The 60,948-nt window shown below is 38.5% G+C and overlaps 1 protein-coding gene across 4 annotated transcripts; it reads left to right on the top strand.

Moving 5' to 3' along the window:
* The first annotated feature begins 1,498 nt into the window (after window positions 1–1,498).
* YTHDF3 (YTH N6-methyladenosine RNA binding protein F3) lies at window positions 1,499–44,881 on the top strand. Of its 4 annotated transcripts, XM_073331025.2 has the most exons (6): window positions 1,499–1,799; window positions 3,315–3,339; window positions 11,845–11,930; window positions 14,842–16,437; window positions 29,129–29,272; window positions 43,911–44,881. In XM_073331025.2, the coding sequence occupies exons 1-5, from the start codon at window positions 1,776–1,778 to the stop codon at window positions 29,189–29,191; spliced, it is 1,794 nt and encodes a 597-aa protein (XP_073187126.1). In that variant the 5' UTR covers window positions 1,499–1,775; the 3' UTR covers window positions 29,192–29,272; window positions 43,911–44,881. The 4 variants fall into 4 exon arrangements, with proteins under 4 accessions (XP_073187126.1, XP_073187129.1, XP_073187128.1 ...); XM_073331028.2 differs by lacking the exon at window positions 3,315–3,339; XM_073331027.2 differs by lacking the exons at window positions 29,129–29,272; window positions 43,911–44,881 and adding an exon at window positions 20,771–27,954 and having other exon boundaries at window positions 1,500–1,799.
* Window positions 44,882–60,948: the final 16,067 nt, after the last annotated feature.

Below are 60,948 nucleotides of genomic sequence, written 5' to 3'. Positions count from 1 at the left end.
AGTTGGCATGATTAACCAAGGGCATTTTGATCCAGATGGTGCATTGAAGTTTAGAACCTGTAGTCTCTTCAAGCGGTGTAGCTCAATTAGAGAGCCAAGGTGAATGAGACAATGTCTTTTATTGGATCATTTCAGAAGTAGGTCCAATAAAAGTTATTACCTCAAACACCGTGGCTCTCTAATATCTTAGGCCCAACACAGCTGCAACACTGCATAGCTCAGTTAGAAGTGTGACTGTCTTTAGTCCACATTATAAGGGCCAGGATCGAAACCCACTGCTAACCAAATGCATAATGAGGCTATTTTCAAAACGTTTGGACCTAAATTGCAGCAGCAATATATGAACGTACACAGGAACTGCAAACACAACGAAAGCATATGGGGTTTGTACACATTACTTGGGTGAATGTGTCTATGTAATTGTGTGTTCAGTACCCATACGTATGAACATATGATTACCTGGGTGCAGATGTATGGGTACTGAACACAATTACACAGACACATGCACAGGGAGATTGCACACACAATTACCCAGGTGCAAAGTCTGCTGCAGTTTCCACGGTATGCATCCGATGAAGTGAGCTGTAGCTCACGAAAGCTCATGCTCAAATAAATTGGATAGTCTCTAAGGTGCCACAAGTCCTCCTTTTCTTTTTGCGAATACAGACTAACACAGCTGCTACTCTGAAACCAGTGATTACATGTAGGATTAGTGAGGTGCACAGAAAGAGGGACCCTATGTAATTACATGGAATTACACACACACATTACTGGGATACACAAACTCAACATACACTCACCAGGGTGCAAATTTGCTCACTGGACTTACACACATGATTATGTTGGGGCACACCGGTTTATGTTGGGGCACAGAGGGATTGCATCAACATTAGCTACGTGCACACAGAGGGGGACGACTTAAGTAGTTACTGGGGCGCAAGCACACATGCACCGATCATGTCCCTGATCCACTGGGCACGATTTGTATATAAACACAATGGTAAGTTCAGCAAGTTTTAATAAATTGTCCCCTTCATCTCTCTCCATTTCCTTTTTGGGAGCCTCTCGAGCTGCACGGGGAATAATTCAGATCTGTAGCAAACAGCCCCCGAACTTGTAAAAAGCCCCCAGCCCGTCTGCCACCAGGGACAGCTGGCTGACCACCCCACTAGTGACAGGAATCAGCTGGCCCAAACCCCTTGAGAGGAGACGCTTCTCATATGCGCACGCGCAACCCGTGAGCTCCTGGAGGCTGCCCCTTAAAGCTCACAGCGAGCATGCGCATCGGAGTAAATTGAGATGCCTCCAACTCCCTACTTGAGCGTTCCCTGGATTCTCCACCAGCCTCCTTTCTTGTGCGCGTGCGCATCCTGGACAGCTGGAGCGCGCAGTCGCTATCGGCGCCACTTTCTCCTTCCCCTCCCTCTACATTCCCCCCCCCAGCTCTGTGAGTCCCTGGTATGGTGCGCGCGCGGGACCGTTTCCACCCTCACGTGACATGGAGGCGGAGAGAGGAAGGGAAAGGTCAGTGGCGACGTCGGCGGAGCGGAAGGTCAGGGCGGGAGCGGAAGTGGGAGCCGGAGCCTGTCCGCCATTGTGGGGAAGCAGCGCTGCGTCCGGCCGGCTCCTTCCAGCGGGAACCCGATCGGCGGCGGCGAGCCCGGGCGGCAGCGGCGGCGACAATCAAGCGGCAGCGGGGAGAGCGGCGCGGTCCGTGTGTGCGGGAGTCACTCGAGGCCCAGGCGGAACGAGGGGATCGCGGCTCCCCGTGAAGAATGTCAGCCACTAGCGTCGACCAGGTACGGGCCGCCGCGGCCTGGGCGCAGGGCGGGAGGAGGAGGCGCCCCAGGCGGAAGGGCCTGCGCGGCCAGGCGGGTCGGAATCCCGCCGGGCCCTTTCCGCCGTCGGGCGGCCAGCGCGGCTTCCCGGGCCTCATCCTCGCGCTCAGCATCGTGGGATCCTCACCTCGATCCAGGCAGCCGCAGCCCCCTATTTATAGCCGCATCTGAGCCGCGCCAGTTTCCCTCCCCCGCTCCGAGCCTCCTTGCACCACCACCACCACCCCCTCCATCCCAGGGCTTCTGCTTCCCAACATCTTGTCTTTTGATGCGTCCTTCTTCATTCCTCCTCCTCTGGGCCGCTGATTCCCCTTTATCCCTCTCTCTGGGCCCACGTCCTCTTTAGGAGTCTGTCTTCCCCCAATATCCCCAACGGTTCTTTGGATCTGGGGCTCTGCAACCCCCTTCTTGGGGTCACAGTTGAGCCTTTTCTTCCCTTGTTCACTGAAGACGCCCTTCGGGTCTGTGGTGCTGCCTCTTTTCCCTTCTCCTGTCCTTGGTCCTCTTTTATTCTTTCTTTCTGGGCCTCTGACTTCTCCTCTTTCTCAAAGTTCTCTCTTGCATGACCTCCTCTTCCCCATACGCCCCCTCTCCCTGGGTTTGTGCTTCCTTGTCTTCCACTCTTCCCTGCCCTGGGCCTCAGTTGTCCCCTTCTCTGCCTATTCACCTGGCCTCTGTTACATCCTTACCTCTTGACCCCCTATTCCCTCTAGGCCTTTGCCTCCTTCTTGGGCCTCTGCCACTCCCCAAAATGTTCTGCCCCTGCCGCCTCCTCTCCCCTCTCAAATCCTGTCTGTGCCTCTTAGCATCTGTACTGTATACTGTACGTGCTCCATAATTCCTCTACCTGTGTGGGCTGCCATACTGCTTCTTAGCAGTGTATTTTCTATGCTCTTCATTCGTATTTGCAAGTGCCTTCTTTTTCTTTCATCCCATTCTTTTTGTGGGTCACATATAAAAAGTGTCTCATGAGCTACACGTACATTTTGGTCCATTCTTCCATAACAGTAGTGCCCATCTGTCAGTTTAAAAGGTCACATGCTGTAAACAAGTTTCTGTATTTGCAATAGCCGTAGCCTACTAAAAGGAAAGATGTTCTTAACATTTTATTTTACTTTTATTTAATGGTTTTCACTCACCTTGGACAATCTAAAAAAACAGAAACAATTTACCTTGCAGATTCAGTGTTGCAGCTGTTAGGTTTCAAACACTGCAAAGGAGTGTTTTTGATTAAAAATAACTGGTTTTCACTAGAGCTGCTTGGACGTGGAGACATTTCTACTTGTTTTAGATTTTATTAAAATCTGTTTTTACCGTATTTTAAGTTTTGGGTGTAATTTAAGTTGACTTACTTTAAATGATAAAATCAGCAAACATAAACCATCATGAATGGAAAATTCAAGGATTTTAGTTTTTGCTAATTTCCCTATTAATATTTTTCCCATTTTTTTTTTTTTTTTACCTTTTTATATACAGAGACCTAAAGGACAGGGAAATAAAGGTAAGATGATTCCTTTATTTATAATGTCTGAGGCCCTGATCCTGTAATATATGGGAAAAGATGTCCTCAACCAATTATATAAAGTTAATGTAACTACAAGATATTCTAAAAATACATCTTATCCAAGGTTGGCAATTTCCTTGGAAAAACTAATTTACGACAGGATGTTGGTAAATACCAGCTTAACCCTGGTTTAGACAGGAAATTGGGAAGAATAATTGCTTCAGTGGCCAGCAAGTGGAGAATGAATTTTTTCAAACTTTAGATACATCCATTCAAAACTGAGGGATAGGTTTGGTCTGTCCACTACATCAAAGTTGGTCCTGTGCTACAGAATGTTGCATGGCCAAATGGATCTGGACTGCTAGTCTGAAACTCTGCATGCTTCTGATTGCTTAATGCTTCACACTGCAGTATTGTCGTTTTTCATATAATCAAATGTTTTGGACTTTTGTTTATGTAATATTGAAAACTGAAATGTGAGTAATGACTTGCTTGAGAAAATACCAAATCAGACATTCTAATGTTCACAGTTATACTGGCATATATTAGTATTATGCTTACTGCAGTTTGACTTTTTATTTGTATGACTCTAAATTAATCTCCAAATCTACTGCTTTATGTAATCACAGTTTGAAAATGTAACTAAAACTAAATATATTGTGGTGCCTATTAAAGAAGCAGTTTTAAAAATAGATAATACCTTATACTGGCACTAACTAGCTTTTCCTGGGACAGTAAAAACCACCTCTGGTAAATACCATGCCACCCTGATTTATCACACCAGCATGACTAGAAGTGGTGTGCTGAGCGTATTTTTCCAGTATTTTTAACATGATACATCACTGTAAAAATGCTTGAATATGCTTATCAAAGTAATAGTCATGAGTAATCAAGGGATAAGATGTAGTTCTTTTCATTTAGCTATCTTTCAGTGAAAATGTTGGAATGATGTCCTTGAGTATACCGTAGGCATTTACACCAACCCTATTCATTGTTACTTATTAATGTCTAATGAGGGTCATTTGATCTAAAGAACAATGATCATGTGTGTTCATTTAGTTTCTTACTCCTACTCATGAACAGAACACATCACCACTTCTATTCTGAGAAATCTTCACTGGTATCTTGTTCATTTCAGAATCCAGTACAGAGTATTCCTTCTAGCAGTTATCCAGATTCTGTCTTCACTTCTTCCCTCTATCTGTTAGCAACTTACTTATGCTCTTTAAATTCCATACTCTCTTAGCTTATCCTCCCCCCACAAAAACTCTACTCACTTTCCTTAACACTCCTCCTGCTAAAAGTACCTGGAAAAGCCTGTGCCTAAATGATTGTGAGTTTTCAGATCATATTTTATTATCTGAAACTTCTCTCGGTCCTGCAATTTATAATCTTTTGTTTAATACAGTAATCAGATTTTATTCTGTGACACCCTCCCCCCCACTCCCATCTCCTCTCCAGTTTTCTCATGTTTGTTTGTTTTTCCTGGGAAATCAGCAGTTGTATTACATTAATAACACACACACAGAATGCAATCTGTGGTAGATCAAATCTGCATTCTCACTGATATCTTCATGCATAGTGTAAGAAACATCTCTGATGGATGATACTCAAATTTTTTATAGCAGTAAAATATTCTGTCACTTAACTATGAACATTATATTCTTTGTAAAGTGTTTGCTTGAAAACGATACCATCAAATTCATAATCATTTTTTAAAATGCTGTATTTATTGCCATATTTATTACTAAAAATTATCCAACAGAAAGGTTTCACCATTTGTATCATTTGTGTACTACCTGAATTTCTTATTCACTGCATTTAATTAATCAAGCAGTAAACTTGTCACTGTTTTAGGATTTTGTTCTCAGTCTTGTCTTACATATCGGCTCTGTCCCCAGCCAATATTAACCTTACCTGCAGTTTCATCAACACAGCTCCTTATAGGTGCCTCCCAAATCTACCTTCCCAACTTTGACCTCTCAAAGTGTTCCATGGTAACCTCAGTCTTTGTGGTGAAACACTGAATGAACTTTACCTCCTAAATACTCTCTCCTTGGCTGTCAAAGCCCTGCACAACTCCATTCCTTCCTCCATTTCTGTTCTCTCATGTCTTATTCTTTTGACACTCATTGCACTCTTTTCAAGCCTGGCTTTTAACCACCTGCTTTTTTCCTTTTCTACTCTTGTCTTCCTGTTACCCCTGTGCATGGCACTGCCTCTTGTTCTTTTATGCCTAGAGGTCTCTACCTTCAACTTTTTCCTTAAACTACACTGTTTCTAAGCTATTTAAAGGTGATCTCACAGAGATCTGCACCAATTTGATTTTCATCCAGTATTTTGCTTTATCTGTATTGTCTGTACTTGAATTAGAATTTAAACATTTTGATGCATGGATTGCATGTAATTATTTAATGATGAAAATAGCCTAGTGAATTTTACTTTGATTTATGTGCACTAGCATAATTTTGTGATAGGTGCATTATGAACACTGCATAGTCTTAGGTTTTACTTAAGAGCTTTATCTGGATTCTTTTTCCAAAACATGAATGTTGGGCCTAAACTACTGGATCTAGGCTATTTTAGATTGCATCCTGTTTAAATACTTTGTTAACTGTGTATAACTAGATGCTAGTGAAAATGGTTTATTTGTATTACCGACCTTCGGCACTAGGCACTGTGCAAACGTATAGTAAAAGACAATCCCTGCCCTAAATAGCTCAGTTTAATAAGACAAGATATGACATGATAAAGGGAATGGGGAAGGAGGATGAAGGGAACAGTGATAGGAGTGCTTGGTTACATAGACTAGTTAATATACACAATTAGATGGTTTTGAGTCATTCAGAGACTTTACTTATTTTATGTGTATAAATAAAGTAAATATTGGTAGTCCCTACTTGGCTGTACATTAACAGTTGGTAATCTGCAGGGGTCATGATAGGGTTCCTGTTTGAAGTGGTCTTTGAAGCAGGATAGAGTAGTGAGCTGACAGACTAGTTTGGGGAATATATATGTTTCCATACATGGAAGAAAATGGGGGGAAAAAAGGGTAGTTGTGGGTGGCATCTTTGGCAGACGGGAAGGAAGTATGCAGTAAGGTATAAGTGGATAAGTAGGAACAGTAGTAAGATATTGTATGAGAGCAGTTAACATTGAAAATGTAAAATACCTTAAACAATATTGTTAAAGTAACTAAATTATGTGGTCTTGTGAGACTTCTTTTCCGACATGTTACTGACAATTAATTATAAATTGAGGGAACATAGACACTATGGAAACCAAAAGTAGAGATCCAGAGTAGTAATATATAATATATAATTCGGGGTTTATGTGAAAGAGCCAAGAATTGCTGCAAGAATTGAATGAATAATATACGTTTCTCTGAAGGTTTTGTCTGTTACAACTGTCAACTCTTAGACATTACTAAGAGAGCTTTTGGTTGGAATAGGCTTGGACCTATAAAAAGGAGCATTTTCTTATGAAAGTGTTTGATTATTAATTTTCCCAAAACACTTACATCAAAACATGCAGATTGAGAAGTATTAGAATTACAAGACATGCAGATGTTAGTACTTTCCTATCATCTTCCACTGTATTATGTTTTCTTACCTGAAATCAAACTGTTAAATTTAACTGTGAGGTCTCCAGCTAGAATGAAGCATAGGAATGGCAGCTTAATAGGCTGTTTTATTGAGTATTTTGCACATTAGTCAAGAAAAATCAGCTTCACTCTTTGAATGCTGTGACTGGGGGCCAGCTGAGGTCACTCAATTAGGGTGAACTGCAAAGAATGGGGCAGACAATCCCCATAAAGCGCATGGATATTCCAATACTTACATTTACCAAGCCAACATAAAACAGCTTCTTCATTACCTTACTGTTACTCAGAAGTCCGAACAACACAGTTCCCTTAAAGTGATCCAGCCTCAGGCCTCCGTCCAGGTGCCTAAGTCAAATGTGGTGATTTCTGAAAGTGTTATTTCATCATATAAAAGAAAAGGTTCTACCAAACATAAAGGGTTGGACACATTACCTCCCAGTTTAATGACTGTTTCAGATCTTACCCAAATACACACTACAGCCAATTCTTATTAACTAAACTAAAATTTATTAAAAAACAAGAGAGAGAATGGGTACAAGATCAATGCACATACAGACGTGAGTTCATTTCATTGAGGTTTAGATTCATAGCAGAGATGATGAGCTTTATAGTTGCAAAGAGTTCCTTTAGAATTCAGTTCAAAGGTTATAGTCCAATGTCCAAATCTCCTATTCAGGGCGTACCAGCATAACTGGGACCTCAGTCTTGTGACTCAGACTTCCTCTGATGAAGCTTAAGCAGATCTGAGATGACAAAATCAGGACCCAAGGAATTTTTATACAATTGCATGTCCTCTTTGACAAGTTGGGAGTTCCTCCGGGAACAAAAAGTAATTAGGATGACTTTGAATGAAGTCTATCACTGGTACTTAGCTACAGAATTAACATAAGGCAATTTGCTTGTTCCTCCACCTTTCACAGATTATTTGCTATACCTTTCAGAGGGAGATGTATATAGAGATATCGAGTGTTTACAATTCATTTTAATGCTAGGATGTTCTTTTTGATTTCTGGCTACCACTCTGCAACCTGAATTATCAGAATACAGCATAGACAGGGACGGTTGATTACATTGTCAGCCCTACTCATACATATGTAAATACACAAAAACACAAACATTATCTCCCCACATGTCTTTTGAGGGTTGTTTATTTTGCAGGATGTTTAACCCTTTCTAGCCATTCATCACAAATGCAAATTTCATTCTTACATTTTTCTGTCCATCACTTGTGAAAAAGGACACGTGAATATTTTGCTACAAATTTTCATTCAATGCAAAATGATAGTAAAGAGAATATACTGTAAATTTGATTAGTCAGTAGATTGACTAATTATTTACAGAAGTAGACAACAGAATTTTATTTTCAGGGTAACATTAAGGTAATGGCGCTTTTGGGAATTGTTGGTTAATTACCAGTTAATATTTTAAGCAAGGTGAAAGTGAAGTAGGCTCTGTTTGAAAAGTACTGACTAAATGTGTGGTGCTGTATTATGTTGTGTGTGTGTTTTTTTTAATAATAAGCCAGTTCAAGTTAAAGCAAAGAGCCTAAATAAAACATTTGCAGGGCTGGAATTCTTCATCACTAGGAAATTGACAGTGTGGCAATCCAGAACTATTTGGTCTCATTGTGGTTTAGATTATCGATACCAACAGAAAGAAGGCAACCACTTTTTAAAAATAAATCTGAGCTAGGAATTAATGATTGGCCAAATCTGTTTTCAGTGGTTTGATTTATCCTTAATACCTCTGAAACCAGTAAATGTCCTTTCTGTACATTCAGATGTTATGCAGATGTTATAAGTGAATTACACGTAATAGAAGGATTCTGTTCTGGAGATGTGACACATCTAATTTCTCCAACTATTTTTATAGTATGTTTTTTGAGGAATTTGTTTCTCAGTATACTTTGTTTCTTTATAAAGATTGTACCTGAAAATTGTTGTGCCTTCCATACCATTTAGCTAGGATCAGGCAATGAACCCTTCCTTCTAAATGACATCAGCAAGACTTGTGGAGTACTGTCCCTGTGTGTCAGCTGAACACAAGAAGGAATGAACTCTTTAGGTTATCGAAATGTTCTCATTGTCTACAGACTTGGTTTAATCTGGAGTATGTCTATTTTAGATTTTTTGTTAGCTCATGATTCAAGCCATCTATTTTTGGGAAAATTCTTTTAAATATTTGTTTTGCTTAAGGTTAATTTTTAAACTTAAATATTTCTACATTAGATAACTTGTTCTTCACTTATCGCCTCCCGTTTGTAATGGTCATAAATATTTGGCTGCTGTATCATAATATGTCTTTATAAACCATTATAGCATCAGGGGTTTTGATGTTGACTCCCTTGATTGTTGAAGAAATACAAGAGACAAACTTGTTAACTTTTTATTTTGTAACTAGTGAAGATGTGCTCAGTGTTATTGCTGAAGCCCTGTTGTAGGATATGAATTGTCAGTTCCTTTTGGAACTGTTAGAGTAGTTTGTTTTTGCTATATATTTTTCAGAACCGTAGCTATTGTTAAATTACTCCTGCTTCTTAGTCATCGTAGTTCAACTGACAGTATAGTTATTTGTCCCCAAGATGAGTCTCTTTAGGGCTTTACTTACATAAAAACTATGAAAACTTTGCAAAATTATTGGGCACAGGCACCAACTAGTTTGCAGGCTTAAACTTCGTAGCTTTCACTAAACATTAGTTGTAAATCCTCAGCTTTATTAGTTTCGTGGCTGTATATGCTCTTCAGAAGCTTTTGCCAAAAAGGGGGAAATCATGGAAAACAGCTCTCCTTTCTGACTCCAACTTGACAAAAATTCCTTTCTTTATGCTTGGAACTTCCTCTTCCATAGTGTACCACATGACAACCTTAAAACACCTTTCTTTCACTAAGTCTATCAATGGTAGATAATTATAAAAATAATTGCTTTTAGGAAAGCACCCACACAGCTTTGAGACTGGTCAGTTATCTGTTGTAATATTGTCCGGCTTGTCTAATTTAGGTCCATATTCTGTTTGCATGGAGCTCAACCAAAGCTGTGTCAAGACAATTTGAATCTGCTTGGAAAGTGGTATTGGTATCGTGAAGAGGGATACTTGCTCCAGTTCCCATCCACTTGAGAGTGACTGTGTTATATGTTAGGTAGCCTCCGTACCCTATCTGGGGAATGGGATGTAACTCTATCCTTGGGTATAACATTGGAGAAGTGTTGTGCGTAAATATCGTGCTTTGGTGTTGTGAAGCAAGCAGATATGCTATATAATGCAGCTGTGGAGTGTCATGGAAGGTCTGCCCACCTTTCACATGGAAATCCCAAGTGATAGCTTGAAAAAGAAAGAGCAAAGAAAGTATTAGGCTCTAGACTTGTCTCCCATTGGAAGTGGTGGAAACTTCATAATATTTGTTGTTTCTAAATAAAATACTAAAAAAATTAGAACAATCTGGAATTTGTGAGGGAGAGACTGGTGATATTGTGGTCGTGTGTTTCACCCTTCTGATTCTAGGGTATCCCAGAGGAAAGAGGAGAAAGGTATCCCAATTGGTAGCAGGAAGTGTGGGGGGAGGGAGGGTAACATCACTTCAGGGACTCAACTCCTGCTTCTTTCTCCTCTCTCGTTGCAAGTGTTACTACAAGGTTGCAGGGGATAGAGGAGTAGGAGCCAAAGGGGGTGGGTAAGAAGCTCATTTGCATGAATTTCCCATCCGCCTGTTGAGCCACTCACTTTGCACTGGTTCCAAGCTGTTGATGGCTGGGAGGAACTGGGAAATGTATTCATTCCTCCGAAATAGTCATGTGTTTCCCTACAGGATTTTGCCCTTAGATTGTGAACTTCTTGAGGTCATGGAACTTGCCTTCCTATGCCTTTGTATAATGTATAGCATAATGAGTACTCAGTAAACATAGTTTTTAAAACTGTTATACAAACTTGGTATGGCAAATTTCCTCTTGCAGTGAAAGTAACATAGCTATATTAATGAACTCAGATTTCTCAAAACAAAAAAAAAAAGTGGAAATAGCACTATGACCATAGTAGTATAAATGGGAAGCTCTGAGAAACAGGACATTTCAACAGTTAAGCAATGTAGTAGTGTTATAGACTGAGCTGTGACACGGTAGTTTGGTTTGTTCTTCATTGTACAGGTTTTCTGCAGATGACAATGCTGAATTTATTTGTTTGATTTTTTTCCCTCTTATGACTGCAGGAAAAATGGTTTTGCTCTGACACAGTCCTGCACTGTGAAATTATGCCAAGTGAGTGTGTCTGCAGGTTCTTTATCACAGAAAAAAGTGAATTGTAAACCATCAGACCTCTGTCATTCATGAAACATAAGTTTTCCTTTTCTAACAAGTATTTGTAAAGCTTGAGCTGAGCTGTAAAACACTGTTGTTTCTTCATTGGATTACTTTCTAACAACAACTGTCATCTAAGCACTCATTAAAATTGATGCAACAATGCAGTGTAGGATTAAATAGAAGAGAACCTGTCTGCCTGATTACTTGTAACAAGTACTTTATAACATATATAGTTGTTTAATGAAATGATTATCTTGAAATTTTACAAGCGAAGCTTATTTGCAGTGCTTTTGTGAAGACTGTATGTATTTATCTGTCATCAAAATTTGTTACCTCATTTGATTCAATAGCCTAGGCTTTAGATGGTGGTCTCTCACAAGGAGAAATATAATGTACTGGCTTTTAAACACTTATGAGATCTCAAATGTGACAAAGTCCTGGTAATTGAATCAATACAAGATGTTCTGTTTCTCAGAAGAACCCAGGAGAATAGGCAGTTCACCGTACATATGACAATTTAGTAGTTAAGACTGAACTGGTTTTTGTTTTGAATTAAAATTACAACACAATAATTCTAAAAGAGTGCCTAATACAAGCTCGCTTTTCAGTTTCAGTACAAAACGGTTCGATTCATCAAAAGGATGCAGTAAATGATGATGACTTTGAGCCATATCTAAGTAGCCAGACAAATCAGGTGAGCATTCGTTGCTATTTTGACGTATATTCAGAATTTAATTGTCTAGCTAAGATTTCCTTATCTTACACCAAACTAAGAAAGTTTACTATGTATCTGCTTGCATATTTGAAATATAACTTAATGCTTAGCATGTAATGGGTCTACATGTCCTCTTTTTAATAGTAACATTCTTGTGACACTTCAAGTAAAGGATGGAATTAAGTTTAATCAGTTCTATATGTATGCATTCTAGAATCAGAATTATACTTTCAAAGGACTTTTTTGCCTTCTAACTTTAAGTGAGTTCAGTATACCCCTGCTATATCGTTGAGACAATAGTTCCTGGGTTCCTATGTAGTAGTAATTGTATACACATGATTTCCACAGAAGTCCACGGGAGTTGTTAATACATGATTGATAGCATAATCCATTCCCCTGAAGTTTAATATTGCCTGTTGTGTAAGTTTTCTGCCAGTAAATGGATGACTTCACTTTCTGAAGCTGTGGATCCTCCATCTTTCATAATACTAAATTCAGTTTTTATTGAAACATTTAATTCAATAATTAAGATAAACCTGAAACTTCCAGAATACTCTTTTTGGAAGAGAGGAGGGAATGAAGGTGATTGTAATGACTTTGGGGATTTTCCTTGCCTGCCCATCTGCTTTGATGTTATAATACTGGGCTGTCTTCTGTGGGAGGAAGATGGGAAGTGCCATCTTTGCAAACCAATCAGTGCCACTTGAGTCATCTGCAGGGAATCTTTAAAGTGACTTGAGCTATACCTTTCAAAGGGCTGAATGCTTTGCTTCCTGAGAACTTTTATTCCATAAGCCCTGGGCTCTAGGAGTGAACACAGTATGCAAATTCTGCATTACTTCTCTAGACAATTGAATTGAATCATATGTTTGATGTTATCCACTCTTAAATATTGTGGGGCTGTTTTTATGAGATACATGAGTAGTTTTTATAATCTCTTATCCTGCTGTCCTCCAATGAAGCACTGAAAATACTTTCATTTTAATAGTAATGAGAACCTCAGCAAGAAACAAATATAAGAAAACTGCAGTCATATTTACAAATTATGTTGTCTTATTTACTAATTTCTTGAGCTACTTTTTATTTTAAAAATACCTTAGTTTAGTCCCTTTGCTGTTGAGAATGAATTTGATTTGGTGGTATAATGGCATGCTCAGGTTTGAACTTTTTAAATTTAGATGGTATACATAATGTAGATGTTTACTGAAAATACCCTTCTGTTTCTGTTTAGTTATAGCTAGCATGATTCTAATTCTAAGGATTGGATAAGGCCCTTGTTTGAAACTTATTTTCTAAAACACAGTAAACTTAATTATTTTAAGCGTTTCTAATTTTTTTTTAAAGTGCAGCAACACATGACTAGGCCTTGGAATGTCCAATATTTGGATTCATGTTGGAATTCACACCTTGTCATAATTTATTGCTTTCTGTTAAATGTGTTACTTAAGGTGTTAGTTGGTAAAACACTGAATATTCTGAGATCTCTTTTGCTACCAGTTGGATTTTAGGAAAAATGTTAAATGGTTTCACATGTATCTAAGTAATATATAATATTGAGAATGGGTTTGTATTTGAAGAAAGAGCTGCTTATAACAAATACAATTCGCAAAACTCACATCTTGTTACATTAGTTGTATGTACTTATGTTATAATAGTCTCTCAGCAATTGCATGTAGCATTTCCATCTCTACTGAAGTTCTACTTCATGTTAGTTGAATAGATTCTTCTTCACGCTTGAGTATCTTTAATCTTGCTTAATATATTAAGCACTACATTTCTAAAGTTCTTTATCAGTCTATAGCTAGGTATGGCAGAATTCAGTTTTGTTTTTTTCAAATTGACAGATACCAGTGGTTTTTTTTTTTTAAGCATTTTTTTTAGATATGGGATATTATTGGGAGGGTCAGACCCTGGTAGGATCATACTATTTAATGACACTAGATGTTGAGATTCAAAAGGTTAAAACATAATAACCATTAAAACAAACACTGTCAACATCACATGTCAAAATATATAAATATCCTTAAATCAAACTCTTAAGTTCTCAAGCAGCATTTTTTTTCCTTTGCTTATTTGTAAATTTCTGTTATCAAAAGGATTTTTTTTGTTGACTTGTATGTACACAGTGAAATCAGTGCTTACCGACATTTACCAATAAAAAAATCTCATCCTTCCATACCTATTTATAATTAAAGGTTAACATCAACATACCCATGGTAGCCTTTAGGATGACAGTTAATACTCTGGTTGATATTATGTACAGTAGAACCTCAGAGTTTTGAACATCAGAGTTATGAACCGACTGGTCAACCACCTCATTTGGAAATGGAAGTACGCAATCTGGCAGCAACAGAGACAGGGGAAAAAAAAGCAAATACAGTACAGTACTGGGTTAAACGTAAAGTACTAAAAAAAGAGAAGTTTAAAAAATGATTGGACAAGGTACGGAAACTGTGCTTTTTTCATTTAAATTAAGATTAAAAGCAGCATTTTTCTTCTGTATATTAAAGCTTCAAAGTTATATTAAGTCAATGTTCAGTTGTAAACGTTTGTAAGAACAACTATGATTTGTTCAGAGTTATGAACAACCTCCATTTCTGAGAGGTGTTCATAACTCTGAGGTTTTACTGTATGCAGTTTTTTACTAGAGGAAAAGGTGGATTTACACTAAAATCAACTTTGAAAAAAGAGACTTGATACGTGTGGAGCTCAAGGGCTTCGATATTCTCAGATAAAAATGTGTTTTGAGATTTCTGTAGCCTTAAAGGAAAAGTAAAAGGGAATGCTGTAAACAGAGCATCAACATTTGTTGTCTGATGCCTGCCATTTTCTCTTGAATTATGTTGATGATGGAAAGTTCCACTGCTGATTTTACTTTATTTTCTTGCAGAGTAACAGCTATCCACCAATGTCAGACCCATACATGCCTAGTTATTATGCTCCATCCATTGGATTTCCATATTCTCTAAGTGAAGCAGCATGGTCCACTGCAGGTGACCCTCCAATGCCATACTTGACAACCTATGGACAGATGAGCAATGGTGAACATCACTATATACCTGATGGTGTGTTTAGTCAACCTGGGGCTTTGGGAAATACCCCTCCATTCCTTGGTCAGCATGGATTTAATTTTTTTCCTGGGAATGCAGATTTCTCTACATGGGGGACAAGTGGATCTCAGGGACAATCAACACAAAGCTCTGCTTATAGCAGCAGCTATGGCTATCCACCTAGCTCTCTTGGTAGAGCCATAGCAGATGGACAGGCTGGATTTGGCAATGATACTCTGAGCAAGGTGCCTGGGATTAGCAGCATTGAGCAAGGCATGACGGGATTGAAAATTGGTGGGGATATGACAGCTGCTGTGACAAAAACTGTAGGTTCAGCTCTGAGCAGTACAGGTATGACCAGCATTGCAGCAAATAGTGTGCCCCCAGTTAGCAGTTCAGCACCTAAACCAACCTCATGGGCTGCCATTGCTAGGAAGCCTGCTAAACCTCAGCCGAAACTCAAGCCTAAGGGTAATGTGGGAATTGGGGGCCCTGCTGTACCACCACCTCCTATAAAACACAACATGAACATTGGAACTTGGGATGACAAAGGGTCGGTGGTAAAAGCACCCCCTTCCCAGCCAATACTGCCTCCTCAGACTATAATACAGCAGCCTCAGCCATTAATTCAACCACCACCATTGGTGCAAAGCCAACTGCCTCAACAGCAGTCTCAGCCACCACAACCACAGCAGCAACAAGGACCTCAGCAGCAGTCCCAGCCTCACCAGTTGCAGCAGCAACAGCAGCTGCAAAACCGCTGGGTAGCTCCTCGTAACAGGGGCGTGGGCTTCAGCCAGAACAATGGAGGAGCTGGCAGCGAAAACTTTGGCTTAGGTGTTGTACCTGTCAGCTCTTCACCCGGTATAGAGGTGCACCCAGTACTGGAGAAACTAAAGGCCATAAACAACTATAATCCCAAAGACTTTGATTGGAATCTGAAGAATGGACGTGTGTTTATAATCAAAAGCTATTCGGAGGACGATATACACCGCTCCATTAAATACTCTATCTGGTGTAGTACTGAACATGGTAATAAACGCTTGGATGCTGCTTACCGTTCCCTGAATGGAAAAGGTCCACTCTATTTACTCTTCAGTGTGAATGGCAGTGGACATTTTTGTGGAGTGGCTGAGATGAAGTCTGTTGTGGACTACAATGCATATGCTGGAGTCTGGTCTCAGGATAAGTGGAAGGGGAAGTTTGATGTTAAGTGGATCTTTGTCAAAGACGTTCCCAATAACCAGCTGCGGCACATTCGTTTGGAAAACAATGACAACAAACCGGTTACCAATTCGAGGGACACTCAAGAGGTACCCCTAGAAAAAGCTAAGCAAGTGCTTAAAATAATTGCTACTTTCAAGCATACCACCTCAATCTTTGATGACTTTGCACACTATGAAAAGCGTCAGGAGGAGGAGGAAGCCATGCGTAGGGTAAGAATCCAATATCATATAGTAATTTTTCCTGTAGTTTCTTTGTGATTTTTTTTTTTAAGCTAGTTATTTCTTACAACTCAGTGTGCAGTATACATTGAAGCAGAAAGTAATGCTACTTTGTTCGAAGCTGGTTATAGTTCTTTGGTAGTTGATGTAACTGGCTCCTACTATTTAGATTGTTTTAATTCTTGTGGCTAAACCAAACTTATTTGTGGATTAACATGAACAGAACAATCCTAACCTAAGTTTATGTGTAAGAAGATGTTTAAAATGTTTTACTTATTGTTACAAAGTGAAAAAAACTTTCAGTGTAATATAACATTCCTAATGGAGTCTCATTTTTAGTGCAATGTTAACAATTTTTTGACAACTTTTAGTGCCTTATTGAAATTAGATGTGCCACAATCAATTTAGGTCATTGAATTACAAGGAAAATAAAGGTATTGAATTCTGTAACAGATAATTCTCAAGTAAAATATGATTTATTTTTTTTTAAATCAAGATTCTAACAGAATACTAATCTGAAAATTTGTGCTTAGGTCAGTTTGTGTTGTCTGTCTTAGTTTTTAAAGTTTTAAAATGTGTAAGCAGCACAGTGATCACCTTTACAGTGTTAGAAATAGTGGCTCTTTAATAGTAATGTTGTCTCAAATATATCAACTTATCATAGAATACCAGAGTTGGAAGGGACCTCAGGAGGTCATCTAGTCCAACCCCCTGCTCAAAGCAGGACCAATCCCCAATTTTTGCCCCAGATCCCAAATGGCCTCCTCAAGGACTGAACTCATAACCCTGGGTATAGCAGGCCAATGCTTGTGTTGTCTGTAGAAGAAATATGTGCCTGCAGCAATATAATTTCATTGGGGAAAATTTCTAAAAATTGTGCTTTTATTCATGGTGTCAGAATTTCAGAAAATTTACTTGAAAAATATTAAATATAAATTTTCCTCTTAAAGTTGCTTTATGGTGTTCACCTGCTTTTGTCTTTCCTGTCTTTCCTCCCTCCCACCCCCTTTGCCCTACTAGGTATTTCTGTTTTTGCATTTTTAGGAAAGATTCTTTCCCTTGCATTGATTTTTTTTTTTTTTTTTTTTTTTAAATTTACTGCTGGTCCTCGCAGTCCAGTTGTGCTAGACTTATTTTCCTCTGTCAAAGCTGAGTAGTAGTTGGATTTATGGAAGGTTCATTTGATGGCTTGAAAAATTTACCAGATCTACTAGTCAGAATACTACTATAAGCCTGTTAGCTCATGTGCTCAGATATTGCAGGGATGGGTGCAAGAATCTGGAAAGACTGTGAAGAGCCTGCATCAGCAAAGTCCCCAGACTTCACTCTGGTTTGAAGCCTTAACTCTTTTTGCCACCACGAGCTGCTCGGTAAAATGAGGGTCCTGGAATTTATACCAAGGTATTCTCTGCACCTTGCTCAAGGGGCTCAGTCTTTTGTATCTGTCCCTGGCTACTAGGAGTTCTTGATGCATCACCTCATACTGGCTGCCTAGTACTCTTATCTTTTTGTCCACTTCAAGGGCTTCCTGGTAGCTGTGAAGGAGGATTTCCATTTAAATATGAAATTAATACCTCTACCTTCCCCTCTTCAGTGGCCTCCAAGCTGCTGTCAGAAGGGGGCCTCTACTACAGTGCTTTCTACCTAACCTCTGTTCTGTCTTCCTCTCTGGTGAATAGTACAATTGTTTGTTTCTTTTGCTACTGCTTTATCCATCAGGTTCATCTTGAAATTGGCATGATTCTTGACAGTTCCAGTGCTACCCATATGTTTCTGAAATAGCAGTAGTCCAACTGTTGTCTTGTTAATTTCACTCTAGTTCTCCTTACCATAGCTGAGTGATTGCAGAGGCACTGTAATAGTGTAAAGACACACAAAATTGTATTGACTTATATGAATGTAATGTTTGGAACTATTATTTTACAACAAGAAGAGTACAAACTATTTTTTCATAATGAAAGTTTTAAACTTTAAAACACCGCTATAGTGCTTCAGTGTAAACGCTATACTATGTAGAACCTCCCTCACAGGCATAGGTAATCCACCTTTTTGAGAGGCAATAGTGAGGTCGATGGAAGAATTCTTCTATTGACTTGTCACTGTCCACATTGGGTGTTAGATTAGCTTAACTACGTTGGTCAGAGGTGTGCATTTTTCACACCCCTGAGTGATGCAGCTGAGTCAACCTAACTTTTTAGTTTAGACCTGGCCTCGGTCTTAAAAAAAAATTGTTCTGGGACTGCAACTCTGCCTATAAGCAGGCCAAATAAAATGATCTGGTGGGCTGGATGAGTCTCTCTGGGTTGCCAGTTTTGGTGGGCCAGAGGTGCGTATTTTTATTTGAGATCAGTACATAGATATATTGCATGCCTCTGCAGTTGGCTGTCACTAGAAGGTGGTTTAAAGGTTGATAGAAGATAGAGAAGGTGAGACAGCCTTTAAATGTTTAATTTTTAGTGTATATTAAATTTAAAGGGGGAGAAATGCACATTTTACTAATTCCGTGAAATTTACTTAAATGGATTATCAATTGAGATTAATACAGTGAAAATTTTGTCAGATTTATATATCTGTAGACTTTATCATCTCTTTAGGGCATTCTTTTACAGTTTCTGAAAGATTTATGTTCTGTTTATCGAGGGGGGTTACCAAGTTTCTGACACATTCGGTTTGTTTTTCTTTTGGTGCCCTAATATACATTTAATTTAGGGTATGTCTACACTTGTAGAGTTTTTGCGCTGTAAGGGCTTGTCTACACCATGCAGCCTTGTCACTGAAAGTCAGTGTGTGTAAACGCTCTTTGTTGATACTTTGCCAGCACTTTTACTGACAAAATACTTCCAGCCCCGCAAGCGGCATTAGCTTTGTCGGCAGGAGAGCACACCTGCTGACAAAGCCTAGTTCACACTGTCGCTTGTGTCTGCAAAACTTTTCTTTTTCAGGAGGGCTTTTTTAAGTACCGGTGAAAGACAAAATGTTTTGTCGACAACTTCTCGGTGTAGCCAAGCCCTAAGTTTCACAAGTGAAGCGCTGGTTTGTGTACGTACTTAATTCCTCAGGGATCAAAAAGTGTTTACATTAGTAGCACTTCACTGTCTAGAGCAGCTATCCCACAGTGCAGCGCTCTCCCGTTTGATGATGGGTCTTGTGGCGGGGGCGGGGGGCGATCCTGGGTCCCTGCACAGCTTCCTCTCCCCAAACACTGATAAGCTCCAGTAGCTCAGCATTGTTCCAGGCAGGGGATCATTTGCTCGCTGAAGCAGGCATTGTCACCTGGCCAGATAAGTGAGCACTTGCCAAGAAAACAGGAAGGGGAGTTTCAGAGTTCCCTGGGCTTTAAAGGGGAAGGGTGGATGTCTGTTTACCTGGCAGCAGAGCTGCTGGCCAGAGTGGTCACCTAGGCACTGTGGGATATCCTCCAAAGGCTAAAAACTGTGTAAACAGGAAGAACATGTCTTCACTTGCACATCACCATAAATGCATCACCGGTAAGAGCTGTATGCCTCTTGTGGAGGTGGTTTTCTTTTTGAGGTGAAACTTCTGAGTTGCACTGCAACAAGTCATTGGCAAGTGTAGACGCTCCCATGGTTTTTGCACAAAAAAGGGACTTTTTCCACTTTAAATGGCAAGTGTAGACATGCCCTTATTGTATTTGCTTAAACTGATAATTTTGAGAGTTACTACTTTGTGGGCACATTTATCAAAGGAGCTAGTAATTCAAAAACCAGTGCTTTAAGAACTGAGGAAATTAAAAAGGTGAAGAGGGCCCGGAGTTACTTCAGGAATTCTTTCCCAGCTATGTGGTTGGTGGGTCTTGCCCACATGCTCAGGGTCTAACTGATCACCATATTTGGGGTCGGGAAGGAATTTGCCCCCAGGTCAGATTGGCAGAGACCCTGTGGGGTTTTCGTATTCCTCTACAGCACGTGGCACAGGTCACTTGCAGGTTTAAACTAGTGTAAATGGTGGATTCTCTGTAATTTGAAGTCTTGAAACCATGATTTGAGAACTTCAGTAACTCAGAGGTTAGGCATCTATTACAGGCATGGATAGGTGAGGTTCTGTGATCTGCAATGTGCGGGAGGTCAGACTAGATCGGGGTAGTCAGTTATTTTTTGTGAAGGTTCAGACCCCAGAGAAAATAATAAAAATAACAATAATAAGTAAGTACAAAGATTTAGGGGTCCTTTCAAAAGCATCTGGCGGTCTGGATTTGGTCTGCGGTCTGCCTATTTACTACCCCTGAACTAGATGATCATGGTAGTCCCTTCTGACCTTAGTCCATGGGTCTTAGTTATGGTGTTGTTTTTTTCATTAATTACAGAAAGAAAACCATAAAATGTAGTGGAAGAACCTTGGATTGTCAGTACGGTGATGTTATGTACTCTCTCAACTTAAAATCCAAACCACAAAGTTCTACAGTTTAATATAGACTGGATTCAGTTGTGTGATTATGCATATATTTCGTGTAATTAACATTTTCCAAGTTGTTGGCTTTAATAGGAAATATATAGTATCCATATGGCTCAAATACTGGCATATGTAATTCTAGTATGGTAAATAATTTAGTTGCATTTTCTCAATGGTATTTCTGTGACAGGCTAACTGAGAGAAAACTAACAAAGAACTAAATATTTGTCATGGTGCTTTTATAAAAAGTGTGTAATATTTTGCATTCATTTTCACAGTCCTCTCAAAAGTGTTGGAGACATGTGACAATTTAGAAACAAGTTTAGAACTGCATAACTATCCCACTAATTCTTCATCGTACATGCATTTGAAGTATTGCTAAAATGGATTTAATGTATATTTAAAACATAGTAGGAAGTCTAATGAAAATATAAGACTGGCTACCAAAAGATCCAAACTCTTGATCATTAACTTAACTGGGCAAATAGAATTTTGCCTTAAAATTGGTAGATTATTTTTTTCTTTCTATGGCGTAACTTTTATTTTTTGTTTTCATCTTTCAATTATAAATATATGATACAGTCCATTTCTTTTTTTAATTGGAGAACCGTTTCAGAAATGCAGTAATTTATATCTCTGAAACTGTGTGCTGTTTATAGATAATTGGATAATCCTTTTCTTTCTAGTGCCAGGCTAGATTTTTATTTTCATCATACCTAAATTGGTGTATTCAGTAAGAACTACACATTCTGGATGTTATATGGGTTAAGTACATGCTTGTTTTCTATAGCAGCTGTGATAATTGCTTTGTTTCTTTTTAACAGTGTGTGTACTGTTCATAAAAAAGCTGTTTTTTGCTGTTAATAAAATATTAAATACATTAAATAGCAGTAGTCAGTTGCAATTTCTTGAAGTTCAATTAGGATTTTATTGTGCATATGTAATAACAAATTTCCTTAGTCAATTATCTGAACAGAGCAAATTATTTATGGATTTAATTACCTTTATAACTGACTGTTCCAACTAACTTATTTTAGAATAATTGGTTTTAAAAGTTTAATCTAACAATTTGGGATGATCAATAATTAATTTCAAATAGGACTTGACTTTGTTCTATTAAAATATGGCAGTATCTCTATTGAAGTGCACGCAGTTTTATCTGACCAGGATGAAAGTAATCTTTTGAAATACCTATGTTTAGTAAAGTTTTTAAGTGATTATTTGCCATCTCTAAATTAATTTGAATAAATCCCCTTTCGATGTATTACATTTTAGCATTATTTGACATTACTCCATTATGGGCAAGGTAGCAAACATTAAAGGTGGAAACAGATTTTGCTTTTAAATTTTACATATGTACAATAATTATTGTACATATGTAAAATTTTGTAAAAATTATCTTTCTCATATGCGATCTGTCAGCAGTAATGTGAAATCATCTGAGGCCTTTTTAATTATTTATTTGTACTGTTCAATATTGTATAAAATCTTGTGCATTTATACAAACAATTCAGAAAATAGAACACTTGGGGACAGACTTCCGACTGAAAGTGGTAAAGATGTTTCTAAAACTGGCAATTTTTGAGACGAGGACAAATTTCAAAAAATTTAATTGCACCATTTGAGAAGAGTTGTCATGTATTTTCTGTAGTGGCCATGTAAATACTTATCAGCAAATACATAGATAGTAAAACAGAAATAATCTTTGCATAAAAAGGCACAACTGTTAAAATGAATATATTTTCTGAGCAATGTTTCTAAGTACTCTTAAGATCATGTCTCTCAAGTTTTATCTTCCTAACCCTAAATCAGATAGTCCATCATGTATCTTTTGTTTTCTAACATCTGATAGTGGCTTTTACCCTGTAATCTTCAATTGCTCTTCCTTGCTGCACAGTGTAAAATCTGAGCTTTTTAAAGTAACTTTTGGGGGGAATACTAATTTCATTACCAGTGTGCAGTAGAAAACCCTGATATTGGATCCAAGTGATTATAGAATATTAACAAAACAGGGTGGTAGTACAGACACCCCCCGACTTATGCAATTGTTCCATTCCGGAAAGCCTTGTGTAACTCGAATTTTGTGCAAGTCTGAAACGTATACCTGTACGTTACGCAAATATTTCCACAACTTGAAAATCTTATTTCTGGCTTACGGAAAAAATTCCGTAAGTGTGAATTTGCATAAGTTGGGTCTTGCGTAACCCAGGGAGCATCTGTAAACTGAAATTGTTTCAGTACTTCAAGTCAGAAAATACTGCATAAACACCAAATTTGTTGAGGCTGTGGAGGAGAAAGGGGCTTTTTAGTTCCCAAACTAAAAGACTCCACTTCCAGTGTTCCGTTCAATAAAAGGAATTTCTTGGGGATTGCTTGCCTGCAGTTTCTCCAAAGGATATAGTCTTGTTGCTGTTTTCCCTTTTCCAGCTATTAAAGTAAGTGGTCACCCGCTCTATCAAGAATTCCTAGCATTGGCATTTTCCTTTACAGCCTGGACTGCCTTTCTGGAGGAGAAGCAACAGCTGAGCAGTTGCTTGAGGAGTCCTCTGGGTGAAGTTAAATTTTTTCTTGTTTCACTGGGAATGTTACAAGAGTTTGCAGGAAGTTGGAACCCTAATAGGTAAGCCAGGAACACAGCTGGTTACTTACATTAATGTAGTGCCCAGACCTGCAGTCAGTGTTGGGACACAGTTGTTGTAGGTGCTTGTGACTGGGGTCTCGGTGGGGAGCCAGCTATGGTCACTCAATTAGGGTGAACTGCAAAGAATGGGGCAGACAATCCCCATAAAGTTGGTGGCTATTTCAATACTTAGATTCACCAAGCCAGCATAAAACATCTTCTTTATTACCTTACTGGTTACTCAGAAGTCCAAACAACACAGTTCCCTTAAAGTGATCCAGCCTCAGGCCTCCATCCAGGTACCTACATCAAATATTATGATAAATTTCTGTAAATCTTATTTCATCACATAAAAGAACAGGTTCTACCAATCCCAAGGATTGGACACATTATCACCCAGGTTAATGAATGTTTCAGATCTTACCCAAAAGCTATCATCGCTCCTTCTGGGCGTGTTTTTTTTTATCTCCAGGAGAGCTCTCCCCTGGAGATAAAGCATGTCTACACTGCCCACGTCATAGCACTGCTGCGGCCACACTGTAATGTGGGTAGTGTAGACATTCCCCAATTCTCATATTCAGGGCATACCAGCATAACTGGGACCTCAGTCTTGCAACTCAAACTTCCCCTGATGAAGTCTAAGCAGATCTGAGATGACAGAATCAAGGCCCAAGAATCTTTTGTACAATTTCATGTCTGTCTTTGACAAGCTGGGATTTCCTCGGGGAACAAAAGGTAATTAGGATAACTTTGAAGGTGTTCCATCATGGATACTTAGCTGTACAAATTAACATAAGGCCATTTGTTCCTCCACCATTCACAGTACAATTAATTTAAATGATATCAGAATAAAGCATACACAGAAACTGTTGATTACATTGCTCATATATATGTAAATACACAAAAAGACAAATATTGTCTCCCCACATGTCTTTTGAGGGTTATTTTGCAGGATGCTTAACCCTTTCTAGCCATGCGTCAGTGCTATATGTAGACAGGTCCATAAAATTCCCAGATGCAGGATATTTGACCTGAAATGTAGCATATCAGAATTCGACATTTCTAGCCCAGATACTTAAATCTGAAAGAGAGAGAGACTATCATTTCCTCAGTGATGTTACAACCTGTGGTTATGGTCAGAAGATGGCTGCACTTTAAGTAAAGAAGGCTTAAATAAAGTGTGTCTTACAGGAGAAAAACACAAGTACGGAAGTTAACCTCAATCATATGAACAACTCTCTTAAAAACACGCACATACAGCATGCAACTGTTTTTTCTTTGGCATTTTCTGCTCCCTGCTGCATCCTCTTTTTCTCATAGTTCCACCTGTATTAAGAGCAGACGCTGGGTGGAACATAAGTAGTTGTCTAGCTTTTGTCACTTGCAATGAATGAGTGGAAACAAGTTCTACACCAAGAGATGTAGCCACTGGTGTCATTGTCTTCAACCAGAAATTTTCTCTCCGGAATTCGACTCTCCAGGAGAGGTAGCTTGCAGACATTCTTCAAACCTTCTAAGAATATAAAGGCTTCTGGTTCCTTCCAACAAGACACTACTTGCAAAAGGGGTTTAAAAACTCACCATATTGGTAAACTCAAAGAAGTTGCTAATATTTCCCATAAGACCACAAATCCAAATTCTATATTCAGGCTTCACAGCTCCAAATAGATGGGAAGGTCCAGCTGAACATTACCTAATCTTATCTAGCTGTACTTATATTGCCCCAGTCTTCACTATGGCATTTGAAAAAAGAAAAGGAGTACTATTGGCACCTTATAGACTAACCAATTTATTTGAGCATAAGCTTTCGTGAGCTACAGCTCACTTCATCGGATGCATTCAGTGGAAAATACAGTGAGGAAATTTATGTGCACACAGAACATGAAAAAATGGGTGTTATCATACACACTGTAAGGAGAGTGATCACTTAAGATGAGCTATTACCAGCCGGGGGAGGAGAAAACCTTTTGTAGTGATGATCAAGGTGGGCCATTTCCAGCAGTTAACAGGAACGTCTGAGGAGCAGTGGGGGAAATAAACATGGGGAAATAGTTTTACTTTGTGTAATGACACATCCACTCCCAGTCTCTATTCAAGCCTAAGTTAATTGTATCCAGTTTGCAAATTAATTCCAATTCAGCAGTCTCTCGTTGGAGTCTGTTTTTGAAGTCTTTTTGTTCTAATATTGCGACCTTTAGGTCTGAAATCGAGTGACCAGAGAGACTGAAGTGTTCTCCGACTGGTTTATGAATGTTAATTCTTGACATCTGATTTGTGTCCATTTATTCTTTTACGTAGAGACTGTCCAGTTTGACAATGACGATGTGCATGGCAGAGGGGCATTGCTGGCACATGATGGCATATATCACATAGGTAGATGTGCAGGTGAACGAGCTTCTGATAGTGTGGCTGATTAGGCCCTATGATGATGTCCCCTGAATAGATATTGTTCTAAGTCAGCCATAAAAATGTTGGCAGACTGTGGGGCCATGCGGGTACCCATAGCAGTGTCGCAGATTTGAAGGTATACGTTGTCCCGAAATGTGAAATAGTTATGGGTGAAGACACAGTCACAAAGTTCAGCTACCAGGTTTGCCATGACATTATCAGGGATACTGTTCCTGACGGCTTGTAATCCATCTTTGTGTGGAATGTTGGTGTAGAGGGCTTCTAGATCCATAGTGGCCAGGATGGTGTTTTCAGGAAGATCACCGATGGATTGTAGTTTCCTCAGGAAGTCAGTGGTGTCTCGAAGATAGCTGGGAGTGCTGGTAGCGTAGGGCCTGAGGAGGGAGTCTACATAGCCAGACAATCCTGCTGTCATGGTGCCAATGCCTGAGATGATGGGGCGCCCAGGATTTCCAGGTTTATGGATCTTGGGTAGCAGATAGAATGCCCCAGGTCGGAGTTCCAGGGGTGTGTGTGTGCGGATTTGTTCTTGTGCTTTTTCAGGGAGTTTCTTGAGCAAATGGTGTAGTTTCTTTTGGTAACCCTCAGTGGGATCAGAGGGTAATGGCTTGTAGAAAGTGGTGTTGGAGAGCTGCCAAGCAGCCTCTTGTTCATATTCCGACCTATTCATGATGATGGCAGCACTTCCTTTGTCAGCCTTTTCGATTATGATGTCAGAGTTGTTTCTGAGGCTGTGGATGGCATTGTGTTCTGCACGGCTGAGGTTATGGGGTTACAGGGCATTTGAGCAACTCAGGTTACAGGGCATTTGAGCAACTCAGATAGTGAAACAGAGGGATTATCTACTCTTCCACCCTAGCTTCAGGCTCACATGCAATGCAAAGAGATCATAAATCACATTTCTATCCACCAGATTACATCATCTCCACATATGTGGAAAACTGCTATACATAGTGGGAGATAAACATGGTACAAAACCAGTATTTATTTTAGTTTTTTACTTTAAAAATAAAACTCTACACGGAACAAAGCATGAGATATTTTGATCTGCAAGAAGGTGCTTTAGAAAGTTTTTAGTGGGTCCGGAAAAAACCCTCTCTAAGCAAAACATTTCAGCTTTAGGGTCAGTAATATGAGACTACATTCTGGCACAGTTTGGACTTGTGTAGTGGTAGGAATAAAAACTTCATACACACAACTCCTAAAATAGCTGATTTACTATGAATATGGATTGTTTTAATAAATCTAAGTTATTCTTGGGCCAGTAGGATATTTTCCAGGTAAGCATGTTGTAAGCGGGTTTTTTTTCCTGATTCTGCTGACTCTTCCAAGAAAGTTTCTCTAAGCAAGTCATCTGCACTAACTTGCCTATGCATGCAAAGAATATATAATCTAGGTTTACATATCAGTGTACAGTAGGAAAATATGCAGGAAAAAAAGTTTTTAATCTAAACACTTGCATGCATAGTACAGAACAAATATAAATTGGCATTATACTTTATAATTAGAAAATATAAGTAAGTAGCTCCATAACTTTTACAACCTACAAATGTTTTAACTTTCCAGTATTCTAATTCAAGGAATACATTAGTGTAAAATTAAGCTTGCAGCATCTGTTCTGATTATTAATTGTTTATGTAAAAAAAAAATTCCCAGCTGCTTCTGTGAAAAGACAGACATGATGGAAAGTCTTTTTTTCTTATAGATAGATTTAAAGTATACGGGTGAAAGTGTTCATAAGTAACTGGAAATGGTAAGCCCTTTCTATGTATATACTTACACAGCCTCCATTGTAGTATCTGAGTTAACCCGTAACTCTTATGGAGGCATCATGGCTAAGGCTGTACCTGAAATATAACTAAAATATGGTATTTTGGAAAATTAGGTGGATTTCAATTTTGAAAAATGCTTTGGTTTCAAGCAAGCCATATCTCAAAAATGGCTTCTTACAAACTTTAGAATTTTATTCAGTGGTGCTTGACAAGATGTGTACTGCAGAGGATTGCTTTTGATCACATAGTGTACTGTGCTTTTGTTGAGTTCACAATGGATTTTTAGAGCTGAATTCCCAGAGGCCAGCTGTATGTGTTTAAACTTTGGTGGTGTGGTGGCTGTGCTGAATCTTGTGTCCATCAGCCAAACTTCTCAGTTACAAGCTTTGGCTTAAATTAAAACTTTTGGTAACATTGTTATCATGAATACAATATGTTTATTGCACATCTGCAGTTACATCAGTCTCTATCAGAATAAATATTAGTACTGTAAATTTTCATGTTGATTTGTCTAATTGTATTCTAAATGACAATGAAGTAAGTATGTGCTATTTGAGAAATTCTTTGTGGACACTGTTTGGGAGGTCCTTCCTATTAAACACCATTGGCTGTGGCTGCTGCTTATTGCTTTCCCCAGCACAGAAGCATGAAATTGATTATTTTTATTTTACTGCTGTCTCAGAGGGTTCTGATTTAGTATCAGTGAATCTGGCCGGGGTCTTATTAATTTTGCTCAGTTTCTGCGTGGCAAAGATTTGAGCAACAGCAGATGCACATACACTAGCTATTTGCAGATGTAGTAAAGCAACACTGCATCAATTAACATTTGGATCACACCTGGAAAGTTACCTGTAGCTGTGTGTGTTTTTTTGTTTTTTTTAAAAAGTGGAGTAAATGAAAGATAAAACTGTGCTGAAATTGATCGCTTAGGTCCCCTTACTAGAGAAAGCTTCCAGCTTGTTAATGTTGCTTTGAATCTTTGGATATTTGCTTACAACCCGGGCTGAGATTTTTCTGTATACTATTTTAAGGGCAACAGAACACATTGTATAGAGTGGGCAGCTGCAGTGCAAATTTTCCTGCATTAATATTGACCTTCTTCCTGACCTGGGAATGCCACCCACTTGGGTAGCAAGAATTTATCGCTTTGCAGGTCAAGCTGGTGCTGTTTATTACTGTAGCTGAATAGTTCAGTTTGTTTTATTTTAATACATCTTTCATGTAGTGCAAGGTATCTCATTACTTCACAATGAGATAAGCCAGAATACAGCTAATTTAAGTGGTAATTTAAGTAGCAAATAAGCATGTTTGCACATTTATAAAAAGGATGCAAGAGAGAGGGAGGAGGCTAGGTGCTAAGGTGAGGAGGAAGGTTTTTAAGGTAAAAATAGGAGGTATTCAGATACAGATGGTGTATCTGATTGTGACAACATAAATGACATTGTCTCCTGCTCTTTTTCACTTCTAACAGAAGCCTATAGAATTGAAGAGAAGAGGAAATGATGAAGTAATCAGAGTCCAGATAGAGGAATAGACTGGAGGAACATCTCTATGGAGGGAGGTGGAAGTGACAAAGTTTTAATTGGATTCAGAAATTGATAGGGAGCCAATTCAGGTAACAGAAATGGAGATTCAGGGTGTAACTTGGCTATGGTGTTCTGGACTGCTTGAAGTGTAGAAAGACTACAAAAAAGGAATTGCAGTAGCCAAATCAAGTGATAAAGACATGGATAAACTTATTTTGAAAAGCTACTGTGTATGACAGTGTAATAATGGCTCTGTATGTAGTAGAGGTTAATTAAGAGTTTGTTTTTTGTAGAGTACAACTGCATGTGTAAATTTTTATATTTCAGTTGCAAAGTTAAGAATTACAGGGCCCTTTCTTCTAGTTTTGAGACAGCTACTCCATACTTCAGAAATATTTAGAACTCTATTTTTAACATCCTCTTTAGTGGGAAAATTTCTCATAACAGTTTTTAGAAAAAGCCTACATATTCCACAGAGCCCAGAACTTTATTTTATTTCCCTCCTTATTGCTTGCTTAGGCCTGAGCTACGCTGGGGGTGTGTGTTTCGAACTAAGATGCTTCGACTTCAGCTATGCGAATAGCTGGCTGTCCTCACGGTGGTGAGTCAACCACAGCGGCTCTCCTGTCGACTCCACTTACTCCTCCTGCCAAGGTGGAGTACAGGCGTTGATTCAGGGATCGATTTTATCGCGTCTAGATGAGACGCGATAAATTGATTCCCCCATAGATAGATTACTACCTGCCAATCCGGCAGGTAGTGAAGATGTACCGTTAAAGACATTCCTTTCACAGTGTAAAGGCCACCATTATAAATTGATACTGCTATGCCAGAGCTACATCCAACATGTTAAATCAACATGTGCCAATTTAGTTTTTTGGATTTTAATGTCAGATTTAAAAACCAAACTTTAATGCACAACAAGCTGTTCTCTTAAATGTGGTTCTTATAAACCAGTAGGAGTGGTTGGAACTTAATTGTACCATTGTGTTTAAATTTTAGTCACAAGAAATGTCATTATTTTGTGGCAGTACCAATCTATGGCATGGCTGCTGCAAGCACAGACTCTGGGTTCATGCATGTGTTAGCTATTTCTGAAGGAATTTACATACTGTCATCTCCTCCTCTGTACCTCACTTACACAAGCAAACTTCGTCTTTGTCTACACTGGCAAGTGAAAGACAAAATGTTTGTTGTTCAGAAGTGTTAAAAAACACCCCCACGCCCCGAAAGACAAAAGCGCCGGTGTGAACAGCACTTTGGCTTTGTTGGCAGGAGAGCTCTCTCCTGCGGACAAACAGCGGCTATACTGCGTGCCTTTTAGCAGCACGGCTGTAGCAGCACAGCTGTGTTGCTAAAAGCTGTGTAGTGTAGACATAGCCTTAGCGAGTTACTTGTCTCTTACTGAAACTGCAGCAGAGCATCTTGGGATGTGATGCCAGTGTTCTCCATTTGGCTTGGTATGTTCTCTAGATCAAGCCTAAGAAGAGCAACAGGAGAAATCTTCCAGGCGAAAGTTAAGTGCCCTGATTGTGGCTCTTCCCTCAGCTGTGAGCATAGTAAATTGGATTTAGCCTTCCTTGAATCAGGTTCCAGGAGCAAGGTCAAGCCAGTTGATTGTGCCATGCTTGAAGTACCAACTATTCCTCCAGACAAACTAGAGAAGAAAAATGACATGGATTTCCCATATCTCCTAGTGGGGTCGGGGGGCAATTACATGCATTCTTGCTTTCCTTCAGGGAAAGTACAAAGTTCTAGATGCCTGAACAATCTGATGGAGCAATGGGGTTTATGTAGTGTCTTTTCTCTTCTCCTACTTACTGCTGGCCTCCACGGAAAGACTTACATCTCTCATCCTAAGTCAGTATCCAAGTCTTTTAGGTGCTCATAGGCACCCATAGATGCTTGAATTCTCAGCCTAGAGTATTTTTGGCAGTTGGCCTCCCTTTTTAAGCAGTCTGATCTTCTCTTGGATGCTAATATCTTCCTCTATGGCCGTTTGGACAGGAAGATCAAAGGAATAGACAGGAAGACCTTTGTAGGTGGAGTGGAAATTGCCATAGTCATTTATGCATCTCGTATGTTCAGGCTGTTATTTGGTGGCTTTCAGACATTCAGATACCAATTAAGGAGCCTATATCTGTCCTCCTTTTTGAGCATGCTCTCAAATGTCTAGATACCAAGTGTCTCTCCCACTAGATCCCATCTTGTATCTGGTTTGCATGCTCCTTTGATGGTTTCCCTTACCTGTTAAATTTTTTGCAGTTGCTGCCTTCTGGATCAAAAGTCTGTGAACAAACTCTCCAGAGTACCTTATCCAGGTGCTCTGCCATAAACTATGTGCTGCATGTGGCCAAATCGTGATGAGACATTCAATCAGAGTGTGCTGAGAGTAGTCCTCCTTCAGCAGCTCTTAGGCTGTCTGGGAGAAGGGGGTAGTTCATGTCTTTTTGGGCTTGGTCTGTCTTCTTTCTTCCTTGTCACATTAGCCTAGGTCGTTTAGTCTGTTTTTATGCAAAAATCTTTAGTAACAAAAAAGAAAAGGGAGACTGGGGGAGTGGTTTAAAAATAGGAAGACCATGCTCCTTTCCTGGTTATTTCTTGAAGTTTTTTGTGGTGGTTTGTGAGCAGTTGGTCTTTAAGCAAAACTATCCATCAATATTTATTTATCTTAATTCTCTGCAAGATGCCAGGCTGTTGTACCAGATTACTAAAAGTTCTTGAAAGAAGGACAGCAAGCTTAAATCTGTCAATGCTGTACTTTGTTGATATGTGGTATTTGCAATAATAAACACATAGTGTATGTTCTCCCCTCTGCATTGGCACTGTTTGTTGCAATTCTAACACTAATACAGCAAATAGAGTACCTCTGTTTGTTGTTGCTGAGCATATTGCATATTGGAGGTGAGAAACTACAGGACCTATATATCTGCTCCGTTTAATGTTTTTACCAAAATGTAGTACACTTTCATTAAAGAAAACAATCTACAAATGCAGTCTTTAACTTGGTATTTTTGAGCATGGGTATGGAAAAAACTTTGACCAATATCCAGTTTTTAAACTATCCACAGAATACTGATCTGAAATCCAGTTGAACTTCTAATGATTTAGACTCGTGAAAGAAACTGGGAAATTGCAGAGTCAGAAGTATAGGAAAACGAGTGTTTTTTTCTGTTTTTAACTTTAGTAGTTTCAAGTGTTTTAGATAGGGAATTAGTAATCACATTAATAAATTGTAGAAAAATGCATGAAATTTTGTGCATAGAAAGTTGAGATGTCTATTTGTTGATGGAAAGTACAATTCACCAGGGGTGGGTATCCCAGTGTGCCATGGTCCATCATCTGGCATGACGCCTTGTGGGAACTTTTCACAATGTGTTGTAGGGTAGAAATAAGTTGCACAAGGATCTTTGGAGCTAGGGATCAAGTTCCCAGCATGCAACTTTCTCCATCCCATATGCCATCTGTATCTCATCATTTTTGTGTTTTTAAAAAAAAAAAAAAAAATTCTCACAAACCCGCACACCTCCATCTCAGACAGAAGCCTGGAGCCTGCAAAGCTCTACACTATTTGCATTAATGTTGCAAATACAGAGCACCTGATTCTCTTGAATTTGCAGACCCACAATAAGTACTGCAGCAATGTGGGACATATTGATTTCTTTAAGGACATATTAAAGGACATAGCAAAACACAATTCAAGGTTGCTGGTGTTTACAAAGCAGCTGTGGCTGGTAGGGCACCTTTTCTGGACCCAGTAAATGAGCATTGACTCATGGGGTTGCATCATAATGCAAGTTTCAGAGTGGTAGCCATGTTCATCTGTATCAGCAAAAATAACGAGGAGTACTTGTGACACCTTAGAGACTAACAAATGTATTTGGGCATAAGCTTTCATGGATTAATACCCACTTCATCAGATGCATGCAGTGGAAAATACAGTAGGAAGATATATATATATATATACACAGAGAACATGAAAAAATGGGGGTTGCCATACCAACTCTAACAAGACTAATCAATTAAGGTGGGCTATTATCTGCAGGAGAAAAAAAACATTTGTAGCGATGATCAGGATGGCCCATTTCAAACAGTTGACAAGAAGGCGTGAGTAACAAAAGGGGAAAAACTGGTATGGGAAAATAAGTTTTAGTTTGTGTAATGACTCATCCACTCCCAGTCTTTATTCAAGCCTAATTTAATGGTGTCCAGTTTGCAAATTAATTCCAGTTCTGTAGTTTCTCATTGGAGTCTGTTTTTGAAGTTTTTTTGTTGTTGAAGAATTGTGACTTTTAGGTCTGTAATTGAGTGTCCAGGGAGGTTGAAGTGTTCTTCGACTGGTTTTTGAATGTTATAATTCTTGACATCTTATTTATGTTCATTTATTCTTTTGCGTAGAGACTCTCCGGTTTGGCCAATGTACATGGCAGAGCGGCATTGCTATCACATTGGTAGATGTGCAGGTGAACGAGCCCCTGATGGTGTGGCTGATGTGATTAGGTCCTATGATGGTGTCCCTTGAATAGATATGTGGACAGAGATGGCAACGGGCTTTGTTGCAAGGATAGGTTCCTGGTTAGTGGGTTTTTTTGTGTGGGTTGCTAGTGAGTATTCGTTTCAGGTTGCAGGGCTGTCTGTAAGCGAGGACTGGCCTGTCTCTCAAGATCTGTGAGAGTGAGGGATGGTCCTTCAGGATAGGCTGTAGATCCTTGATGATGCGCTGGAGGGGTTTTAGTTGGGGGCTGAAGGTTACAGCTCCTGTGTTCTGTTACTTTCTTTGTTGAGCCTGTCCTGTAGTAGGTGACTTCTGGGTACCCTTCTGGCTCTGTCAATCTGTTTCTTTGCTTCAGCAGGTGGGTATTGTAGTTTTAAGAATGCTTGATAGAGATCCTGTAGGTGTTTGTCTCTGTCTGAGGGATTGGAGCAAATGTGGTTGTAGACGTCAAGAATGGGACTTTAAAATTGGACAATCAGCAAACCTTTTTGTCCATTTCAGTGTACAAATTTAGTCTGCTGTGGCTTCACATACACCAACCATAGTTCTCACAAGTCAATGTATGTGAAGCTGAGGTTTTCCTTCCTGTCCCCCAGTATGGAGTGCTAAGAGTAAAGATGTAGCCTATGATCGTGGTATGTTGGGGAATGCAGGGGACTGCTACCATTCAGCCCTCTGAGGAATGCAAAGGGTGGGTAGTGGGTGACCTTTGGACTTGTAGGTTAAGCAGGGCCTGCAGCATTTGGATTTTTTGCCTGATTTTCTGTTTTGGTGCATCTCCCTCTCTTCCTGCTGGTACTTCTGAACCTTTCTCCTGTCACACTTTCCTTCTCCATGCTGTCTGCATTAGACTAGAGGGCCATTGTGACAACATTGGCTTTCAGAATTTTGCTGAACCTAGAATTGTAGGACTGGAAGGGACCTCGAGAGGTCTTCTAGTCGAATCCCCTTCACTCAAGGCAGAACTACGTATTCTCAGACCATTCCTGACAGGTGGTTGTCTACCTTGCTCTTAAAAAACCTTCAGTGAAGGAGATTCCACAACCTCCCTAGGCAATTTATTCCAGCACTTAACTACCCTGGCAGTTAGGAAGTTTTTCTAACTCCCTTGCTGCAATTTAAGCCCATTGCTGCTTGCTCTATCCTCAGAGGAAAAGAGAACAATTTTTTTCTCCCTCGTCCTTGTGATAGCCTTTTAAATGTACTTGAAAACTGTTATCATGTCCCCTGTCTTCTCTTGTCCAGACAAACTCATTTTTTAATCTTTTCTCATAGGTCATGTTTTCTAAATCATTTTTGTTGCTCTTTTCTGGACTTTCCAATCTGTCCACATCTATCCTGAAATGTGGCGCCCAGAACTGGACACAATACTCCAGTTGTGGTCGTATCAGAATAGAATATAATGGAAGAATTATGTTTCGTCTTGTTTATAACACTCCTGCTAATACATCCCAGAATGATTTTTGGCTTTTTTTTTTTTTTTTTTTGGAACAGTGGTACACTGTTGACTGATATTTAGCTTGTGATCCACTATGATCCCCCGATTGCTTTCCCAGTACTCCTTCCTAGGCAGTCATTTTGCATTTTGTATGTTTGCAGTTGATTTTGTTTCTTTTTAAGTGGAGTACTTTCTATTTGTCCATATTGAATTTCATCCTATATACTTCAGAGCATTTGTCCAGATCATTTTGAATTTTAATCCTATCCTCCAAAGCACTTGCAACCCCTCCCAGTTCTGTATTGCCCACAAACTTTATAAGTGTACTTTCTGTCATTATCTAAATCATTGATGAAGATATTGAACAGAACTGTACCCAGGACTGATCTCTGCAGGACCCCACTCGTTATGCCCTTCCAGCTTGGCTGTGAACCACTGATAACTACTCTCTGGAAACAGTTTTCTAACCAGTTATACACCCACTTTATAGTAGCGCCATCTAGGTTGTATTTCCCTAGTTTGTTTATGAGAAGGTCATGCAAGACTGTATTAATAGTCTTACTAAAGTCAAGCATCTGCTGCTTCTCCTTTGTCCACAAGACTTCTTATCCTGTCAAAGAAAGTAAATAGGTTAGTTTGACACAATTTGTTCTTGACAAATCCATGCTGAGTATTACTTATCACCTTATTATCTTCTACGTGTTTTCAAATTGATTGCTTCATTATTTGCCCCATTATCTTTCTGGGTACTAAAGTTAAGCTGACTGGTCTGTAATTCCCCAGGTTGTCCTTATTCCCCTTTTTATAGATTGGTACTATATTTGCCCTTTTTCCGTCCTCTGGAATCTCTCCCATCTTCCATGACTTTTTGACGATAATTGGTAATGGCTCAAATATCTCCTCAGTCAGCTCTTGAGTATTCTAGGTTGTATTTCATCAGACGCTGGTGACTTGAAGACATCTAACTTCTGATGAAGTGGGTTCTAGCCCATGAAAGCTTATGTCCAAATACATTTGTTAGTCTCTAAGGTGCCACAAAGACAAGTTAAAACAATGAGGAGTCCAAGTAATTTTTAACTTGTTCTTTCCCTATTTTAGCTCTAGATCCTACCTCATTTTCACTGATGTTTAGTGTTAGATGTCCAATTGTTGCTTGCCTTTTTGGTGAAAACGGAAACAAAAAAGTCATTTAGCACTTCTGCCATTTCTGCATTTTCTGTTATTGGTCTGCCCCTTCCCCACATTGAGTGACGGGCCTAGCCTGTCCTTGGTCTTCGTCTTCTAATGTATTTATAGAACATTTTATCTCTAGTCTTCTTTCTCCTCGTGAGGGTCAGTTGTGGAGGGGGCATTCCTCAAGACTGCAGCAGCTGCTGATAAACAGATGTATCACTAGATTTAGGATTCAGCTGGAATGAAAAAGGTAATCAAAACTCCCTTCCCTTATTGCCATAAAAACATTTGGCGTGCTTATTGACACGTTAGCTTTGCAACGCTTCTGTGCAGCACCACTCTTGTGCCATACTTACCATGGCTGTGGCTGATATGGGGGGCAAGGAAAGGAATTTCAGTTACCGAAATTTTGTTGTTTCATGTACCTATTCCATGGTACAAGTATAGGGCTATGGCACTGAATATTGACACTGTTTTCCCCAGGCAGTGATAGTTTCCCCAGGCAGTTGATATCTCACTCTTGAGGTAACAAAAGCACAGGGAGCACAGGTGCTGCTGGCATCCTGAAACTGCCCAGGCCTGAATGCTGCTAGCCTGTTTGGTGCCTGCAGTGGTGCTAGCCAAACCTAAATCGAATGGTGTGGGGAAGTATCCTACCATGGAGGAAGAAATAAGACTGCCATCCCTAGAAACCTTTGTGAAAAGATTGAAGAGTGTCTCCATGAATATTTCACTGAGATCTCAGGAGGATACAACGGATATAAGAATGGCCATACTGGGTGAGACCAATGGTCCTTCTAGCCCAGTATCCTTTCTCTGACAGTAGCAAGTGCCAGATGTTTCAAAAGGAGTGAACAGAACAGGGCCGCTTATTGAGTGATCCAACCCCTGTGGTCCAGTCACAGCTTCTGAAGTTGGCAGTTTAGGGACACCCAGAGCATGGGGTTACATCCCTGACCATCTTGCCTAATAGTCATTGAAGGACTTATTTTCCATGAAATTATCTAATTCTTTTTTCAACCCAGTTATATTTTTGGCCTTCATAACATCTCCTGGTAACAAGTTCAACAAGTTGGCTGTGCATTAAGTAAAGAAGAAAAGGAGTACTTGTGGCACCTTAGAGACTAACAAGTACTCCTTTTCTTTTTGCGAATACAGACTAACACGGCTGTTACTCTGAAACCTGTCATTAAGTAAAGAAGAACTTCCTTATGTATGTTTTTAAACTTGCTGTCAATTAATTTCATTGTGTGTCCTCTGTTATGTGAAGGAGTAAATAACACTTTCTCTACACTATTCATGATTTTATAGACCTCTATCATATCTTTCTTTAGTTGTCTCTTTTTGAAGATGAACTGTCCCAGTGTTTTTTAATCTCTCCTCATATGGAAGCTGTTCCACACCATAATCATTTTGTTACCCTTCTCTGCACCTTTTCCAATTCTAATATCTCTTTTGAGATGAGGCAACAAGAACCGCATGCAGTATTCAAGGTGTTTGTATACCATGGATTTATATAGTGTCATTATCATAATTTGTTTTATCTATCCCTTTCCTAATGGTTCCTAACATTCTGTTAGCTTATTTTACTGATACTGTACATTGAGCAGATGTTTTCAGGGAATTATGCATGATAACTTCAAGATCTTTAAGTGGGTTATACAAAATTGGGGTCTAAATTAGCTGTGTATAGCTGGGATTGTTTTCTGCTTTACATTATTTACACTTAGCAACATGGAATTTTATCTGCCATTTTGTTGCTCAAGTCGCCCAGTTTCATGAAATTCCTTTTGTAAGTCTCTGCACTCAGCTTTGGACTTAACTACTTCGAGTAACTTTGCATTGTCTGCAAATTTTTGTCACCTCACTGTTCACCCCTTTCTTCAGATTATTTATGTATCAATGTGTTGAACAGCACAGGTCTTAAGATAGGTCCCTGGAGAACCCACTATTTGCCTCTCCATTGTGAAAACTTTACATTTATTCACACCCTTTGTTTCCTATCTTTTAACTAGTTACTGGTCAAGGAGAGGACCTTAGCTCTTATCCCATGACTTTTTACTTTGCTCAAGAGCCTTTGGTGAAGGCCCTTGTTGAAAGTCCAAGTACAGTATAGATTGGATCACCTGTATCCATATTCTTATTGATACCCCCCCAAATAATTTTAATAGATTAGTGAGACATGATTTGGGCTGTCAAACGATTAAAACAGCAATAATTGTAATTATTTTTTAATCTCGTGCTTGATATTTTTAATTGCACTGTTTAACAATAATAGAATACCATTTATTCAGATATTTTTGGATGTTCCCCACATTTTCAAATACATTTATTTCAGTTACAACACAGACTACAAAGTGTACAGTGCTCACTTTATTATTTGCAATATTTACACTGGAAAAAAGATAGTATTTTTCAATTCATCTTATGGTAGTAAAGTAGTTGCAATCTTTTTATCATGAAAGTGCAACTTACAAATGTAGAATTTTTTGTATATAACTGCAGTCAAAAACACAACAGTGAAAACTTTAGGGCCTATAGGTTCACTCAGTCCTACTTCTTGTTCAGCCAGTCATGAAGACAAACACGTTTGTTTACATTTACTGGAGATAATGCTGCCTGCTTCTTATTTACAGAAGTACCCTGTGAATGCCTGTTCTCGCTTTCAGGTGACATTGTAAATAATGTCTGTTATATTTCTGCATTTTGTTCATTAGTCAGGTCAGTTTCACTTCCTTGTTCTCTCACACTGAGGCCAGGCCTACACTCCAGACTTTTGATGGCATGACTGTGTTGGCTATGGGTGTGACAAGGGGTGATTTATAATTGATATAGCTGTCAGCAAAAGCCCCTGGTATAGATGCTGTTGCACTATTTTGTTGGTGTAGTATACCAGCAAAGCCTTCTATGTGTAGGCCTGTTGGAAATGCAAGCAGTCACAACACACTGTGTGGTAAACTTTCAGATTAAAAACCTAAATGCAAAGAACCATGCGCAGATACTAAATTTGTATCCACATCCAATCCACGATCTGCAAACGTAGTCCGTGGATACCAGCAGATTTGCAGGGCTCTATAAATATATTCTCACAATTTCCATTAATAGATTTTACAAATCCCCCATCCTCTTGAACTTTTACAGATCTTTTTGGGCCTGAACTAATAAAATGTTCTGTTTACATTGCAGCTGCTTTTTGTCAGACTGCTGCTTTAATTTTTTCATCCAAAATTACCCATTGACTTTTTCCTCCCCCTTCCATTTAAGAAGTGCATTTAAAGTTATATTGCCCATTTCTTTCATTGGTTATTTTGATCTCAAAATGGAAAGCAGTTTCAAGTTAAACCAACTACTCATTTTCATGGATTTTGGAAAAATAGGGGGGAAGCTAAAATGACTTCTTGGTACATCATTGAATTCATAATTCTGAGGGTAATTTCCTGTAGAGCATTTTTCATCTGGTGGTCCTTCAGTTGGTACCTGAATTTAGAAAGAACTGAAATTGCATGAAATATAAGGCAATATGGAAGAGCTGAACATAAGTTGGTATATTATCAGTTCCACATGTTTGCATATTCTGGATTGATGCATGCATTTCCAAAGCCTGGGTGTTTTCCAGGTTCATCCCCTTTAAGGGATTTTATTTCGTTAGTATGTGTAGCAAAATCTGCTCACCATGTGGTCTATAGCTAGCAGTTATCATTAACCAGCTGTTGCATTCTCCTGTAGCTTTAATTCAAATGCTAATTACTCTCCATATGCTGTTAATAAACTCCACCCAAAGCCCAGTAACATCACTGCTTGCGATAAATTCTAAAGTGAAACAGACTGCATTGTTGTCCCTTGGTAAAGAACTTGAATTGATTGAAGGAACTTCCTATCCTGGAGTATCAAGGCGAGATATGGCAAGGATTCTGATAGAATTTGAGAAGTAAAGAAAAGAATGTAGATGAATGGGAACTGGGAGGGAGTTCAGACTGTACACTGGAAAATGATCCCAAGGAAGATGCTCTGTTCTAATTGTGGAAAGCCTGGGATAAAGGTGTTGTATTGTTTGGTCTGTCTTCACTCTTTGAGAACCAAAACACTGTCCTTGGACCTGGATATAAATTTTGATTCTGCCTCCTGCCTGGCCGTCAAGATGGGAGAAGGCAATTGATATTAAATGGAATTTTACTTTGTGTTTTTTTGCGGGGGGGAAAGCAGTATAGTGTACAAACGTCTTTCTGTTCTTTCTTTCATCTTGTTGTACTAAAGACCATTTCAGACGCATTTGAGACACATTCTTCTATGCACTTCATAACGAGATATCAAAATTTAAAATCTACGAGGCAGCAAAAATGTAAAGTTTGTTTCTCTCTGTGTGGAGTGCATGCATACATTCAGGAATTGAAAATATGCAGGTAGTATGGGCGTGGAGAAGGAGGGTTTTTAAAGACAACATCCTCTTTTTAGTTTTCTGATGGAATTGAAGACTGATTTTCCTGAGACTTACAAGTTTGGAAGATGCCTAACTTCAGTCTCTTAAAGCAACAGATATCATCAGGATGACATTACTTTTTAGGTTATTCTTAAGAAAAAAGTTCTTGGACATGAAGGGCGATGTTTGATTTAAGTGTTTTGAGTCCAGAAGCTATGTATAAAAATGCAAATAAGCATCAGGATGGTCTCTATGGTTAATATGTTAGGGGTTGGGTAGGACTGGGAGACACTTCATAGCAAATATATACTTGAGGTTACTTCCATGAGTTAGCTCTTTCTTCACAACATTTGCAAGTATAATGTAAAGTATTTCAGAAATGCAGTATTGTTTAAAAACAAAACCTTTCCTAAATTGAAATCCTTTGGTCTTGTGCTCTTTTTCATTGCTTCACATTACAATATTGCATCTTTCAGTGGAGGAGGTCTGCTACTGATACAGCAATAAGCTGTGACAAAATGTGCATTAGTAGGCTATTTTTGCATGCCTTTACAGTGAGAAAATGAGGCCAAAGGTCAAGAGTCTTCAGCCATCTGAGAAATGCACATGAATGGTTCATCAATTTCCCATTTTAAAAAATCCTTTCCTTTGAAGGTTTTAGTGCAATGAAATACTCTTTTGCTATAAAAAGTCGGTCCTAATAAAATGATGAAAAAATGGAAAACCGAGAAATACCTTTCCTACTATTTAAAATAGGCTTGTTTAGATTGTAGGCTCTTTGGGGTAGGTTTTTTGTGTGTCACATCCAGCATAGTGGGATCCTGTTTAAGGACTCCAGGCACTATTGTAATACAAATAATCTGCACTGTCAAAGCAGTGTGAAGCAGGCAATTTGGAGGTCAGAATCTGGCCCAGTGTGTGTAGTGGTTGTATTTTGAGTGGTGAGGGTATAACTGTCCACCATTGTGAGCTGCTGCAAAGGTGTTGCAACAAAGAACAGTTTATGGCCTCAGCCATACTCTGAACTTTTAATAAGAACAGCTTCAGTCATATATGGCTACTGTGTACCTTCTTTCTTGTAGTCTGTCTTCCTGGAAGCATTCATTCAGAATCTTTCCTGCCTAATATGAACAGTGAGGGAACACTGTGTAGCTTCAGCATGTTACGTGACAATCATTCTTCAGATGTAAAAGGTTCTTTATCTCATCCTAGCATCATGCTACTTTTTTGTTGAATACCAGAAACATGTAGCAAAGTCAATCTAGTCCCCTTTTTAATTGTAATGAAAATTACCTGTGACTACAGCAGAAGCCTTTCTGTATGTGGACTTTTCCAGAAGAGTATTTAAAATGTTGAAAATACTTTCACTACATATCACTGAATTATTATACTATGTAATGCACTTATAAAAAACATAGGTGTATATGCAAACACTCAGATATGTCAGTCATAGAAAACAATTGCTGCTTCTGCTCTCCAGGTAAAAAGAAATCTTCATTCAACCCCATCACACTAAGAAATACATATTTGAAACAATAGAACTTCCCTATTGGCAGTTCTAACAGCTTTCTTTCCAAGGGAATCAGTATATGTGTTGTATATATGTCTGTTTATATGTATTAAAGCATGACATGGACAATGTTAGAAATAGAGAACATGAAATATGTTCCTTCTATTACCAGTCCAGGAGAGGAAGGAGAGTTTTGGTCATAAACTGGTAGAGATTCAGAACAATGCAGAACAAGTTAAGCTATCAGATATTGAGATGTTTTCCTGGTAGTTTTATATTGCCCATACAGCTTTTCCAGATTTGTCTCACATTTTCAGTTGGTATCAAGATATTGCACAAATAGCTATTTTTAAACTTTTAAATGGATAGCATCTCCTTCATTTTGGTCCTGTTAGTGATAACTTCTTGCTAACATCTAGTGTAATAAAAGTAACTGAAATACTTCCCTGATAGCTTGTCCTTTAGTAATTGAGAATTAGGGTAGGTTGTCCATTTAGAAAATACAATCTCCACTCATTGATATATTTTGATTTCCACAACCAAATCTATCTACAGCTTCTCATGAGTGATGTACTCGAATACTTGGCTACTAATACCTAAACTGTATTCTTAAATATATTCACCTAAATTGGGGTTATTGCTCATTATGTACTCTATTTATCATGGCTTTTTTTAAAAACAAATGTGGATAATCTAAGCACTATACTCAGATGTACAGACTCTCTTTTCTCAACCTGTGTATTACATAATTTTAACATTAGCTTTAATAATTTTAAATCAGTTCTGTATCTGATATTGCCTCTGTTGGAACTTAATCCTTCCCTTAAGGGGATGAAATTAAGCAGATGGTTTTCTTCTAATTCAAACAAGACTGATCTCAGACAGTATTTTGCACAATCACTTCTCTCCCAGTCACCTTTTTGCCCGTTAATAGCAAAAACAATTGGGAGAGAGGTTTTGTCCCAACATTCTCTACTGTTAATTCCTTCTTATCTACATTTATTGGTGCATGTGGACCTTACTTGTGACAGCTGTTTTCATGGGGCGCGGTGTACAGTATGTGCAGCAGTAGTGGCACAGAATTCAGCCAAAGCACAGTGAAGTTAATAGACTCACATTGACTTTGATGGGTTTTGGATGAAATCTCTGGTGACTATCACCTCAGTAACATTCCAGACTCCAGAACTGTAAGGAATAAAAAGCTTCAAGGAAACGTAAAACACTCTGGATTATATATTTAATTAGTATTTTGCTGACAATGTAGATAGCAAATTTAGGGTAATTTTTTTTTCTTGCATGAATGCTGAATAGCGCCTGCCTCTCTCCCTCAACCCCCCCCCCCCCCCAACTGTGTTCATTTCATTCAGTGGAATGTCTTTTTAGTGGAAGCAAATATTTCTCCACTATGGTGCCTAATGTACCATGGGAGGTGTTCTGTTCCTTTCAACAGCTAATTGTCATTTAAACAGATTTGCCTTTTAATTTCCACTGTACTTTAAAAAAGTTATCCTGAACTTAACATTCCACTTGCCTGAATACATACAGAACATTGATTTGATTTCCTTTAAAACATGCTGCATTCTTTAAGGAAGTTGATATGCTTAACAAGTGACATTATTACTGTTCTAATGAGGGGGGAATATAAGAATGTAATGTGAAAATGCTTATTTTAACTTTATTTCCTTTTTTTGCAGGAGAGAAATAGAAACAAACAATAACTATGTGGAGATGTCCTGCTAGAATTACAACACTAATGATGTAGACTCTGGAAATGCCTAATATGTCTAAGACGACGTTATTAAAGCTTTTTTTCTGCTTAAGGTGACATCTTCGAACACTTTAACACGAAATTGACTCTTCTTGTAATGGTTCTCATCAGTGCATCTGCCCTTATACTCTCTCACCAAACACACTTGAGAACTGTAACTTCGTCAAGCACTTTCTGTCCTGAAGCTTTTACCAGTATCTGCTGTCTTTTGTATTTATGCATCCTAGCTAAGGCACAGGAGCCGGAAGGAATGCAAGGATTCATTAACTCTTTGAATTTGTTAAATACTAACAATTAACCATTAGAAGTGATTCCATGATGTGAGATTCACATTGCTTCAACTTATTTTTTCTTTGTTGTAGTTTTTTTTTTAATTGTCAGTTTTTAGCTATTCAACAGATTAAAAGCAAAATCATGCCATATTTAGTCCTGGAGTAAAACTCAAGTCTAAATGTTCATGTGAAAATTATTGTAGTAAACTTTTAATATGGCAAAGCAACTTTAAGATGCAGTTTAGCCAAATAAAACGTAACATGAAATTATATTAGAATGACATTTCCCTTGTTTCAAACTGTTTGGTGTAAGAGAATATTAATATGCAGCTTGGTGGACAGCACCGGTTAATGCACACTTCTTTATTTTTTCTGTAATATGTATACCGAAAAAAGTGCATTTGTCTGAGGAACTGTTTGTTTGCTACCACTCAATGAATCTCAGTTTTGAGTAAATGTACCTCAGTCTAAATCAGACTTTTTATGACCTTTATAACTACATTTAAAACCTTTAATTCCTATTTCTGGGTGTTTGCAAGCCTGACAGATTGCTATCATGGAAGTGAAAATTTACTCCTCTAGGTGATTCACTAGCTAAATAAACATAATTCTTGTTTAGCAAGCATATACTGTTTCTCAGCTTTTTTCCTCCTATTATCACAGTATTCAGGCATTCTCTCTTCAAAATACTTTTGGAAAAAGACTGATCAGTGGATCAAGTCTGTGTTCACATCCATGTGTACCTGTTACTGGCTAGAGCTCTCTAACAAAGTGTTTAAGATACTATATTAATCTGAATACTTCTGTGCTAAATTTTTAATTTACGTATTGAAAATTATTTTTTACAATAACCTGTTTCTTAGTAACATGAATTTTACCTGATGGAAGAATTTGTATGATCAAAAATATCAAGCGGCTGTATGAACTGCATGAAATACTGAACAGTCTGTACAAATTCCAGAGATAGTTTCCTTTTTTTAGAACAGCAGTGTAGAAGACAGATATGTTAAAGCTTAAAATAGCAATACTGCAGATTTGAATGCCTTTGGTGTGTCTTATTATCCAACACAAATGTTTACATTGTGTTTGGAATCTCTTGCATTTACAACAGCTTCTAGTCAGCTAAGTTCTGACATTTAGGGACAAGCACAGCTTTTTTAAATATAGGCTATTTTACTATATATGCACTACTTTTTTCTCTTCAACACACACAATGAATATACAGTATTCTTTGTCCATTGATTTAAAACATTTTACAGTCCCTCGGTGGAGATTTAATTCAGTACCCTGGAGCATGGGATATAAAGCGTTACGAATACAAATGTTAGCTTGTCCCAGTATTCTGAAAGTTCAAAAGGTAATAGCACCTGGCAGTGTAGAGAAGGAAGCAGCTTGATTCAAATGCTGTGGGGTACGGGGAGGGGCCAGGAACAAAGGGGTTGGACAGAAAGGGGCAAGCTGTGTTTGTCGCATGGAGTTACAAGCTAGGGGACTGTGGTAGAAGGGTCTATAACCACTGAGCACAATTCCCTTCAGGACCTAGATTTGGAACCCTGAGTCCCGGACTCCCAGCATTCCTTTATTGTATAGCAAATAGCTATAAAATAGTGGCAGAATGTTTTGTGTCTCTCTCTACTGGCTAAAAGAAAAGGAGTACTTGTGGCACCTTAGAGACTAACCAATTTATTTGAGCATAAGCTTTCGTGAGCTACAGCTCACTTCATCGGATGCATACTGTGGAAAGTGTAGAAGATCTTTTTATATACACTAAAAAGATCTTCTACACTTTCCACAGTATGCATCCGATGAAGTGAGCTGTAGCTCACGAAAGCTTATGCTCAAATAAATTGGTTAGTCTCTAAGGTGCCACAAGTACTCCTTTTCTTTTTGCGAATACAGACTAACACGGCTGTTACTCTGAAACCTGTCCCTACTGGCTAGACTACAGAGGAAAATAGCCTACCACTCCTACCAGCTAGTTTATTTGCTTAAGTGGCAGATATTGATGCTGTGAGTGTAAAGGGTCTAATCCTGCTGGTGACCCATGTGGGCATCAACATGTTTCCACACCATGGAATTTGTTTTTCCTTTTGCTTTTTAAAACAATGTTCGATATTACAGGGGGACTACAGTGAAAGAATGTTAAGTTTGCAAGTCAAGCATTCGAAAATTAGGAAATGCCAGAATCAAGTTTGTTTGTGTACTCTTAATTCAGATTCCATGTATATATACCTTGTTAGTCTTTAATTATATGATCACATACTGTTTTTTCCCACAAGAACCCAGCCTAATTCAATGCACAGAATGAAGCAGGTTGTATGTAGTAAATGAGGCTATGCCTTATTTGTTCCAGAAGTTAAAAGATGTGAAGAAAATGACATGGGATTGCAGGATGAGACAGAATGATCTTCTGGCTAAGGTAGTTGCTATAGAGTTCCTGTATGATGCTAGGCAAGTCACTTAAGACAAACTTTTCAGAGGTGGCCGCTAACTGTGTTTTAACTTTTCTGGGTGCCCAAATTGAGACCTGAGCATTCACACCTAAAATTGAAATCAATATACGTTAAATATAGAAAATGCTGTAAAATACTAAATACTCTATAAAATCAGATCCTGAGTGGTATTGGGCACATACAAAATTCGTGAATACTTGACATTTTTGGCCTTGAAATGATGCACAGAAGTTAATCTATACAAAGGTAGGACTTGTCATCCCCTATCTCACTGGAGTATTGTTAAAATAAGTTTTCAGATGCGTGATGAGTGTCATAGAAAAGCCCATGAAGAAAATACTAATTCTGTAGTCAGTGCAGGGTTTGGATGGTGTGCAGTAGGTAAGGCACAAGGTCACACACAAAATGAGAATGAAATATTGAAATAGTTACCCAGGATAAATCAAGTCAGGCTCCTGGTAGAAAATCTAGTAAGTGATCGTGTAACTAAAGACTGTCATAATATATACATACAAGAGGGACATATTAAGTTTGCATGGGTAGCCATAATTCTGCCATTCTTTAGCTTTTGAGTGCAGCTTGACTGTAATTTTTTTAATGAGAAATGCATCTTGTCACTTGAATTCCCAGGCTGCTGGCCTAACAAAATATGGGTACTATTTTTCTTTGAGGGACTTCTGTACTGGGACAGACTCTCACCTAGTCTTACTTAGGCAAATTTCAGCTCATTAGGTTTCCGCATATCCTTTGGTAACTTATTACATTTTTGCATTTAAACAAGTTTGCTCCTTTTAGAGCTAATCTCTTCTTCCTGCTTGATCTTGTAGCACTGACATCCTGCTGAATTCATGACTGCAATTTTTCCAAAATTCATTGGAAAAAGAATTTATCTCAAAGCTCAGGTCTGTGGCACCAAACAAAAAATTGAGTTGGTCTAATGCAGATAACTGAAATAATAAAGATGAGACATTTTCACCGAGTCTTACCTGTAAAGTCCCTTCGTGAAGTTACTTTTTTTATAGTTGGAAATTCTCATTTCAAATGTTAAAAATGATTCAAAAATAAATGTACCATGTTTCTCTATGTATGGATGCTGGTTGATCTTTCCCAGCAGAAATTTAGTTAAATAAATACTGCCTTGTAAATTCCAATGCAGTGCTAGCTGCCTTATTTTGGTCCTGTCTAGGCTAGGCTTTCAAAGTAATTAATATCTCTGCAGCAAGAAAGATGTTTAAATGGTTCTCCAGATCTTGCTAACAGTTTGAAAACCTAATGCAGAACTGGCCTGTGTGGGGGGGAGGGGAGGGGAAGGGGTTTGTTTTTTGAAGCATTGACTTTTTAAAATGGATACTTGATATTGAAGAGGCATTCAAATACATAACATTGTTCATGGGGGGGTAATGGTTGTTAGAAAAATTTTAGAAAAATAATATAAGCAGTTCCATCATTTCAACTGCCATTTTCATTTTAAGGAAATGAGAGACACTTGTTTTCAGTAACATTTGTGTATTCTTTTGCCATGTAAAGATCCTTTATCTATTTTTCTGGTAAAAATTAAGGAAAAGATTAAGGGAGAATGGTTCTTTAACTTCATTCGTAGTAGAACATGGGTGTTTGAATTTTGTTTGTTCCTTCATGTGGATTAGACTGCAGTTAATTAGGTGAGAGCTTCTTCTGTTTGACATGAAAACTCACCATTTGGTCCTTTTTTAATCCTTGTGAGGGTTTCAATAAAGAGAACCTGTTGACGTGACTGACTATTTCAATTTTATCAGATTTATAGAACTATATTGTGTTCCCTTATATCAACATTTGCTTTATCATCAGATTCCAAAAAAGAGGAAAATTGAGTTATAAGGAATTTTAGATAAATGTTTTTGGCTTCTTTTAAAATTCCTATATTGCTATAAGAAAAGGAGGACTTGTGGCACCTTAGAGACTAACCAATTTATTAGAGCATAAGCTTTCGTGAGCTACATGCTCTAATAAATTGGTTAGTCTCTAAGGTGCCACAAGTCCTCCTTTTCTTTTTGCGAATACAGACTAACACGGCTGTTACTCTGAAACCTATATTGCTATACAGGCTATACGTTTTTATACATAAATTACACCAAAAATGCATTTGAACAACGTGGATAAGGAGAGAACTTTGGCTAAATCTATATCAGAAACAAAACAGATTTGTCAAATCTGTATCAGTTTTCAGCCCTTGAGAATAGTTTGTTTTTTATCCAGATTATATAAATGCTGAAACAGATTTATATTGGTGACATGCTACAGTGCCTAGCATAATGGGGCCCTACTCCACTCTAACATTGGGACAGTAATACATTTTATTAATAACTCCAAGTGTTCATATTTCCAGAATTTGAATTACCCTCCTCCCAGCCATTAATCACTACTCTAAAGTCAAACAAGAAACTAATTGGATTTCTCCTTCACCCGATTTTCCCCCTGTCCCGATCAGAAGCCACTCATGCCACAACCATACCGGAAGCACCCAGGCTGGGGCTTCAAGCATTTAATTCAAAGAGGATCCCCAAGGTTAAGTGGGTCCTCTTCCAGATAAGATGTGCAAGAAGGGGACAGTAAGAGGCTTCTCATTCCCCCCCCCCACTTTCAGATAATGGGGACTCCTGAGCAGGAGGGCTCCTCTTCATATCCTTGTTTGCTCCTCGTTTAGGATCTGATGAGAGAAGCACAACTCTGGTTACCATCTGCTATATTCATGATGTGTGGTAAGATTACCAGCTGCTCTTTGCATATTCCTTTTGTGGAGGGATCCTGGTGTAATCTGCTTTTTTCCAGATCCATAGCAGTACAGAAGCACCTCCTTTTTTCCCCAGGACTTGTTTTCTGATAGGTGGGTAGAGAAGCATTCCTGTCATAACTTGTGTGTATAAACTCAGGCTCATGTGTAAATTACCATACAGTGTCCATCTGTTTCAACAGGCACTCCACTGTTTTGATGTGGAAGGTGGGAAAGGATATAATTCCATTGGCTTTTCTTTAAAAAAAGGAAGATGGTGGTTTTTACGATGAGGTTTGGGGACACAATTTTTTCCCAAACCCAAATTGAATTGTGTAATTTTGGTTGTCCCTTTTAATATGGATGTGTGTAAGTTAATGCTAGGATTAGAACTTTTAATGTTTACATACCCTCCTTTGTGTGTGTCTGCAACTGCAGTCTTTGGCCTGGTGTACACTTAAAAATTAGCTAGACCTAGCTATGTTGCCCAGGACTGTGAAAAATTTCATGCCTTAAGTGCTATATTTAGGTCAGCCAAGACCCCGTTGCAGATGCAGCTGGGTTAATGGAAGAATACCTCTGTTGACCTAGCTACTGCCTCTTGAAGAGATGGTTTAATTACATCAACAGAAAAAACCTTTCTGTTGCATTAGGAAGCTTCTACACTTGCTACAGTGGCACAGCTGTAAGTGTAGACATAGCCATAATGTTGCATTAGTGGCATATTTTGTATCCTTTCAGCAACATAAATAAAAAGGAGGAGGAGGGAAGACCTGAGCTGCAGCACTGTGGAACTCTGCAACTTGGTTGGTTTTAAATTCACCCACTTGGTAGGCACACTGGCATATCTAGGAAACGTTAACACTTGCATAACTTTCTGTGCAATTCTATAGCTCTGTAGGCAATTGTGCAATGGGAAACAGTTACTTCACATTGCCTGAACTAATTTAATTGTTTAATTTGGAACTTAAGTGTTCTTCAGATTCACTGCAACTCTTCCTCATTGAGGGACAAACTACCTGTGAAGTCTTATATTTTAATATTGAATTGTCAGTACGTAAGTCTTTTTCCTTCTTTGTTTTGAAAATAGCTGCAGGGAATTTCTTTAACTGCTTTTTTTTTTTTTTTTAAATCACCTTTTATGAAGTTTCAACCCAAATAGTTCTGAACAAACAAAAATGGAGTTTGGAGGCTGAGTCCGTTTACAAACCTTAGCGATTAGCATTTCAGCAAAAGGGCAGGAGAAGGAGGATTTTAGTTTCTAGTTTCCCTACTGTATAAAACATCTGCTTTGCAGACATTTGTATATGCTGTTGCTGTTCAATACCATCTGAGTATTGCAGCTGCTCCGAGAAGCAGCAACATAGTTATGTTTAGTGTTTTTAGATATGGAAGAAAAAAGGTTGGAATCTCCTAACCGCTACTGAATTGTTAAATAAGTTGGTTATAATTCAGATGAATGTTTGTGTTACATGTCTGGAATATGTGTTAAATCGATCCTACTCCTTTAGAAGGCTGTTGCTATTACATTCTTAGTGTGATTTTTCCGATTTCAGGTTTCCTTGCCAATTTGCTTTCCACAGGCTGAACTGGTTCACAGCTTCTTTCTCATGACATACTCATTGGGTCTCGTGATAGTGCTGTTTTTTCTGTAAATGTGTAAAATTGTGCATTTAATTTCTTCAAGTTAAAAATTGCTATTAACTTGAATTGTGTTCCATTCAAATTCAGATTTAATGGTAATGCAAGATCTTTAAGTTATATTAATTTTCCTCCAATGTTTACTAGGAAGAAGTTAATGTGATCGTGCTGAATGGCCAGCAGAATGACGCAGAGAAACTTTTAAGTTCTTTAAATCTATGCTTATTTTGAATATTAATATTAATAAATACAGTGTCTGACTTTGTAGATTACTAGTGAGTATTGATAGCTTCTTGGAAAACCTGAGTTACAAAATCAAAGGCTGGGACAGGAACAGGAAGAGGATGAGATACTGGAATAACAGAAAACCAAAAACGTTATAGTACAAAGGAGAGTAATGGTAGCGGAGAGTGATATACTGTGAGACACTCTTTAATGGTTCTATAATTCACTTATGGATGCTGGGAATTCCTTCTGAGTAAAGAACTGGTATGATTGATGAGCAGGTATGCAGGTACTTAGTACCTGTACTGTAAATTCCTAATTTGGTCACTTTTAACTTCAGTTTTACAGAGATTTCTTTCACTGTTAATAAGATATTGTCCCTTCTGGGCTTGAATCAGCATCATGCAATTCAGGCTACTTAAAGTGCCTATCTCTTTTTTATATTTTTCAAATTAACCTTATTTGTACAAAAGCCTTGAAGATTATTTGCATTCATCATTTGGCCCTTAATGAGTCTCTAATCTGTATTTGTAGATATCACAGTTTACTAAAGTCCTTCATTAAGTCTTAAGGTCAATGATTATTCTAATATCCCAGGATTACATTGGTCATATTACTAGGCATTTGTCTGATAAATTAGTTCAGGTACTAAGGGTTGATATTCATCTTAATAGTTAACAAGACCAATATGCTTTCTTGTTTCATATAGTTCACCAGACACAATTCTGTCATCAGCTGTGCCTTGTTTAATACTAAATCAATTAGAAATAAGATATTGGTGTACGCTTGGGTAACTTCTGCTGTATTACTGGTATTTAAAAAAAAATTGTAAGTTTCTTTGCTAAACTGTAGTTTGACCACACCTTGACTGCATGACAGTTGTGTAAGAATTGCAGGTTTTAGTTAGCTTTCATTATGGTACATTTCTGGGTCTGTGCCTTTGTTTAAAAAAACATGCTCATTGTTCTTTCCCTTTAAACAGTTACCACACTCCTGCATTGTTTATATTAGAGACTCCCTGGTGGAACTTCTTTTGGACATTGGTAGCTTTCCGTAGAGTAAACTTTTTAAAATTGGCACTAATGTTGAATGATTTCAGATAACATATATACCCAATAAATTTATTTCTATATGCATCTGATCTCCCTCATATGAAAGGGCACTCATGATTTTTTTAACCTTTTTTGTTTCTCGGCTTTTAATTTTTCTCCTCTTCCTTGCAGTTGCATTGGTCAAACTTATGCCAAGTAAAAATCAACAATCAGCTGTCTGATTATCAGGTTGGAGCAGGTTGTGGGTCCAAGAAGGAAGAAAAACTGATGGAATTTTATGATTAGTGCACCTGCAAGGAACAGAAAAGTAACCATCCAAGGCTAGGATAAAAAATAAGAAAATTCTCTCCCTATGTACCATGCAATCTTTTACTATGCATTTTGTGGACACTTTACTTCAGTCTGGAGCCAAGTTGTTTATAATTCAATCAAGTAATAGCTGAACTGAAAGCTACAAAAATAGAGAAGCAAAAAACTAGAATGAATGCTCAAATTGGAAGAGGAGAGATCAGGGTTCTAAGCTTTTTTTCCCATTTTTTATCTTATAAACTTCCCTCCACACACACCCCTCCATACCCCACACCCCAGTCACCCAGAGACAGAAACTTAAGGCAGGCAGGAGGAAGAGCAAAAATGATAACTTTAAATAAGCTTTTGATACAACACTGCCAGTGACTTACAAAATAATCCTAATGGGCGGTAGTAACTGGTTACTGTGTAATGGACCTTTGAGAAATGACCTAATGCTAGGATTATTTTTAATGCTAGGAACATGAAATACTAGCTCTTGAGAGACTACTACCATTGTCCAGCTACAGTACAGCCTATGTGGAAACAACTGACAAAATAATCAGAGAATCCAATCAACAAGATGCATGCAAAAAAATTGGAATCAATTTTTTTTTCTTCAGTCTTTGCTGAGATAGACCCTTAAATCTTGTGCACTGTGTATTAGGGGACACGTGCAACTTGGCCCTTTTATCACAAATCACATGTATCAAGTATGGATAGCGTAACTGGTACATATGTTTTTGGGATAAAAAGGTGTGTGCGCGCACGTGCATCCATCCCCGTCCTAATATGTAGTTTGGTGAGAGAGCTCCTTAAAACTTTCAGAATTTCTTGATCAGCCCTCAGATGTTAGCATATAATATTTTGAGTCCTAACAATTTTTTTTAACATTTCCTTTTCTTTTCCTCTTGAAGCTTGCCTTTTGGACATGTAGCCTTTTGCACTCAGCCATTTATGTACCTTGGTTTTCTGTGAGGTGACATCACAAACTCCATGGACGCTTAATCACTGGCTATAATCTGAGTTTTGTCTGTTTTTCTTCTCCACCAAACACTGTGGTGGGAGACAACACCTTTAACTAAGACCATGTAGTAATGTATAAGTAAAAGAGAGTGCAATAGGAATGCTATTCATATTTGCTTGGTCTACTGATAACAGTGATGTCAGTAGGGGGAGGAGCTTAATTTTCCCTTGAGTTTTTCCCATGAAGAATCACTATTAATAGTTTAAAAAGATCAAGAAAAACAGGATGTTTGAGAATAACAAAAATGGGTGTTATGACGATAAGAAAAGGAGGACTTGTGGCACCTTAGAGACTTACACATTTATTTGAGCATAAGCTTTCGTGAGCTACAGCTCACTTCATGCTGTAGCTCACGAAAGCTTATGCTCAAATAAATGTGTTGGTCTCTAAGGTGCCGCAAGTTCTCCTCTTCTTTTTGTGGATACTGACTAACACGGCTGCTACTTGAAACCTATCATGATGATAGTTTGTCATGTCCCGGGTTGCCTAAAATGAGGCAGCATCTGCTTGGGAAATGTGAATTTTTGACCTAAGTTGGTTCTCTTCAAAAGAGCAGGAGGACAGCTGAACGTGAGTCAATGATGGAACATACAGAGGGCAATTGCCTTCAGTTCCTAGGGCTGGGGTGGTAACTGAGCTAGCTCTTCAAGCCAATGCAATTTGTGGACTTGAAATGAGTATCTTTTAATTTAGACAAGAGACAGAGTGGGAGTAGAGTATTATTCCTGTTCTACAGACAAACCCAGAAACTGAACCCAGGTCTTCTGTGTTCCAGTTTGGGGTCTTAGTCACATTACCCTTTCTCTCTGCAAGAGAGACCTCTTAATTACTGAAGAGGATTAATTTTGCTTCAAAAAACAAAACTCTGTACTGAGGGAAGGACTCCCAGGGAGCTGACCACAGCACAATATTATGCACATTCTCTTCAGCTAGCCATAATTCTCAGCTCAATGAGAAGAGCAAAGTAATAGAGACCCATTGTTATGAAGCAAAAGTGGGAGAGTAAGGACTTCATCTATTTGATTAAAAGAAAATGGTAATTGAGAGATCTGATTCTGAATGAGTATATTTTCATCTGATCCAGCACATCACACGGTTTTTAGCTTGCATTTCTGGGGGGCATGTGTAAAGATACAGTATTTACAAATCCAAAACTTGGGACCAAATTTGACCAGTGTCCAAAAAGAGCACTGGAATAATGTGTTATGTCACTGAAATGGTCAGAACAGATGCAACAGAACAGGGATTACATTTGCACTTATTGTACTATATACTGTACTGTCAAGTTATTCAATGTGAACTATATCTTAATGCAGCAGTGTGCAAATAGTGGAAAATTGCCCCAATATTCATTTTTTAAATTTTAAAGGCAATGTAGACTCAAAAGTTTTTAAAATGTATTTGTTCCTGCAAACATTTGAATGGCCAAACTTTACTCATTTGAATATCACAAAATGCACATCATTCACTTGAATGCACAAATGTTCGTGACGTCCAAGTAGTAGTGTAAATTTTCTAAATTAATTTCCATAAATAGCCAACAGTGCAAACAGTTAATATTGCAATCTGTGCTCTTATTTCTGCAACTCTGTGCAGTCAGACCTCATGAAGCCAGGATTGGTGTCTGTATATTTGTGATATTTGTAATCAATAGAATCTACAGAACGAGATCATCATAAATTAATAGATTTGAGAATTTTCTGATGTTTTCATGGGCAGTTGAACAAGGAAAAAGGCAAAATTAATCAAATTATTATGTTCATTTAATTGATAAGTAACACCACAAATGTTCATAAATATATAATAAAGACTGTTTAATCTCATTACAGTATGTAGCCTGTATAATCAGTGATATAGTTGTTTAAAGCAATAGTGTGTGGTGAAATATGGACCAAAACTTATTCTATGCACAAATAAATTTCTGCAAAATCAAGAAAAATAGAAATGTTTGCATTGTTCTAAAATTTAAATTGCAGTTAAACTAATATTTTGCAACAGTTTTGATAGGATTGTGTAAATGCATGAGATCCTAAAAATTTAAATTGGGACTATAAATAAAAAGAAGCTGACTAGTTTCTATTGCCCAAGCTGAGAAACCGGTGAGTGGGGCTGGGGGAGAAACTTCACAATGTTTACTTCTAAGGTGTAACCCAGAAACATTTTTTTTAATTAACTTGACAGAACCCTTTCAAATATATTGACTCTCACAATGATTAAACTATAGAAAATTCTTACAAAATATACATGTAATGTATAAAAATACTAAATCCATTGCTATTTACCAGCTTGAGAGCCTTTCCATAAAGAAGTTTTACTCATTATTTAGTTGAATATGAATTTCTCTAAACTAGTCAATGAACATTAAGCTAACCCCTTTTCCTCATCACTTATGAATGTGTACTTTCTCTGTGCATTAATTTAAATGATTACATTAGTCAAGTGCTAAACATATCTTGGATTATAAACTCTTCAGGGCAGGGACCATCTTTGTTATGTTTGTACAGTGCCTAGCCCAGCTGAGCCCTGATCCATGTCTGATGCTGCTATGAGCTACTGCCATTCAAATGCTTTTTTATTGTTTTAAAAAGCACAGCAAAAATAGTGATGGACATTTCTTCTAACCATAAACCTGCATCTTGCAGCCCCTTACACATGTACAGAATCTTACTTGGGCAGGAGTTTGCAATAATTTCTCACTACCAATGGGTGTAAACTTAGCTTCTGTCCCTCTTCCTAGTTTACAACAAAGCTTTTTTCCTCTTTCCAATTCAATTCCTCATGTTCCCCTGCTGGTCTTATTAACCCTTAGAATAATTGCATAAGGAAAATGGATCATGAAATAGTTTATACAAGGATGAGTTAACTGGGTATAAAAGGCATTTATTGGAAGTGAGGCTCATCAGCAGTGCATGTGTGGCAACCTTGTTTATCTTTGTGCTGCTTACAACAGTATTTAACTGCATTTTTAATCTAAATGAGGTAAACTGAGGTAATAAAATGAAGAGCAAGTGATGCGTACATTTACAAGGAATTTGAATAGGCTCCACAACTCACTTAAAAGAAGGAAAATTCTAGAACACAACTTTATGCCTTATTGATCATCTCGGTGTCTTCAGATAGAACAATTAACTCCGTTGGACGTTGCAATGGCATGAGGATATGGGGGAACATTCCAAAAAGAAATAAGTTTCTTGAGTTTTATTTCCCCAAGAAACTAACCAAACCAGGTGAGCACTTCAGTAAATGATACATGTTCTACCTAAGAAAATATAGACTCCACATGTAGGAGGTTTCAAGGAGGTCTTTTTTGTATAAACAGGAATATATTAAGGGAAATGTATGCTCCAAAGTGGAGTTCCTCAGACTTTCCACAGTGTCTTTCTAGCACTGACACAATTCTAGAGCTGCAGGTATTGGTTACCATTGGAGAGAATGTGAGTCAAACTTTTAGTCTTTAAATACAACATTTGGCATCCTTCTCCAGAGAAAGCAAACTGAAACTACCTACGGTACCTTTAAATATAGTAGTTATATGGAGGAAGATACTCCCACTGGATCAACTGTTTTTCTCTTCACAGGGACATAATGTGTTTGAGTTTGGCTTAATTATTGATTTCAGATTTATTAAATCTGCCGTTTTACCTTCAGGAATTATTGATCTCTTGGACTGTGTTCCTGTCACTTTGGATGGAAAGTAACATAAAGGACTATTCCCATATGACAGTTGAATACTTTACTTTTAGCTGAACAATTACTATTTAAGTATTAGAGAAAATATATTCTACAATACAAATACTGGAGTACAGCAGCCATATTTTCCGGGAAGCAAAAATAGATTATTGGAGAGGATGGGAGAGATGCTATGTTTCTGTAGTCAGACTTGTGTGCTCCTTGATATTAGCATGCAGACAAGGCCTAAAGTGGGTTTTTTATTGATATAACTATCAGTTTAAATCCACACCTTATTTTACTTGGAGACCACATCTCTTCCCCTGCTCCCTGACACACTCACACGCCATTTTTATATCAGAAAAAGTTTTCACACCTATATAACTTGTAAACTGCCATGTAACCTTAGCTGAACACTAAATAAATGCCCTAATGAAAGGTGGAGGTGTTAGGTGCATTGTCAGATCCTCTTGGTTGTGGGATAAACTGGCTAACCCACTCCTTCCATAGGCAGTGTAGGGCTTCCATAGGCAGTGTAGGGCTCAGTAGACCTTAGCCTGTCCTGCTGCTGCTCCACTCACACTTCTCTGTGCTCTGGAGTTTTCCTAGTATTTATGCAGTGTGCATCAAGCTTCTGACATAACTGAAGACTGGAATATAAATATGAGCAGAGATTTCAGAGTAGCAGCCGTGTTAGTCTGTATCCGTAAAAAGAAAAGGAGTACTTGTGGCACCTTAGAGACTAACAAATTTATTAGAGCATAAGCTTTCGTGAGCTACATGCATCTGATGAAGTGAGCTGTAGCTCGCGAAAGCTTATGCTCTAATAAATTTGTTAGTCTCTAAGGTGTCTCAAGTACTCCTGTCCTTTTTATGAGGAGAGAGTGACTGGATCTGCAATTGAGAGCCCCTGGAACACAGAATGAGCTACAAGCTCTTGCTGCCAGTGCAAAGGATTCAGCTTTTTCTCCCCCTCCCTTTGAAGATGTATATTTGGATTATACTTTAGTATGCAGATGTAGTGATGCACCAGAGACCATCAGGCACTTGATTTGTATACAGTTCAAATAGTTCATCCTTGTTTTAAAAGCTTATAACCCTGGCCTAGTTGCAGCTCTCTGGTCCTGTGCTACTCAGTGTTGGCATACTTAAGAGTTGCTCAGGAGTCACTGGGGCTCAGTGGACTTGTTTTGGGTAGTGGATAGCTTGATTACACAGTTTTGGTTTGGTTTTGTTCTGCAAAGGGTACCTGCTTCATTCAATGCATATGTAGGGCAGTGCATAAGTTATGGTTGTGGTGTAGTGAATAGATTTGGTGTCCAAAGTATCCTGCATCAGTCATTGCAGAAGAAGCCAGTTTCTGCTGGAAGAGGAAGAATAATCTTGTGGCTATGGACTGGGTCTCAGGAAATGTGAGTCCTATTCCTGCCTCTGCCACACCCTTCCTGTATGACTGGGCAAATTAGTCAATTTCCGTGCCTCAGTTTCACATCCATAAAATGGAGATATTTCCTGACCTCACTGGGGTGTTTAAGAGAAATTTGTCAAGGTTTGAAAGGCACGTAGATACTATGGTGGTGAAAGCCCTCAGGAAGTTCACTGCCTGGTCCTTCTGACATACAATCCTGCACCATTAGGAATATGGGGGATTAGTATATATCTTTATATATTTTTTTAATTATAGGAACACATTAATATTGACGAAACACCCTTAACTTCAGTTTCTCTTTAAGTCTCCCATAAACCTCCTTTGTCAGAGATTGGGAACATCCAGTCCAAGAAAGAACTAGAATTCTGGCCATGTACTTATCTGGATTTTTTTTTCTGGTAGAATTCAATCCATACACATGAACCAGTAAGACTACAAGGAAAAGCCCTTTCCTATGAAAAACCTTTCCTAAAAGAGGAAAATGCCCTCAGTTTGCAATGTTTTGTGAGATTTTGTTTTTATTTAAAGAAAAAGTAGTTGCTAAAAATAAACTGGAGAGGAGATAAAATAAACTGGGTGTGACAGGCTATATGTAAATTCATTTGCATATTGAGAAATTATTTCTCACTGTACCAAAGATGAATGGAGGGAACAAAAGGAAGAACTCAGATCTTTAAAGGGATAAAGAAAAAGCCAAAGAGTATTTTGCTAACCCAAGGATGTGCTAAGGGTGGAAACATGTTTGTTGTTGACTTCTTGAGGAAGATGTCCAGGAAAGAGAGAGTCATTAGGCAAAATTCAAACCTAGTGTAAGGGATGTCACACTATGGTCTCTAATGGAGCTAAACCCTCTTGCATCAGATTTGAGTTCATGCAAAACGATAAAACTCATGCCTGTGGAATATGGGTATGTGTGGAGCAGCCAATAGTTCACAATTTCCTCATCAGGTTATTGAGATGTTGGCCTGTTCAAATGTATATAGCTGTGTATTACTTGCAAAGGATGCTACACTGGCCAAGAAAATGAACAGGAACACAGAAGAAAGATGCTTGTCTTTTGGATGTGACAGAAGTTGCTTTATTTAGAAGCATGAGAACATGAGAAACATTACAGTATTCATGGAGTAAATATAGTCTCTAGTTGGGTGGTGTCAGGTGATGAGCAAAAAGCAGGCAGAGGTAACTGATGAGACAGACTCTGACTGGTATGGAAATATTCACTACACTTATTCCATTAACCTCGGGAACCAAATATGCTTTGAGGAAGTATTAGTAGAATGTGTCGATAAGCAAAGGATTTTCCTTCAGCATTGTCAAGGTCAGGGGAGTGTTGCTCATGTAGGAAGTGCTACACTCACTAAATGAGGACCCTCTTAAATGTCACTGAACTTATGAAATATGTCTCGGATGGTTTAATGAAGCTGAGGCATCCTTATTAACCAAGTACTCCTGTGTTCTGCAGTAATGATCCTTGCAGTGCATCTTGCAAGAGTGATGCTGTCATGTTTGGGGTGAGCACTGTAAATGACTGTATTGCTTGTTCTTACGAACAGCTGTGTCCCGTTTCTCAGTTATTGATGGAAATGAGCCTGTTGTAAAAGATGGTGTGTTCTAAAAATCCTAGGCATAATAGTCATTGTGCTGTCAAAAATTCCCTCTCCAGATCCAGTTTGGGAGGCAGGGGGTAAATGTTGTTTCTCAGTACTGTTCCCCTAGAGCCTGGTCCTAAAACTACTGAAGTCCAATGGAAACTTTGGATCAACCCCCTAATTGCATAGTTGGCACTAAGCTCCTTAAAGTGCTAATATTGAGAGTCAAAGGCTATATCTATGCTGGTGTGCATACTGGACCGTGTACATGCTCACACCTGCTCCTTATATACATGCTGAGTGTCCCCATTATGCTGTGCTGGACACAGCTATAAAGCTATGCATAGGCTTATACCTGCAAGTCCACACTGTGGCCGCTATGCGATGTTAGTGCTGCTATTTCAGGGGCAGTAGCCCAGGGAGACAGTATGTGCCTCACAGAGGCACTCTAGGATTTGTTTTGCTGTGTAGTGGTGTTACTGTCCCCCACCTTGACACATTTGTCCAATGGAGGTTCTTCATCATGTCGGTCCTCGTTCCCTGCAAAAGTGGGTGGGAAACGTGAAGCGA

This window comes from Lepidochelys kempii, chromosome 2 (genome assembly GCF_965140285.1).
Source record: "Lepidochelys kempii isolate rLepKem1 chromosome 2, rLepKem1.hap1, whole genome shotgun sequence".
In the NCBI taxonomy this organism is placed as follows: Eukaryota; Metazoa; Chordata; order Testudines; family Cheloniidae; genus Lepidochelys; species Lepidochelys kempii.
This window is presented reverse-complemented; position numbering and strand designations above follow the sequence as displayed.

Bases quoted from the DNA above. Each gene is read 5' to 3' on its own strand.
- YTHDF3 (XM_073331025.2), top strand. From the start codon at position 1,776: ATGTCAGCCACTAGCGTCGACCAG. The intron at 1,800-3,314 runs GTACGGGCCGCC...TTTTATATACAG, and splicing joins CAGCCACTAGCGTCGACCAG to AGACCTAAAGGACAGGGAAA. The intron at 3,340-11,844 runs GTAAGATGATTC...CTCGCTTTTCAG, and splicing joins TAAAGGACAGGGAAATAAAG to TTTCAGTACAAAACGGTTCG.